The sequence below is a fragment of the Phoca vitulina genome, unplaced genomic scaffold (assembly GCF_004348235.1).
Source record: "Phoca vitulina isolate PV1807 unplaced genomic scaffold, GSC_HSeal_1.0 scaffold103, whole genome shotgun sequence".
In the NCBI taxonomy this organism is placed as follows: Eukaryota; Metazoa; Chordata; class Mammalia; order Carnivora; family Phocidae; genus Phoca; species Phoca vitulina.
In genome coordinates, this window is record NW_022589806.1 from 1,707,188 (window position 1) to 1,779,276 (window position 72,089).

Here is a 72,089-nt window from a genome sequence, read left to right on the forward strand (position 1 = left end):
CCTACCTAAAGGGTCTATCCAACAAGAAGATCTAACAATTATAAATATCTGTGCCCCTAACATGGAAGCAGCCAATTATATAAGCCAATTAATAACAAAAGCAAAGAAACACATTGACAACAATACAATAATAGTGGGGGACTTTAACACCCCCCTCACTGAAATGGACAGATCATCTAAGCAAAAGATCAACAAGGAAATAAAGACTTTAAATGACACACTGGACCAAATGGACTTCACAGATATATTCAGAACATTCCATCCCAAAGCAACAGAATACACATTCTTCTCTAGTGCCCATGGAACATTCTCCAGAATAGATCACATCCTAGGTCACAAATCATGTCTCAACTGGTACCAAAATTTTGGGATCATTCCCTGCATATTTTCAGACCACAATGCTTTGAAACTAGAACTCAATCACAAGAGGAAAGTCGGAAAGAACTCAGATACATGGAGCGAATATCAAGAGCATCCTACTAATGAATGAATGGGTCAACCAGGAAATTAAAGAAGAATTAAAAAAATTCATGAAAACCAATGAAAATGAAAACACAACTGTTCAAAATCTTTGGGATACAGCAAAGGCAGTCCTAAGAGGAAAGTATATAGCAATACAAGCCTTTCTCAAGAAACAAGAAAGGTCTCAAATACACAACCTAACCCTACACCTAAAGGAGCTGGAGAAAGAACAGCAAATAAAGCCTAAACCCAGCAGGAGAAGAGAAATAATAAAGATCAGAGCAGAAATCAATGAAATAGAAACCAAAAGAACAGTAGAACAGATCAACGAAACAAGCTGGTTCTTTGAAAGAATTAACAAGATTGATAAACCCCTGGCCAGACTTATCAAAAAGAAAAGAGAAATGACCCAAATCAACAAAATCATGAATGAAAGAGGAGAGATCACAACCAACACCAAAGAAATACAAACAATTATAAGAACATATTATGAGCAACTATATGCCAACAAATTAGATAACCTGGAAGAAATGGATGCATTCCTAGAGATGTATCAACTACCAAAACTGAACCAGGAAGAAATAGAAAACCCACCTATAACCACTAAGGAAATTGAAGCAGTCATCAAAAATCTCCCAATAAACAAAAGCCCAGGGACAGATGGCTTCCCAGGGGAATTCTACCAAACATTTAAAGAAGAATTAATACCTATTCTTCTCAAACTGTTCCAAAAAATAGAAATGGAAGGAAAACTTCCAAATCGTATTATGAGGCCACCATTACCTGATCCCCAAACCAGACAAAGACCCCAACAAAAAGGAGAATTACAGACCAATATCCTTGATGAACATGGATGCAAAAATTCTCACCAAAATACTAGCCAATAGGATCCAACAGTACATTAAAAGGATTATTCACCACAACCAAGTGGGATTTATCCCTGGGCTGCAAGGTTGGTTCAACATCCACAAATCAATCAACGTGATATAATACATTAACAAAAGAAAGAACAAGAATCATATGATCCTCTCAATAGATGCAGAAAAAGCATCTGACAAAGTGCAGCATCCTTTCTTGATCAAAACTCTTCAGAGTATAGGGATAGAGGGTATGTATCTCAATATCATAAAAGCCATCTATGAAAAACCCACAGCGAATATCATTCTCAATGGGGAAAAACTGAGAGCTTTCCCCCTAAGGTCAGGAACACGGCAGGGATGTCCACTATCACCACTGCTATTCAACATAGTATTGGAAGTCCTAGCCACAGCAATCAGACAACAAAAAGAAATAAAAGGCATCCAAATCTGCAAAGAAGAAGTCAAACTCTCACTCTTTGCAGATGATATGATACTTTATGTGGAAAACCCAAAAGACTCCACCCCAAAACTGCTAGAACTCATACAGGAATTCAGTCAAGTGGCAGGATATAAAATCAATGCACAGAAATCAGTTGCATTTTTATACACCAAGACAGAAGAAAGAGAAATTAAGGAGTCAATCCCATTTACAATTGCATGCAAAACCATAAGATACCTAGGAATAAATCTAACCAAAGAGGCAAAGGATCTGTACTCAGAAAACTATAAAATACTCATGAAAGAAATTGAGGAAGACACAAAGAAATGGAAAAACGTTCCATGCTCATGGATTGGAAGAACAAATATTGTGAAGATGTCAATCCTACCTAGAGCAATCTACACATTCAATGCAATCCCCATCAAAATACCATCTACTTTCTTCAAAGAAATGGAACAAATAATCCTAAAATTTGTATGGAACCAGAAAAGACCCCGAATAGCCAGAGGAATGTTGAAAAAGAAAAGCAAAGCTGGCGGCATCACAATTCCGGACTTCCAGCTCTATTACAAAGCTGCAATCATCAAGACAGTATGGTACTGGCACAAAAACAGACACATAGATCAATGGAACAGAATAGAGAGCCCAGAAATGGACGCTCAACTCTAGGGCCAACTAATCTTTGACAAAGCAGGAAAGAACGTCCAATGGAAAAAAGACAGTCTCTTCAACAAATGGTGTTGGGAAAATTGGACAGCCCCATGCAGAAGAATGAAACTGGACCATTTCCTTACACCACACACAAAAATAGACTCAAAATGGTTGAAAGACCTCAATGTGAGCCAGGAGTCCATCAAAATCCTAAAGGAGAACACAGGCAGCAACCTCTTCGACCTCAGCCACAGCAACTTCTTCCTAGAAACATCACCAAAGGCAAGGGAAACAAGGGCAAAAATGAACTATTGGGACTTCATCAAGATAAAATGCTTTTGCACAGCAAAAGAAACAGTCAACAAAACCAAAAGACAACCGACAGAATGGGAGAAGATATTTGCAAATGACATATCAGATAAAGGGCTAGTATCCAAAATCCATAAAGAACTTATCAAACTCAACACCCAAAGAACAAATGATCCAACCAAGAAATGGGCAGAAGACATGGAGAGACATTTTCCCAAAGAAGACATCCAAATGGCCAACAGACACATGAAAAAGTGCTCAACATCGCTTGGCATCAGGGAAATCCAAATCAAAACCTCAAGGAGATACCACCTCACACCAGTCAGAATGGCTAAAATTAACAAGTCAAGAAATGACAGATGTTGGCGGGGATGTGGAGAAAGGGGAACCCTCCTACACTGTTGGTGGGAATGCAAGCTGGTGCAGCCACTCTGGAAAACAGTATGGAGGTTCCTCAAAAAGTTGAAAATAGAGGTACTGCACGACCCAGCAATTGCACTACTGGGTATTTACCCCAAAGATACAAATGTAGTGATCCAAAGGGGTACGTGCACCCCGATATTTATAGCAGCAATGTCCACAATAGCCAAACTGTGGAAAGAGTCAAGATGTCCATTCACAGATGAATGGATAAAGAAGAGGTGGTAGATATATACAATGGAATATTATGCAGCCATCAAAAGGAATGAGCTCTTGCCATTTGCAACGACATGGATGGAACTGGAGGGTGTTATGCTGAGCGAAATAAGTCAATCAGAGAAAGACATGTATCATATGACCTCACTGATATGAGGAATTCTTAATCTCAGGAAACAAACTGAGGGTTGCTGGAGTGGTGGGGGGTGGGAGGGATGGGGTGGCTGGGTGATAGACATTGGGGAGGGTACATGCTATGGTGAGTGCTGTGAATTGTGCAAGACTATTGAATCACAGATCTGTACCTCTGAAACAAATAATACAATATATGTTAAAAAAAAAAAAAAAGAAGATAGCAGGAGGGGAAGAATGAAGGGAGGGAAATCGGAGGGGGACACAAACCATGAGAGATGATGGACTCTGAAAAACAAACTGAGGGTTCTAGAGGGGAGGGGGTGGGAGGATGGGTTAGCCTGGTGATGGGTATTAAAGAGGGCACGTTCTGCATGGAGCACTGGGTGTTATACGCAAACAATGAATCATGGAACACTACATCAAAAACTAATGATGTAATGTAGGGTGATTAACATAACAATAAAAAAATTTAAAAAAATAAATAAATTGCAAAACAAGAGAAAGAAAAAAATTTTAAAAAAATAAAAATACTTAGCTGAATCTACCATAGTGAGGGCTTTGCAAATGGTATCTGTTACTACTCTTATTATTTCTTAGTGCTTTTCAACTGAAATGGGCCCCTGACTTGCTAGGTGATATACATCTTACTACTCTGGGTTTCAGTTGCTTTATCTTAAGCAAGGAATTACAAATCCCTGCTCTACTCACCTCACCGGTATATAGTGAGAGCAAAACTAATTGTGCATATGCTTTGAAAAAAAAAGTAAGAGCCAATCTGAATGTCAGATTGTATGGAGTATTGTTGCTTGGTGTCTAACAGTCATTATTGTCATGACAAATAATTTAATAAAACAGTCAACCCAGCATGAATGAGCACCACTGCCCCATTAACTCCATCAATCATCTTAAGATGACAAGTTTCTATGTTGACTTGCAACTCATCTTATGTTGCATTTCAGGGACTTCTTAATTAAAAACCTAATCAAGCCAGAGCTTCAGTCTCATTTATTGAAAGCTGGGCAGGAAACTTTGTACCAACCCTGAGTGGGGCAAAAAGTGCTATGAAACATGGCTAAAAATATAGGCAGGGGCCAGAGGAGACCATTCAGGCCCTTGCAGATCACAGAAATGAATGTCTTTATCCTAAGGGCAATGGAAGCTATTGCTGGGTCTTAATCTGAACGGCAGAGAAGGATGGTAATGACATGGTTTGATTTACTCTGGCTGCTATAATGAAAATGGATTGAAGGGAGGCAAGAGTAGAGGTAGCAGGACCAGTTGGTAGCCTGCTGCAGTTGTCCAGGTGACAGATGCTGGTGTTGTGGTCTACAGTGACATCAGTGAGGATGGAAAGATTTGAGAGATCATCTAGAAGCTAAAACTGGCAAGACTTGGTAAGGGGTTTAATGTGGGTGGGAGAGGAAAGAGACCAAGAATAACCCCACCAGCACCCTCGACTTTCTTGGTGCAACTGGATAGATCATAAGGTGTTCTACTGATATAGAGGACACTAGAAGGGAAACAGGCTGGGGCAGATGTATATCACAAGTACAATCTGGAACATGTTGAGTTTGAGGTGACTATGGGACTCCAAGAATATAGCTGAATATAAAGGGATGGAACTCAGAAAAGAGAGGTCTGAGCTGAAAGTATATGTTTGAGATACATTCATTCCTGCCACCAACCTTTTGCCTGGACCAGAACCTGGGTCTGCTGACTATTTGCTTCCTACTCTCAACACCATTCTGGTGGCCATGCAACCAGTGTTTAGATCTAGCCCCAGGTTTTTGCCCTTGCTAGGCTGATACTGCTGCAACAGTTAACTGAGCCATGACCAGTTGTGTCCTGAGTTGTCAGAGCTTGCCCATTAAGCATGTCCAGATCACGGATGTCTACAGGATAGAGCAAGATGGGTTAGGGTAGTAGGTCAACATGCTTAATGTTCCATATAAGAAAGAGATCCCAAACAGAAGTCAAGTGGCAGCTTCGATTGCGAGGTGTATGTCTACACACCTTGAATTCTGAGGCTAAAACTGATCTCCAGAGATCCAAAACAATGACAAAGGCACAAGCATAACCTGAATGGATGTATACATACATTGGTGGTAGCATTTGGGCTTCGACAGGGACACAGGATATGGGGTAAGAGCAGAGACTACTTACTTAAGTAATGTCTTGGGTATCAGTGTATGGTAGTCTTAAGCACCTTTTTGCTAGTAATTTCTTTTCACTATTGATATGTCTTTATATTAATTATATATGTGTATAACTATTAATTATAATAACCTGAAGACTGAATGAAATAGCATGGCAACTCCATAATTCCTATAATAAAAGACTATGAGAAGAAAAGAGGAACACCGAGACATGTCCTAAAGGTGCATTTACCTAAGTGCCGAGTGATGTAATCAACCGACAGGGATGGATCTGCAGAAATGAAACAAAAACAAGGGCACAATTACCAACATACATGCACACACATGTGCACATACGTGCACAGGAGGACACAGGCACAGTACTTAACTGGATTATATCAATGTGGATTGTTTTCCTTCCCAAAAGTCAATTATTCCAATGGTAGATTATGGCAGAACTCCCCAACCCTATGAGTTGTAGGGACTTGGTGTGCCACAACAGTGTTATGGTTTTGCTGAGATATCAGTCCCATCTACTCTCATGACAGGCTGGGTGGAGCCTGGAGCTGGGAGCAACCTCACCCATTGACCTCACTGCACCTTCCAAATATTTCCTTTGTGTCCTATGACAGTATAAACTCGGGAAGCACTGGATTATAATATGTACTCATTTTTGTCTCTCCTAAAAAGTATGTTCCCATCAGCCTGAAGGCTTTATACACATACTAAGCTGATATTTTCTTGGTATGTATTGTTTTTTTTTTAATTTGAGGTTGCTCAGGGGAAGGTTGATGGAGATGCAGAGTGATGCAAGCACCTACCTGTCTCCCCTTTATTCCTCCACCAATGAGTGTGCAATGTTTCCAAAGAATGCTGTGTGTTCCATAAGTAGTATAGGAATTGATCTGAGATGGCACCCAGATGAATAATATACACACACACACACACACACACACACACCATGATTTTCAAGATATCTTTGTTTAAGGAGGCTAACATAGTAAAAAAAATAATAATAATTAAAGGGGAAAAATCAGGTACAATAGTAGAGGCAGTACATAAATCACAAATGACTGAATTTTGGAGGCACTAAACTCATGTAAAGTGCACGTAGGTCTGAAGTCAATAGGCCAAGGTTCAAATACCTAGTTTGCTGCGAATAAACTGTGTGCCCTTGAGCATATTTCTTCACTTCTCTGAGCCTCGGCGTTGTCATCTACACATTGGAGGTAACAAGCTGGTTGTGTGAGTTAAAGTAACACAAATACACAGTCCATAATATAGTACCTAGCATATAATAAGAGTTCACGAAAAGTTGTTTCCCTTCTCCCTGTGCTTAATAGTGTTCTTTTATCTAAATCACTCACTGGAGTTCAAAGTTAACCCCAAGCAAAGTACCCCACACTCTGACTGAGCGCTTTCAAGCTGAGAGCCTCAATGCTTAAAGTGCTGGATACAGCAAATTTGGATCTGCCCAGATAATTATGCCCAAACTTTGATATTCTAGGTCTGAAGTGATTTTAGCTGAAAGTGAGGCCAGAGGAAAATTTCAAATTTGACTCGGTTTGGACAGGAAATCGCTGAATTGTCCTCTTTGGAGATCTCTCCATTGGTTTTCATCAAGCTTTTCCATAGCTTTGTGAGTTCACTGACACAAGAGAGAAGCTATTTGCTTTTCGAGAAAATTTTCACAGACATGACAGAAAGGCATGAAGAACGGAAAGGACAGGATTCTGACCACTTTTCTAAGTCCTTTTGCAGCTTCATTTGGAACCTTGATTTACTTATGAAACAATTCTGAATAAGAGCTTACATGCATGGAGTGCTTTCACATACACGATCTTTATCTGACTCCATCTCCCCTGCAGGGGTCCAGGGAAACCTTTGCTGGTAAACCCTGTCACCCAAAACATTAAGAGATGCCACACCAAGGAGCAAGCAGAGTTGAGAATTAGGTGGAGAGCCATGCCTTTTAAGCCAGGAGAATCTAGAACAAATCACTAAAACCTACAAAGCTAAATAATTTTTTAAAAAAAGCATTGCCAGAAATTGGAGGACCAGTAATATGAGAGTGGGGTGTCAGGGACAACAATGGGAAGGAAGAACTGGACCTGAATGAATGACTAGGAAAAGTGCTGTATTCATGGCTGGGTTTAAAGGGCCAGAGCCACGTGCCTGGGTGGCTCAGTCAGTGAAGCGTCTGCCTTCGGCTCGGGTCATGATCTCAGGGTCCTGGGATGTAGCCCTGCATTGGGCTCCCTGCTCAGCGGGGAGCCTGCTTCTCCCTGCTTCTCCCTTTCCCTCTGCCTGCGGCTCCCCCTGCCTGTGCTCTCTCTTGCTATCTTTCTCTCTCTCAGTCTGTCAAATAAATAAATAAATAAATAAATAAATGGCCAGATGTTTTTTTGTTAAATTCACCCCCACTTTTTCCATTATATTCAGCATCCCAGAATGTTGTGTCTATAGTAGAGAGATGGAATCACACTAAGCCACCCAGTATACCTTGAGATCAGCCTTATACATCATCACTTGACTGTGAGCTCCTTGAAAGCAGGGACTGCATCTCAATTCATACCTAACAGCTACCAGGCTCAGTTCTCCTGGTCTCCTGTCTTTCTAACAATCTCACTTTCCACTCCCACCATACATGCCAAACATACTGCATCTCCACCTGAACAGCACATGGGTGCTTCAAACTCATCAAGTCTAAAGCTGAACTTGTATCTCCACCCCTAGAGAGACCAGCCCCTCTTCTTATATTGCCTATCCCAAGCACATACCATCACCCCATCCCAGTGGTTCATGCCAGAAACCTTGGAGTGTTCCTTCTCTTTCGAAACTACCACTTCCAAGCAGTCATTAAAGGCCTGTCAACTTTACCTTCTAAATCTCAGTCTCTCTCTCTCTCACTTCCTCCCTCTCCCTCCCTTCCCCCCACCTCTACTCTCTTTCCCTCCCCTGCTCTCAAATGGAATTCTGTACCAGAATCACCTGGGGAGAGATTGTTAAAAATGTAATTGCAGGGACTTCATTCCAGTCCTACTAACTCAGATTTTATAGGGACAGGATCTGAAGTCTACATTTTTATAAGCTCCCCAGGTGATTAGAAGGCTGATGGCCCAAGGATCAAGCTTTGAGAATCACTGTTCTAGTCTATCCCCTCCTCTCCAGGCCCCCTTCCATTGTCCGAGTTCAAGAATTCATCATCTCTCATCTATAGACTTTAAGGTTCACAGGGGTAGGGACTATGTCTGTCTTGATCAGTATTATATCCCCAGTGCCTACCTAGCATGGCACCTGGCACAGTCTAAGCCCTCCATACATTTTTGTGGAAAAAATGAATGAACTAGGATGAGGAGGTAGCATTAAATATTTAGGATAGAGTTGTTCATACCTTACTGACACTGAGTTAAAAAAATCAGTTTAGCCAAGGATACAACTTATCTAATCATAACCCTACAAAACACGTTTTACCCAAGAATCTAAAAACTCCATGTATGTTGATTAAGGTAATGCTAGCTGTCATAACAAATAAACCTAGGGGCTTAACACAATAGAAATGTACTTCTTGCTCACCTAGCAGTCCAATGTGGATGATCCCAGTCAGCAGTTGACTTTTCAGATGGAAATATAGGGACCCAGCCTCCTTACATCTTTTGACTCATCCATCTTAAACACACTTAATGCCAAGGCCAGTATGTTGTCTGAAATGGAAAGAGATTTTAGAATGAACACCTTCTTCTAAAAGTGACACAAATCACTTCTGCTCACATTCCATCAGCAAGCATTAGTCCTATGGCACCATCTAGATGCAAAGGGAGCTCAGAAACACGATCCCAGTGACAACTCCATAGAGATGAGGAATATGAATTTCTTGGTGATTAAGTAGCCATGTTTGTCATACCATATAAGCTGGTAAGCTGACTCTGCAAATCCACTTAGCCAGTATATTTAATTGAACTTTAACCTTAGAGACAAATTACAAAATAATTTTCAGAGATTGGCTACACTGTTCAACTATGCCAGAAGGAATACAGGGTTGTTTTATAGCAGAGAATGTCCCTGAGGAGCTTAGCTAGGAGTGGACCCAAGAGCCGGATGAGCTAAAGGTGCCAACTGGCTCACCTCTCCTAGTTTGCTCTGCATCTCTTTACTGGCAAACTCACCTAAAACACAAAGTACCGTTATTTTCAAATATCTGCTTTTGACCTCAAAGTTCCAAATCCCTCCTCTGGAGGGGGGAATTTAAATGCCCAAATGACAGTTCAGCTAAGACAAAGAGTTTGCATCTCAGAGATACCCCCAGAAAGCTGCAATGGCACAAATTCATCTCCATCAAGGTTTTGCTGCCTGAACACACAGGTTAAAAAAAAAAATTTGTTTGGGTATATTTGTGCCAATCTTCTAAACTATCATAGAAAACCTCTGGGGGCACAGACATTTAATCATTCTGGAATGGAATGGCTTTGGGGGACAGCATGTCTTTGAGTCTATTTCTATTCGAAGTCTTAAAGTGCCTCAAGTGCCTGGCTAGCCTGATGGATTAGGTACTGAACCCTGAGGCTCTTGAGGTCAATGATTAATGGCAGCTGAAAGCTGTGAAATGTCATTCTGCTGAGAGGACCATGCAGCATTTAGTCAACAGAATTAGCAGACACTTGAACACGTATTTTAGCACCAGCTGTGAGGCCCTCTAGAGATATTTAACATATCCAGATGTAAGTTTCTCAGGAAGGACCATCAGAGCCTCAACAGAAGCCAGAGCCAAGGATAGCCTAGCGACATGTGACATATTTCCAATGTTGCAGGAAACAACGGAGCCCTTATTATAGATCCTCACTCCTCCAAAGTCCAGTGAATGAACAATGTTTGAAGCAGAGGGGTGAAATAGAAATGGACTATCAACCCAGACTCAACAACCACCCCCAACTCCCCTCAAGTCACTGAAAGAAGAAGAGTCAAGTTCCGTTTCCCAACCTGCCTGGCCCAATTGGATCTAGTTCACCCATATAACCTTGAGTCAGAACTATAAGAGCCTTGAGTCAGAACTATAAGAGCCTTGCTCCTGGTGTGTGCCACTGTGTGTGCCCTCTGCCCCCACATGTGTGGACGGAATGCAGGATAACCCACCTCTTGCTGGGTCACTCTGCTCTTCACGCTAGCATTTCTGGTCCTTTAGCTCAGCTTTGCCTCCAGATTCAACTTCCTTAGGCTCCCTCACCTAACAGTCTGTTCTGGACTTGCCTTTTTAGCTCAACAGCACTCTCCCTCTGTTTCCTCCAGCCCCAACCACAGTTCTTCACTTGGCACTAAGCATCATGCAGCACACTTTGGGGCTGCTGACCCTGGTACTCTGGGACCAACCAGCTGAGATGTTTCCTGCACCACTTCCCCACACAGAGAAGAAAAATAGGTACCTCTCATCAGCATACACAGACCAGTATCTCACTGAACACTTACCATCCAGGACTGTCAGTAGCTGCCCCATCTCAGCTCCATCCCAGATGTTCAGAATAAGCATTCGGCTGCCGATATACCACCCCATTCTATCTTGGCTATTCCCTAGCACTAGCACGAGGTGCCAGACATTTCCACAATATAATCAGGCACGAGGCCACCACTCTATTAATTATCTACTGCTGCATAACAAATAATCCAAACTCTTAGCAGCTTAAACAATAAACATAGCAAGTTTGAGGGTCAAGAATCCTGGAGCAGCTTAGCTGGACGGTTCTGGCTTAGGGTCTGTGAGGAGACTGCAACTGTAGGCCAAGGCTACAGTCATCCAAGGGAGCTGGAGAAGTTCACACTTGTGGCTTCTGGAAGGAGGCTTCAGTTCCTCCCCACAAGGGCCTCTCCACAAGGCTGTTCAATGACATGACAGCTGGATTGCCCCAGAGTAAGTGGTCTAGGAGGGTCCCCGAGATGGAAGCCACAATCTTTTCATATCCTGATCTTGGAAGTGATATTCCATCATTTCTGTTCATTAGAAGCAAGACACTAAGACCAGCCACATTCAAGGGAAGGAAATCAGACTCCACCTCCTGAAGGGAGGAATATCCAAGAATTGGAGCACATATAATTAAAACCACCACAACCACCAAACACCTCTGGAAGAGAGAACAAGAATTTCTCTGGCCCCCTTCTGTCCATTTCTCGGGGCAGCTCCATTCTCCTCAGAGCTTTGGTGCCCAGTGGTAAGGAAAGCCTTGCCCTGCATTTCAGCCAAATTGTGGGTTCCAGCTACCTGCCTCATTTGCTGTTGGCACCGCTCCCCATAGGTTGGCCCTGGTTCTGCCACTCCCTAGTCTAAGAGTGTCCCCTGGATTCACCTGATCTCCATCCGAGGTTTTGTTATATTTATCCTGCACTTGTGTAGTAGAATGAATAGGACGCTCCCAGGCCATATTCCCCACACCTGCCAGAACTGGATGGGATTCACCATGCTTCAGTTTGGACTTCATTTCTAACTGCACAGCCTCCATCAGAGCCACTTTTCTTACCTTGGCCTTTCCCCTAAAGCCATTCTTGCCAAGCTTTCCACTAAATTGGCCTCCTCGTGCCCAGCTGACGATGACAAGATACTGGACTGGATCCTTTCCAAATAGCAGCTCACTATGCAGTTCCTGAACACAGAGGACGGCAAGACCTTACAGGAAAATGTTAGAGAAGAAATCCCCTTCCAGACCACCCAGAAATATCCTTGAGACCCCTTCCTAGGCCCAAAGTACAACAGTGATTATCAGGGGGCCACTCCTTTCTGCCTGAAAAAAGTGTGTTTTTTAATTATGACTTTAAGTACCCTATCCCCAAACCCCTAACAGTGCTGTGTTTAGCTACAAAAATTAATCCAAATTATATTCCCATTAGTATCATATGTATTCATATATCGTCACATATTTATGTGTGTACCTACTATTTTTATTCGGCCTTTTGCAGAATATTTCTTCAAATACAAGTGTCCATATATCAATATTGTCCCCATATTTGTTATTGTTAATATCCACGGGGTATTCCATCTCATTGATGGAACGCATGGTTTTCTTTAGCCACCCACCTCTCACTATTCAGTTGTTTCCAGCTTTTAATGGTTACAGAACTCCCATGAACATTTGTACAAATTACTTTCATTTGTTTTAAGGTTATAAACTAATTTCTCTTGTCTGAAGATTATTTCAGTTGAAATGCTCTGAGCACATTTCAGACTTTTAATCTAATTTATACGCTGCCTGCATCTAAAGAGATTCTAGATGACTTACAATGAAAGCACACATCCAATATATACATAGGCATTGATAGGACTGTTAAAGTAGACATAGAATAGAACTGAAAATGTTTATGTGATTCATGTTTCGAGATGGAATAATGGTGTCTATGAATTCAGACTTCAGTTTGTTCCTATGGTAGCATTTGTTTCTGCCCCACAGAGGGAATTTTCTATCCCCTAAAATAATCCTTCCCTCCTCCCTAATACTTCCCACCACCATAAAGGAAACAGAATATGGTGGTGACTTGCTACCTGTGTGATCTCGAACAAGTCACTGAACCTCAGTGTTCCTCAGTTCCTTCATATGCAAAATGAAGACATAGGGCTGTTATGAGAAGTAAACAGGTTAATATTTTTAAGACACTTAAAACATTGTGAAATAGTAGATATTATATGTGTTTGTGAAATAATTAAAACAATGAAAAAATAAAAAATAAAAAAACAATGAGTCCTCTACAAGACAATAAATAAAAGTAAGGGAAACATTTAAAGTCACAAATACAGTTCTACTTCAAAAGGCATGCCTCATGATGCACACAAGATAAATGAGCAAAAGATTGCATAAACACCTTCCACACAAAAAAGACATTTTTAAGAGTCCTTCTTGATGTAATGAGGCTTGAGGCTTTAGGGTAGTAGGTGTTTAGAGGTGGAAGTGGTTTGAGGATATCAACTTTGGAGTCGGGGGAGTGATTTTTTCAGACAACGTACTTAACAATTCTGTTCTACACTAAGTAAACTTGTTTGGTTTTGGAATATCTCAAATGCCTGAATCTCATCCAAAAACCCTATTTCTGGGGCAACTGGGTGGCTCAGTCAGTTAAGCATCTACCTTTGGCTCAGGTCATGATCCCAGGGTCCTGGGATCTAGCCTTGGGTAGAGCTCCCTGCTCAGCGAGGAGTCTGCTTCTCCCTCTCCCTCTGCCACTCCCCCTGCTTGTGCTCTCTCTCTCTCTAAATAAAATCTTTAAAAAAAGATTTTTCCTCCAGATACAGTGTTTGAGATTCCTAATCACAGAGTTCCCAATTTTTCTAAGAGGTATTTCTTCTTCTCCCCCAAAATGAGTTTCCCCTCCTTAAAAATCTGTTAAATATCTATCTCATGCCACTACCAAAATAAATACCAAATGGATTACAGATTGAAATATAAAGAAAAACTAGTTTAAAATTAGCAGAAAGTATGTGTGCATGTTATATAATCTCAGTGTGGAGAAAGTGTTTCCAAACATAACCCGAAGAGCAGAAAATCCAAAAGAAAAAATTGGCTTATTAACTAACTAAATACTCATAAATCGTCCTCAAAATGCCATAAGTAAAATGGAAAGGCAAAAGACAAGCTTGAAAAAAATATTTACAGGGCGCCTGGGTGGCTCAGTCGTTAAGCGTCTGCCTTCGGCTCAGGTCATGATCCCAGGGTCCTGGGATCGAGTCCCACATCGGGCTCCCTGCTCGGCGGGAAGCCTGCTTCTCCTTCTCCCACTCCCCCTGCTTGTGTTCCTGTTCTCACTGTGTCTCTCTCTGTCAAATAAATAAATAAAATCTTTAAAAAAAAAGAAAAAAATATTTACAATATGGATGCCAAAGAGTTAATGTACCCAATATATAACGAGTTCATAAAAAATCAGTAATAAAAGATAAATATCCTGATAGAGATATAAGCAAATTATATCAATAAGCATTTCACAAAAGATGAAATGTAACACTTATGGGAAATAAATATTACCCTCTCCAGTAATCACAGAAATGCACATAAAAGCAATACTACGATATCATTTTTCTTGTGTAAACTGGCAAATATATTAAATGTCTAACTAGAGTGGGGGAACCAGGTATTCTACCTTGCTGGTCATAATAAGCATCACTTCTAGAACAATGGAAATAGAGGAGAAGCAAAAGCCTTTAAAATCTACATACCCATTGACCTAACAATTCCATTTCTAAGAAATTATTAGGAAATTAGCAACAGTATGCACAGGATGTTCACTGCTGAGTACACATAATTTCACGATCCATATGATGAAACTGTAGACACACCATTAAAGATTATATAACTGAAGAGTGGGAAAATATACAAGATGAACTGCCAAATTACAAACTATTAAAAACCAGTATGTGTTAGAAGGACAGGCCTTTTCAAGCCCCTGCTTAAAATGGTTCAGTGCTGGGGCGCCTGGGTGGTTCAGTCTGTTAAGCACCTGCCTTCAGCTTAGGTCATGATCCCAGGGTCCTGGGATGGAGTCCCCCGCAGGGAACCTGCTTCTCCCTCTCCCTCTCCAGGTTTGTACTCTCTCTCTCTCTGTCAAATAAGTAAAATACTTTAAAAAATGGTTCAGTGCTTTTCCATTATTCTTAGAATGAAATTTAAAACCCTTAACCTGAGGGGGAGACAAACCATGAGAGACTATGGACTCTGAGAAACAAACAGGGTTTTTGAAGGGAGGGGGGTGGGGGGATGGGTTAGTCTAGTTATGGGTATTAAAGAGGGCACATATTGAATGGAGCACTGGGTGTTATACGCAAACAATGAATCATGGAACACTACATCAAAAACTAATGATGTCATGTATGGTGATTAACATAACATAATAAGAAAAAAAAAAAACCTTAACCTGTAGGTTCTGTCTGGTCCTTGCCTTAGATCCAGCCTCATCATCCCCCACATTCCTCCTTTCCTGTCACCTCAGCCTTCTTTTAGATCCCAGAACAGGAGTTGGCAAGCTTTTTCTGTAAAGGGACAGAGAGCAAATATTTTAGACTTTACAGGGGGCCAGACAGTATCTGTCAGAACTATTCAACTCCACAGTTGTAGCACAAAAGCAACCATAGACAGTATGTATATGAATGGGCGTATTGTCTGCACATAAAACTTGATTTCCAAAAACAGGTAGTGTTCTGGCAAGTCTAGTTTGCCCACCCCTGTCCTAGAACATCCCATATTCCCTCTAGTCACTGATATTTTTTCCCACGTGCTATCACCTTAGCTTGAAAAGATCTTCCTGGGCGCCTAGGTAGCTCAGTTGGTTAAGTGTCTGCCTTCGGCTCAGGTCATGATCCTGGGATCCCAGGATTGAGTCCCGCATCAGGCTCCCTGCTCAGCAGGGAGTCTGCTTCTCCCTCTGGCCCCCACCCCACTTGTGCACTTGCTCTCTCTCATTCTCTCTCTCTCCAAAAAATAAATAAAATCTTAAAAAAAAAAAAAAGAAAAGATCTTACCATCTCACCCTCCCTTCTCCTCCCCTCCCCACTCCCCCACCACTCAAACCTCCCTGGCCAACTATTTCCTGATCAACTTTCAGATTTCACCTCAAAGGTCACTTCCGCAGAAAGCCCTTCCTTAATGTCTAGACCAGGATCAGTTCCCCTCCCATACATTCTCACAACACACTCCTTTTTTATCATAACATTTAACATGGTTTGTAACTGCATATTTAATTTGTGATGATGGGAAAAATCCTCATTAGATTCCAAGCTCCATGGAGACAAGGACAGTGACCATGTTGTGTACGATGATATCTCCAAAACTTCCAAGACAGAAAAAAAATCCTTGCTCAATAAAGCCTAGCTGAATGAATGAATGAATGAATGACATACAGCTGGTGATCCACAGGTGGTAGGATTATGGGTGATTTTTGGTTTTCTCCTTTGTGCTTAAGTGTGTTTTCTGTTTTCTGAGCTGCATTCATATTGCTTTTGTAATTAGGAAAAATAAAAATGCAAAGTTTTAAAAACAACATAAAAGCAATGCATCAATAAATGTGAAATGATGACACAGGAATAAGACTTTGAGTAAACGTGTGATCAGAATGGGTAAAGTTCCTCTGGAAGGTCTCCCCAGAAGGGGTTTTCAAGCCAGGTCTTCAAGTTGCTGGTTGTATGAAAACTAGTTAAAGGGAGAAAGAGGGCACAGCAGGCGAGGTTACTAGAATGTGCAAAAACACAAAGGTAGAAAGTAACATGCATTCCTGTACCGCTACATGAAAATGGAAATGGAAAATCACAAAACCAAAAAAATACAGGAGATACCAGAAGCAAACAGCATAGAGGAGGGTTAATTGTTTCCACTGAACTTTTCCCCTCTCTTTTCTCTTCTTCATCTTGCTTTTGAAAGTGTACAAAACGGCAAAGCCCCAAGAGTGCCCCTGATGTGCTTTCCAAAGAACCCAGGATAGCTCACATATCTAATCAAACTTGAATTCTGTGGCTTAGGGCTCCGTGGAGACATGTGGTCCCACCTGGGTGACGCATCAAATGAAATCCCCCACTGGAGAGCACCGGTAATAATTAAGCTACTTTTATAACGTACACTGGAATGACATTTTCCCAGGGATTGTCTGCAGGGTTCCTCTCAGGCCCTTGAATTTCAGCTCCTGCTCCTTATCTATCAAAAAGACTCACTCCCCAGCTAGGAATGCGCCAAACATTTTGACCAAGGACTTATCTGCACAACCACAAAACCAATATCATCAGTTAGGGGAAAACAATTTCCTCTGGCAAGTGGAGACAGCCTAATTGCTTAATCTGACAGGTTATTAATGGTTCAAGCCAACCAAAAGCATAATGGATATTGATAACCACTGGCAGGTTGGACATTTGATGCATACAGTATTGCTGGAAATTACTTACATCAAGGGTTGCAACTGACCATTAGACTAAATTGTCCAATCTCCGTGGGTTTCATTAAACAGTTCTATCAACTTGATAAAGTGCCAAGCCAGAAAGTTAGCCCATTAACTATAGCTCTGGAAAAAAAAAGGCGGGGGGGCTAACAGAGTGGAGGATATTTACAGTATTTATGTTCCAAATCAAAGTGAAAATAAATCTCCTTGGCTAAATTGTACTCTGGGTGTTGGGGACAGTTTCCCCTCCCCCTCCCCCTCTCCATTTGGATGGTTTGCGGGACCCATGTCTAGACTGAGCCATTACCTGGAAATGACTGTGACTGGGGAGAAGCTGACAATGACATTGAGGTTAGTGTTCCAGGATGTTCAGGGCCTGATGCATTACTCACTGGGCTCTTCTTGAGAAAAAGCAGAGTATCATCCACAGCCGGCATTGTTTCCTCATGCCCCATCTCCCCTTTACCGAGCAGCAGGGATAGGCTAACAAATGCACAGAAACTGAAACTGCCCTGAACCCCACCGGTGGGGGCTGAATGCAGCCCTGAGCCTCATTTCAAGGAGAAGAGGACTTTGAAGAGGCATGGGAAATCCAGGAATCGCTCCTGCGCCACAACAGGGGAAATAATTCACAGCACACTGAGAGTTCCAACCTACATCCTCCCCTCCCAGTCATTAATAACCCCCTTCCGTATGATCAGTAACAGCAGAAAGCAAAGTTTCAGAGATTAAACCAGATTGGGGGTTTAAAAGAGGAGGAATGACTCTGTTAAGCACAATAGAATAAGAGAGAGAATAAGAACCAAACCAGCAAGAATAGCAACAATAAAATAACATAATTTAAAAAAATTAAAAAAAAAAAAAGCCCTCTCTTCTCTTGGGAAGGGTGAGGGCTTAAGAGCAGTAGTGCCAAAGCCCAGGAAGGCTGCTACTAGGATCCTGGAGGGGAGAGATGATGTAAACATGAACGAAAACAGTAGCAAAGGCAGCGCAGCTGGACAAGAGTGGACAAGTCTAAAAGCTACTGAGGAAGTAGAATCAACAGGACTTGGTTACTGATGGAGAACGGGGAATCTAGGACTGTGACGTTAACACACAATCCTGCAAATGAAAGCAAGTGAGTTCATACTTGTAAAGGGCTTAGAACAGCACCTGCTACATGAGAAGAGCTATATAATATCTTCCCAGCTGAACGGGAAGTGTGTAATGCCAGGCTAACCAGGATGCGGCAGAAGTTCCATATTCAACAAGAGATGCTACAAGTCTGTGACGTTACCGGTGTGCACTGCGCCACTCTCCCATATGCCTGCCCTCCCAGACATGCAGGTAACTGGCTCAGGACTGGGCTGTGACGGGTATGATACCAATAACCAGCATCCGTATACCACTCTACCTTGAACCAAGTGCTTCTACCTGCATTTCATCTGACTCTAACAAGAACCCCACCAAGCTGGTAGAAATGAGGTGCTGGCTCTTTCCTATGCTCCAACTCAGGCTCTGTGGGGACAAAAACTATGTGTTTTGGGGGCACCTGGATGGCTCAGTCGGTTGGGCATTTGCCTTCCGCTCAGGTCATGATCCCGGGGTCCTGGGATGGAGCCCTGCATCGGGCTCCTTGCTCAGCTGGGAGCCTGCTTCTCCCTCTGCCTCTGCTCCTCGCCCTGCTCCTGCTCTCTCTCTCTCTCTCTGTCAAATAAGTAAAAATCTTTAAAAAAAAACCTATGTGTTTTTGCCCTTATCACCCCCTGCAGAATCTAACACTTGGCAGGCTGTTTCAAGTGGTCAGTTCAATACAGCAGCAGGGCTGAAACTACTGGCTCTGGATCCCCATGACCTGGACTTGAAGCCCAACTCCACCACTGTGTGTCCTTGAGAAGTTAGTTCACCTCTCTGAGCCTCAGAGATCTCATCCGTAGAATGGGAGCAATAACAGGGCCTTCCTCAGAGAGCTGTTGGATCAGAAGAGATAATGCATATAAAGCCCTTAGCACACTGTCTGGCCCCCATGCCCAAGAAACATAAGTTATACTGGGTATTGCTTGAATGTATGGAGGCCCAATTAATAGAAAGGAGTTTTAAGTAGTGAAGGCAAGAGTTAAGGTATAAAATCATGGGGGTTCTTTTTCCATCAAAAAGACGGTTAGAACAGCATGTGTACAGAAAAGAGATTTGCACAGCCATAGGCCTAGTTCCAGGAAAGGAGCAAAGAGCTCGAAGGGTGAAGAGGGAAAGGTACAAGGGAAAAACAACCCAAAATAGATTCAGGAATCCATTGCTTGGCCTGGAAACCTGAAAACTCCAAAGTCTGCTCCTCTGAATATTATTTCCCGATTCAAAAATGTGAGCTCAATTACGTTAGGATCAAAAACTCTGGCATGAGCTGCAAACAGCTGGGCTCTTGCTATAAATTCCCTGCTGTGACCGAAGCATAATGAAGTTAGGGCTTTTTCATGTGCATTTTTTTTTTAACCCGCGAAAGGAAAATATAGCTCTCCAAAGTAAGGAAATGCAACTGCCCCTGTTAGACTCTATTTAAATCTATTTAAATCCAGAAATGGCAAGCCCTTGCCAGTCAAAGCTGAATGACTTCTCAAGCATACTGGTCATGTGGAAAGGGGGCACACAGGCTTAACAAAAACAAGAACATAGCTGTGAGAAGCCGGAAATGCCCACTTGTCTCCTCCAAACCCTGAGCCTTGGTCACTTACCACCACCCTTCTGTACTGCTCTCAAGAGGCCATCAAATAGCCCCACCATTTCCCCCACCCCTCCCCACCACCACTGTCACCCCACCACCACCACTGGCAGCTGGGCTTGGCATGCAAATAAAGGCACCAAGGCAAATGCATCCTTCCCCTAGCTCAGTGGCATCTCTTGGCGGCTACCAAGACAGAATTGTTGAGCACTTGGTTCCTTTAACCTGGTGTCTTTCTGGATTGCAAAAAATCTATCAGGAAGCCATAAAGTGCTGAGGCATGACCTGACCCTGGGAGGAGAGGGAAGGGTAAGAAATGTAATCCCAAACAGCAGTGACACAGTACTGCCTTAGGCCTAAGAAAGGGCTCAAATATATGGATCATTTAAAACCAACTTCCTGGGGCGTCTGGGTGGCTCAGTCGGTGAAGCATCTGACTCTTGATCTCAGCTCAGGTTTTGATCTCAGGGTCGTGAGTTCAAGCTCCACGTTGGGCTCCAAGCTGGGTGTGGAGCCTACTTTTAAAAAATAGAAAAAAATCTCTACTAAAACCAATTTCCTGAAGTGAAAGAATGCTTTGTCAACTCAAAATATTTTACCCAACAAGATACTGGTCATATTTTTCCTTCATCTCACAGTGATTTGTGAAAATTGGGGGCTGTTTCCCCCAAGCAAATATTTATGGTGACAGAACAGTTTTCTCAGCCCAATATTACCAATTAGCTGGACCACATATAAACCATTTGATTTGAAGGGGCACCTGCACCCCAGTGTTTATAGCAGCAATGTCCACAATAGCCAAACTATGGAAAGAGCCCAGATGTCCACTGACAGATGAATGGATAAAGAAGATGTGGTAGGTAGGTAGGTAGGTGGGTAGATAGATAGATAGATAGATAATAGATAGATAGATAGATAGATAGATAGATAGATAGAAAGAGAAATATTACTCAGCCATCAAAAGGAATGAAATCTTTCCATTTGCAACAATGTGGATAGAACTAGACGGTATTATGCTAAGTGAAATTAGTCAGTCAGAGAAAGACAAATACCATATGATTTCACTCACATGTGGAATTTAAGAAACAAAACAGATGAACATAGGGGAAGGGAAAGAAAAATTAAAAAAAGATAAAAACAGGGAGGTAAATCATAAGAGACACTTAACTCTAGGAAAAAAACAGCTGTGGGTCACTGGAGGGAATGAGCACTGGATGTTATATGCAACTCATGAATCACTACATTCTACCCCTGAAACTAATAATACACTATATGTTAACTAAATTAAATTTAAATAAAATTTTTTTAAAAAAGAAGTCCCTAAAACCTGAATGGCTGTGATACATTGGAAACAATTCTTGAGAGAGCTGAGTTCAAATCTTGGCTCGGCACAAGGTAGGTATATGACACTGACTCAGCTTCAGGATATCTCTGGACTCCGGGTGGCTCATCTGTGTAAGAGAGGTGCTTATATAAGGACAGGAATATTCTAGAACTTGAGGGAGTAAATGGGATGCAAGAAGCCACAAGATGCATATGGAACTCCCTGAAGTATTCATTTTACACAAAGAGGGAGAAGGGAGGGGACAAAATTCTTTGTGTATCAAAACAAACTTGGGCACCTGGGTGGAACAGTCTATTAAGTATCTGCCTTCAGCTGAGGTCATGATCCCAGGGTCCTGGGCTCAGCAAGGGTCCAGGGCTCCCTGCTCAGCGGGAAGCCTGCTTCTCCCTCTCCCTCTGCCTGCAGCTCCCCCTGCTTGTGCTCTCTCTCTCTCTCTCTCTCTGTAGTAAATAAAATCTTTAAAAAAAAAAAAAAAACTCAGCAATATTATAGAGTAAAATGAAAAATTCTCATGATTTTCTTAAAGATCAAGCATGAGAATTCAAAGTAAATGTGCACTGGTTTAAGGTAGCACATTGGAAAAATCCCTGGTTCTTACTAAGTACACAATAAATATTCATTAAACTGCACTATTGATTCTCACCTATCGTTAGGTCAAATAAAAACCGGGGAAAAAGTACTATTCATCAAGTGCAGTCTTAATCTTACAACGCAAAACTTCCCAGGAGACAAATCTCAGGTAAAACTGCCAGGAGACAGGCACCACATCTGCCTAACTTTGCATAGGACCTATACACTTTTGATAAGAAGGGTGAACATATTGTAATGTGCCTATATGATCTGGCCCCTGCTTACCTCTCCAGCCTCATTTCTGCCACTTCCATTCTTCAAACTCTAAGCCCTGGGAATCAGGAAATTTTGCACATCCCTTAGCTAGCTGAATTGTCTCACAACTCCAGGTAGGAAATTCTCTCCTGCAGGCTTCCATTCTCTATTTGGTTATGAAATCATGTGCTGAGAATGATGGTAGAGGTCACGGGGTTTCCTTGACAAAATCACTGAAGTTTTACAATAGCCTCTGTAAGGGGACGACAAGAAGCCCTGTGAGACTAACACCTTCAGAGGCCAGCAAAAAGAACTTTCTCAGCTTCCAGCTCCAACATGTAAAGAGTCTGCTAAGGAGCCAGATCATATAGGCATACAGAAAAGGTGAGGATCCATGTGAGGAGGGGTGTGCCTAGAGAGAGTCCCACCTGTATGTATCCAGGGCAGAGACCTTGGAGTCACCCAGTCTGGTGGACTTCAGAAAGACCACTCAATATGACTTAAAAGGCCCTTTGGGTTCTGGTTGTCCCTTACCCCCCTCTCCAGGAAATTGTAGGTTCCAGTCATACTCTCTTATCACCTATTAGCCTCTGCCCATTCTGCTTGGAAATACTCTTATACACTTCCCTGTTTCCCATCCTTCTCTGTGTGACCAACACCATTCACTCTTTAGATTTCAATTTGTCATCCCTTCCTTCATTCATTCAACAAATATTTCCTGAGAGTCTGCCATGTGCTTGGCACTGGAGACGTAACAGTGGACAAGACAAATGAGGTGCCTTCCTTCATAGAGTTTATAGTCTAGGGGAGAAAGACAGTAAGTAAGGAAAATAAATAAGATAATTTAGATAATGAATCAAGCAACATGATGTACTAGGAAGTGCCTAGATGGTTGACTTAAATTGAAAGGTGAGTGTAATGGAGTGAATGGTGGCCCCCCAAAAGAGATGTCCACCCAGAATTTCAGAATGTGACCTTATTTGGAATAAGTCTTTGCAGATATAATTTAGGTAAACACCTCAAGATGAGATCGTCCTGGATTAGGGTGGGCTCTAAACCCAAAGATGAGCTTCCTTATAAGAAACAGAAAAGGAGAAGATACAGACATAAAGATCCAGAAGAAGGTGATGTGAAGATGAAGGCAGATATTGGGGTGATGCTGCCACAAGCCAAGGAACACCTGGAGCCACCAGAAACTGAAAAAAGGAAAGGAAAGATTCTCCACTAGAGCACTTAGGGGGACTTCCCTGCTGACACCTAGATTTTGGACTTTGAGCCCCCAGTACTATGAAACTAATTTTCTGTTGTTTTAAGCCAATTGCGGTAATTTGTTATGGCAGCCCTAGGAAACTAAGAGAGCCAGGGAAGGCTTCCCTTAGGAGATAATTTTTAGGCTGAACCTCGAGCGATGAGAAGTAGCCAAGCATGGGAAGATCTGGGGAAAGTATACTCCAGACAGAGAACAGCAAGTGCAAAGGTCCTGAGGCAGGGACAATCTTGACATGTTTAAGGAACAGAAATAACACCAGATGGCTGAACAGAGAGAGCAGGGAGGAAGAGAAGTGGATGAGGAAGAAGATCGTGCAGGGTTGGCAGGCCACAGAAAAGAACTGGGAAAAAAAAAAAGAAAAGAAAAGAACTGGGGTTTGGTTCTATGCATGATGGAATGGTTTCAAGCTTTCCATCACATTTAGAATAAAATCCCAATTCTTTACTATAACTAAAAGACCCTCCAAGATTTGGCCTATACCAACCACTACCTTTCTTGCTAACTTTGTTCCATTCTCACATATTCTTTTCAATAAGCCAAATTATTCCTTCCTTCAGAGTCTTTGCATTTTCTGTTTCCTCTATCCTGGAATGTTCTCCCAGATCTCTGCTTCCCTGGCTCCTTCAAATGATTGAGGTGTCAGCTCACATGTCACCTCTCAGAAGAGTCTACTTCACAACCAATTATTCTTTCAATTAACCCTGTGTTATTATTTCATGTCATTCATCACTTTTGAAAATATTTTATTAATCTCCTTAGTTGTTCGATGTCTATCTTACTCATGTGATTGCAAGTTTTGTGTAGGCAAGAGTATTTGAACTGTACTTTTAGGATTAAAAGGAGTTTACTGGGGTGCCTGGGTGGCTCAGTCAGTTAAGCGTCTGCCTTCGGCTCAGGTCATGATCCCGGGGTCCTGGGATCGAGTCCCCACATCACATCAGGCTCCCTGCTCAGCGGGAAGCCTGCTTCTCCCTCCCCTTCTGCTGCTCCCCCTGCTTGTGTACTCTCTCTCTGTCAAATAAATAAATAAAATCTTTAAAAAAATAAAAAACAAAAGTTTACCTAACGGATACATGAGAAAGGGGAATGTTCCCAGGACTGAAAGACTAACTACTTCAGAACTGTTGGAGTATATAGAAAAAGGGTAAGGTGAGCAAAATGAGAAGCAATGGGGGACGAAACAATTGTACTTTTTAAAATACCACATTGGCTGCTGAATTGTCATGGGCCAACAGTGTAAGAGGAGAGACCATTTATTTGTTCAAGAATATGTATTGGCCACCCACTACACGTCAGGCACTTGCTTGGGAATTCTCAGCAAACAAAATGGGCTAAAATTTTTATCCTCTTAGAGCTTGTGGTTTGGTGGGGACCAGCTTTGTAGCTACTGCAAGTGATGATGACTTGTACTAGGGGTGAGACAGTGGAGATGGGGAGAAGTGGTTGGATTTTAGGATGTGTTGTTTTGTTTTTGTTTTTGTTTTTAAAGATTTTATTTATTTGAGAGAGAGAGGTTGCGAGTGAGTGAAAGAGAGCATGAGCAGGGAGGAGGGGCAGAGGGAGAAGCAGACTCCCCATTGGGCTTCGACGCTGGGCTCAATCTCAGGACCCCGGAACCATGACCTGAGCCAAAGGCAGACACTTAACCGACCGAGCCACCCAGGTGCCCCTTAGGATATGTTTTGAGAGGTGGTAGAGTTGATAGACCTAGATAATGGATAGGATAGATTGGACATCACTTCTTCCACAAAGTCTTTCCCGGACACTACCCCCCCCCCCGTATTAGATTAAGGATCACAGTACCCCATGTTTACTCTATTGCTACACACCCTGTATTACAAATATTCATTCACTAGTCTTACCTGTATCTTATCACATTACATCAGAACCCATGGCACAATGCTTGGAACAGAACGGGTACTCAATAAATTTATTAAAGAAATAAACTTATTTCATATTAATATTTATTATTCTCAAATAAATTTACTAAATATATAAACTAGGTCTTTTATCAGGGTAGTATTCACTGCCCATCCAGCGAAAATCTCTTTTAATCTGTTGTTGGTTTATTTTGTTCCTTGATGCAAAAAGTTCCTTTCTAGATTGATATGATAAGAGCCTCCATTTAAACTATGAAAACATTTGAGCAAAGACTGGAAAATTACATCATCTCGTTATGACATGACAGTCACACCTGATTAAACATTGCACAACGTCAGAAAATTAAAAGTTCAAGACTATAAATATAGTGCCAGAGAGCACATTTATAAGAAATCAAATATTCAATCAAGCTGTTATGACATTTAAAAGGTCAGTGGCCAAAAGCACTCCCTATCTTTAGGTAATGGTCAATGCAGTTCCATAGCACCAGTCACAGCTCAGAAAATACTTTAGAAATAAATTTTAATGGAATTCAAACTTACAGGATCCCAAACAGCTAACAAAATTCAACAAGAAAGACACAAAAATGTCACGTGCAGCCACACACTGGAGCCTAGAAAGTAATGACTGTTGCTGTCATTTTAAAAGGCTTCTCTCCACATTTCTAACTGTAAATATCTAGTACTATAGAACTTCTTCAGTTACCCAGTGGAAGACTGAAGCTTGCTTATAAGTGGCTGATATTCAGTGATTGGTTTCAAATCTACATTTCCATTATAAATGACTATAATATTAATGGTTTTTTTTTTTCTCTCCAGTATTTGTGCGTCCCCTATCCAAAGTCAAGAACTCTATGGAAACATGTTAAGTCTGACTGCAGTAGCCAAAAAGATTCCAGAGAAACAAACTCAGTTAGGTGCCACGTGAATCTGGCTCATGAACTCATGTGCTCTACCCCTTTCTCCAGCCAGAGCTTTCAACCCACTCTCCTTGCATGTGAGTGACTATCATTTCACAGGTTAGGCAACTCAAAAAGGGATCACTTGGCTGGTCCCCGGGGTGACACAGCAACTAAACTACAGTTGAGACTAAAACCCAGTAGCCCTGGCTTCTGATTCTAAAAAGAGGATTTGAAAGGAAAAAAAAAAAAAAAAAAACCTGGGCACTCTATAATCAAGATCCTCATGTATCAAAATACTCCCCTGGGGAAAAAAAACATGCCATCTTGTCTGAGCCCTAAGTTCCTGAAATCCCAGCCCCTCCATAAAACATTCCTAGATTGATAAGAGGAGAGGGGATGGCTTCTCCGGGTTCCTTGATTTTTTTCTCACCCCATAAGTGAAGTTCCCATGAGCCTGTAGGAAAACTGACCTTATTTGCATGTGTAGTTTTCAACATTAATTATTCTGACATCTGTGTGTCAAAACCTGTGGGCAAAACAAAGGAACATCATGTGCATTGAGAAGGATATAACACCATTTCTATGATATTCCTGCCACAAACGCATAACCTGAACCTCATCATGAAGAAACATCAAACAAATTCAAATTCAGGGACATTCTATAAAATAATTGGTTTGTACTCTAAAAATGCCAAGGTCGTGAAAGACAAAGAAAGACTAAGGAACTATTTCAGATTACAGAACACTAAACAGACACAACTAAATGCAATGCCATGAGTGATACTGGATTGGATACCATATGTTTTCTATACAGGACGTTAGTGGGACAATTTACAAACGGGAATCAAGTCTGAAGATTAGAACACAGTATTGTATCAATCTTAATTTCCTGGTTTTGATCACTGTATTGTGGTTATATAAGCAAATGTTCTTGTTTTTAGAAAATACACACTGAAATATTTAAGGATAAAGGAGCATCATGTCTGTAACACATTCTCAAACAGATCAGAGAAAAATATAGATATTTATAATTAGAGAATGATAGAGCAAATGTGCTAAAATGCTAACTTTGAGAGCATCTGGGTGACGAGCCTATGGAAATTATTCGTACTATTTTTGCAACTTTTCTATAAATCTGAAATTTTTCCAAAAGAAAAATGTTCACAATATCCGTGGTCATTAATCCTCGTTGCTCTGGTCTGTTTTGGACAGAAAACCCATACACAAATCATCTTCTGTGCCTCTGTGGGTAGCTCCAGTTAATTTAAGGAACATATAATAATATTTAAAGCTAAGAAATAATTTAAGTTCGCTTTAATTTCAAAAATAGACCCACACCCCGCAGCACGTGAGGAAGAGGCGATGCATAGGCAGTCCAAAATTAACCTGGCAAGATTATTCCTGAGCTGCTACGCCAATAAGCTTGAGAACTGGCACCCTAAAGGGAAGAGTGCCATCTCTGCACAGGATGCCCTGCCGGGTGCCTCCGAACTTGCCAAGCACCAGTGCCTATTCCAGCGGGATGTTTGTCCGCGGCGCCAACTTCCATCGAAAGCCATTGCCGCAGTATTTCATTTGGCCACCTGAGGGCGTACTAAAATTACTTTTTCTAACTCTGGGATTGACAGGCACGGAGGAGGGAAGTGTGTGGGAGGTGTGCGTCCCAGATGTCTTCAGGTCCCCCTGCGGACTACTGATGGGGCGCAAAAGAGAAGACGCGGTAGTTCTGACCTTAGCAAAACCGCGTTGTCCTCAGAATTCAGCTTCGTTGTCTTCTGCCTGCATTACCGGCTCCCTTTTGACTTACTGTCAGAGTGCTTCCTATACCCCTAACCCCTTTCGCTTCTCTAGATAATCCAGAGCTTTCTTGGTCTCTTTCACCTTACTCCAACAGTTTTGCCCAAACCACTCATTCCCACTCAGTGTTAAGACTGATAATGATGGGAATCACCATAGCAGAATGTCACTTCCTAAGAAACTGATAATGGTGATGATAATCATGATAGCAGAATGGGGCCCCTCTCAAGAGAGATTTGAATGCTGGCAGGAATTCATGCCTTAAACTAGAGCATTAGGCTCTGATTAGAAATTCAAGCCTTAAAGCTGGTGGAAGAGAATGGGGCTGGGGGGACTAGAGGAGTCCTTATTACTCGCCAAAAATCGTACCTTGAGTGCCTAAAAGGGAGTCTGGCTATCATCCAGCTAGGCAAGGAAACAGGGTGCCTGGGATTTGTGGGAATTGGGGGGGAACATTTGAGTTTGAGGACTGAAAACTGGATTCTAGAAGGGTGCTGGAAGGCAGAAAGGCGGTTGGAGTGTAGGAGAACAGTCACTTCTAGGGAACTTGGCAAATCCCGAGGGTTATCACAATCTAAAAAAAATTGTGTGACACAACTGTAAAGCAAAGATTGTTGACCCTTTTGTAGTTGCCCTTCTTCTACGTCCTAAAAGCAGAAACCTCCTTTATTTTAAAGCAGAGAGGAAATCTGGGTGTGATAGAACATTCCTGGCAGTAAAGACTTCTGGAGAAATCGGTGGTGTCGTGAAATGAAGTCTATCAAAGGGAACATTCATTTCCCAGAATAATGTTCTTTTAAAACATCTAGGGTCCACCATCTGTTTTAAGAGATATTGATTACTGAGACATATCTGAAATCACCAATTTAGAAACTTGTAGACTTATCCATTTATTCATTCAATAATTATACACCTGAATCTTAGATGTCTTTTAAAAAGTTCAGTTTAGGCCAGTCTGTTTTAACCTGTTGTCTCTGTGAATAAGCTTCAGAAATTAGCCATCAAATTGTGTGCCCCAGGCCGGTCTGCCTCTGCTCCAAATCCCACTTCCTAGGCCACTCTACCACGATCTGTTGAGATTTCCCTCCCGTGAGGCATACTAATGCCTTTGTTCACCCCAAATGGTGAAGCTATATGGTGAAATGTTTGAGACCGCCAACTCCTGGAAAGCGGGAGGTGTCCTCTTTCATTAAGGAGCCTGTACCTTGTTGTCATTGGGGTCCCTGTACTTCGTACTTCTCTGACATTGTGTATTTTAAATAAGTGAATGAGTAAATACATTTTTGTGAGTTTGTGATGCTTTTTAAAGGAGTTATGAAGTAACACACCACCTGAAGCTAGCAAAAGCCTATCACACACTCAACTCTATAACATCATCTTATTATTGAGGTCCCAGTCCAAATCACTTTTCTAAAAATACAGGAAGGCAAAGAGCTAAAATACCACCAAAGTCCACCTCTGGGAATGGACTTGCTTCTGTACTAAAATCTTCCATATTACACACCTCATACCTTCCAATTAACTGACAATTAACTTCAAACAACAGGCAGGCCCTTAAGATTCACAGCATGAATATTCTTTTATGCCTAAGAGTAGTGCAATGTTAACAAACAAAAACACCCACAATGTGCCTCAGAACTGGATGTAAATTATCACAGCATTTATGCTAAGCCAAGCTGGGAGGTTCCTGTCCTTTTTCTTGCCCTCTTCCTCCTGTCTGCCAGGAGGACACTGCTTGTTTTTCAGGACTGAGCTCAAGGGTCACCACCCTCTATGGAGCCTTTCCTTTGTACGTTCCCCCGCTGCCAGTAGATTTATCTAGTCCTGTCTCCTTTGCCAAAAATCAGGCTGCATTTGTCCGTAGCACAGCACCTGGTGTTTCATAAGCCCTCAGTATGTGTCCATATATTTGTATGTTTTCATAATTATGCATTATACACTCCCACTTGTCGGCTCCTTTCCTTCTAACCTTGGAATTGATTCTACAGTTGGAGCAGACTAAGCACGAGTCCAGTCCTAGGACAGAAGCTTGGCTGTCAGCAGAGGGAGACCCAAAGCCCTGGCCAGTGTTGGGATGGCCTGGAAGATCACCTCTTCAAACTGCAGCTTGGTGTCAACCTTTTCCAACGCCCCCTTCTCCCTGCACAGGAAACTTGTCTATTATCAAGCCGAGGACAACTCAATGTCTGAACATAGAAGTTGGAAGTACAGGGCCAGCCACAGGGGTCCTTCCAACAAAAGAGGTGTTCGGTTTGTAATTTAGGAAGCTAAAACAGCAGATGGATAGCAGCATCAGCAATGAGCACTCAATGAGGCGCAAAAATCTCAAGAATAGGGGCGCCTGGGTGGCCCAGTGGGTTAAGCGTCTGCCTTCAGCTCGGGTCATGATCCCAGGGTCTGGGATCGAGCCCCATGTCAGGCTCTCTGCTCAGCGGAGAGCCTACTTCTCCCTCTCCCTCTGCCGGCCGCTCCCCCTGCTTGTGTGTGTGTCCTCTCTCCCTCTCTCTCTCTCTCTCTCTGCCAAATAAATAAATAAATCTTTAAAAAAATCCCAAGAATAGGGGCGCCTGGGTGGCTCAGTTGTTAAGCATCTGCCTTCGGCTCAGGTCATGATCCCAGGGTCCTGGGATCGAGGCCCACATCGGGCTCCCTGCTCAGCGGGAAGCCTGCTTCTCCCTCCCCCACTCCCCTTGCTTGTGTTCCCTCTCTCGCTGTGTCTCTCTCTGTCAAATAAATAAAATCTTTAAAAAAAAAATCCCAAGAATAAAAAGTATTGTTTTTGTTGTTGTTACAGATAACATGATGTGAGTGCTGACTATGTGCCGAGGAACTATGCTAAGTGCTTTGCCTATGACTTAATCTTCAAAATAACCTTATGAGATAGAGACCACTATCATCCCCACTTCACAGATAAAGAACCTAGGGCTTAAAGAGATTAATGGAACTTTCCTCTTCATCTCAAGAGTAAGTGGTGGAGCCAAAATTCAAAATCCAGTTTGCTTAATGCAGAACCCCCACCCGTATCTAGTGCACTCTACGGCCTTCTTCTTTATTATTATTATTTTTTTTTATTATGGTCAGTTAGCCAGCGTATAGTACATCATTAGTTTTTGATGTAGTGTTCAATGATTCCTTAGTTGCATATAACACCCAGTGCTCATCACATCACGTGCCCTCCTTAATGCCCATCCCCCGGCTACCCCATCCCCCCACCCCCATCCACTCCACTGCCTTTTATAGGGAGATACCAAAAGCCATAACTCAGGGAAGAAATTGAGACCAGGAAATGTGCTCAAACAGGAAACAAGAACATGAGTTGGTCACTGGACAGTTGATTTTTTTTTAGAAAGTTATTCAATGCACCACCCAAAATTATCTCTCATACCACTCTAGGAAACACTGAGCTGAAAAAAAAAAAAGCATTGCCTCCAGAAGGCCCCTGGTTCCATTGAAAATATATAAACTTAGCACCCATAACTATGACAGAGCTGAGTGTTTATTGAACGAATGGGCTTTCATGAATGGAGCTTTGAGAGGACAGGACACAGGGCAGGTGTCAAAGACCAAGTGAAGCCTTTACAATACCATGAGGGAAAAGTGCCCTGAGTGAGCTATCGCCTTATGATACTGGTCATCTGGCTGGTCACTAAGGGTAGCCGTATGCCTGTTTGTGTCGCCCCAAGGAGATCGGGTTCCCATTCAAGATCAACCCCTTATGGAGGAAAAAGCCAACAAGGAGGACCCCATATGTGCCCAAGCAGAGCCCCTGTGGAGGTGACTTGTGAGCTTTGCATACCCACTCCAGCAGACATGTGGCAACCCAACAGAGGGGAAAGTTGCCAGTCGAGGCATTTGCCAACCTAACTGGGGTCACAAATGTTTATGCGGATGGTATAACCTTCTGTTTCAGAGTGACTGGAGATATGTCACAGAAGCACAAATTCCTGCCAGATACACTCTCCCAGAGTGGAGCCTGCGATGAAGTCTCCATAGCAGACCTTGCCTAGGAAGACATATTCCAGGGACCCCTTTGTCCATCACTGTTGGTGAAAAAGGAGGGAGCTTGACTTTTGGGCCCTCGGGCCAAGCCCACCGTTACTGCTTTGAAGGCCTGCCTTGGCAAGAGTATATAACTAGGACATTGAACCCAAGACCCCATGGATAATTATGGGTTAGCACAAGGCTGCAGTTAAAAGATGACTCAGTTTAAAATCAATTTAAAGGAAAACATTTAGAAAATAATGGTATTGACAGTATTCGAAATGGCAAGAGTTGATGAAAGAGGCCCTCAAGTGATTCATATGTGGGGACCCCACACTTCCAGAGGAGTACTGCAACAGTGGAAATCCCAGCTACCTGGGCAGGCCTGCTGGGGCAGGGGAGGCTCTTAGGGCAGACTTATTCCTGCACCCTTTACTGCCTAGAAGTCAACCTCGCCTGCCTGTAATGGAGGACAACACTACACACATACTCCGAAGCCAGGAAGAGGGGAAAGGTGCCTCACCCTTACTGGGGGACTAGAGCCAAATTCTCCCTGCCCTAAGCAGGGCTTTGGGGCTGGATGTCCCACAGCCCAGAGATAGCGTGATGGGTTTCACTAAAGTGTTGAAGCAAATCTTTATTTTTTTCTTTTCTATTTTCCCCCATTTTATCCTTCCTATAAAATCTCCAACCTTGGGGCATCTGGGTGGCTCAGTCGGCTCAGTGTCTGCCTTCGGCTCAGGTTATGATCCCAGGGTCCTGGGATTGAGACCCGCACCGGGCTCCTTGCTCAGCGGGGAGCCTGCTTCTCCCTCTGTCTGTGGCTCTCCCCCTGCTTGTGCTCTCTCTCTCACTCTCTCTCAAATAAATAAAATCTTTAAAAAAAAAACAAATAAAAATAAAATAAAATCTCCAACCTTGCAAAGCTAACCAGATAATGTATTTGAATTAGCACTAGGGGATCCCTGGATCGCACAACACAAAGGCTTAAAATAAACTAATTGCCTAGTTAACTTAAGAAATGCTTTCTTTAATGGTATGGGTAAAACACTAGTGAATGGAAAGAGGAGATGCTTCTTGCTAACCTCCCAATAAGACTACCATATTTAACAGACTTGGGGTGGTACAAGGAGACAGTAATAGGAGGAATTATAGCCCCGAAATGGAGGCTAGCCCCTCCCGTTAGTGCCAACAGGTATGATGAACATACTCCAGGGAACGCTGCCAGAACGTGAGAAGCTTCCATCTGATCCTAGTATGCCAGACAGGTCCCCTCCCATCACTAGAGAAGTGCCCCAGAGTTGGCAGCATTCTAAAATGGTTCCAGCTGAACAAATGTGCACTTGGACTATACCAGAGAACATATTATAGAAGTCCCAAACCTATAATTCATCCTGCCTGGGACAAACCATCCATAGACCTCAGCTCACGGCTCTGGCTCCTCCTTAGCAGAAGCCTATACCCAACTCCTTGGAATAGGAATATAGCTCCCACATCTTTCCCTTTGGGGTAAATAAGAGCAGAGCTAAAATGAGTTACAGTTCTCATTTCCACCCTAACTTCCCCAAAACGCCACCATCACCAAAAGCGTAAACAGAACTCTGGTTCACGGATTTCTTGTTGTTCTCACCAGAAATAAAAACTAGCTCTATCTATCCATTAAGCACAAGCAATGTAAATACTTCAGTGATAGATTTTAAAAGGGGTGCACGTACATTTTGAGTTCATCCTCTGTATGCCTTCTTCATGTTCATCTGCATCAGCCATCATATATGCCCAGCCCTCAAGAAACCAGGTTACAAATCCCTTTCCTCTTGCACCCCCACTTACGAGCTAAGTGATGGGGACAGGAACCTCTGCAGATTGTTGGGGCCCTGGAAGTTAAGTTTCTACCCTTGAGTGGCAAGGTTAGCTAATTTTAATTCAAATTATAAGAAGGGCAAGTTTGAATACAAGTATCAGTATCTAGAGTACTAATTTACCCTTAGCTTCTGATTCTATATTCAGCTACCTATTAGATATAACAAACATCTAGAAGACCCACCAACACCCAAACTCACAACATCCACAATTGAATTCATCCTCTTTCTCTGAAATTTGGTCTTTCCCCTATTCCTCTTAATAAGTGGTGTCATCTTCTGGCCAAAGCCAGGAACCCCAGAATTATCCCTAACATTCCCTCTTCCTCAAGCTCTACATTCATCCCATCAGTAAATTCTATTACTTCCACAAAAATATTCCCAAAGCTAGTTTCTTCTCTCCATCTCCATCCCCTGCTCTAAGCCATCATCACCTCTCACCTAAATGACTGCGACAGCCTCCTAACTGATCTCCGTGAATCTACAGTTTCCACCTTCAAGAATTCCTTCTCCATATCTCAGCCAGAGTGATTTTCAGAAAATGCTTACCAAATCATGTTCCAACCCTACTCCAAACTCCCCAATGAGAGACCTATAGTATTCCTAAGTTGGAAGATTCAACACGGTAGAGATGCTAATTCTCCCCAGATTGATATAGAGGTTTAATACAATTCCTATCAAGATCCACACAAGATTTTTTGTAAATATAGAAAAGGAACTGTAATATGTTAAACAAATTTGCAAAACAATAATAAAGTGGGAGGAGGGCGCCTGGGTGGCTCAGTTGGTTAAGCGACTGCCTTCGGCTCAGGTCATGATCCTGGAGTCCCGGGATGGAGTCCCGCATCGGGCTCCCTGCTCAGTGGGGAGTCTGCTTCTCCCTCTGACCCTCCCCCCTCTCGTGCTCTCTCTTTCTCATTCTCTCTCTCAAATAAATAAATAAAATCTTAAAAAAAAAAAAAGAATAAAGTGGGAGGAATCAATCTACTTGAATTTAAGACATAACTACAGTAATCGGGATTATATGGTATTAGCAGAGGGACGAACGTGTATGGATAAGAGAAACTGAGTAAAGAATCCAGAAATAGACCCACACAAATATGCACAAGTGATTTTTGACAAAGGTGCAAAATAATTCAAATGGTGCTGGAGCAACCGGACGTTCATAGGCAAAATGATGAACTTCAACTTAAACCTCACACTTCATATAAAAATTAACTCAAGGGGTGCCTGGGTGGCTCAGTCGGTTAAGCGTCTGCCTTTGGCTCAGGTCATGATCCCAGGGTCCTGGGATCCAGCCCCACATCGGGCTCCCTGCTCAGCGGGGAGCCTGCTTTTCCCTCTCTCTCTGCTGCTCCCCCTGCTTGTGCTCTATCCCTCTCTCTCTCAAATAAATAATAAAATCTTTAAAAAAAAAATAATAATTAACTCAAAATGGAACACCTGGGTGGCTCAGTCAATTAAGCATCTGCCTTCAGCTCAGGTCCTGATCCCAGGGTCCTGGGATCCAGCCCTCATCAGCTCCCTGCTCAGCGGGAGCCTGCTTCTCACTCTCCCTCTGCCCTCCCCACACACTCATGCTTGCTCTCTCTCTCTTGCACTCTCTCTCTCAAATAAATATATAAAATCTTTTAAAAATATTTTTAAAATTTACTCAAAATGGATCCCTGACTTAAATGTATACCATGAAACTATAAAACTTTTAGACAAAAATAGGAGAAAGTCTTCAGGATCTGGAGATAAGCAGAGTTCTTACATATGGCATGGTCCATACAGGGAAACATTGATGAATTGGGCCTCATCAAAATTAAAAGCTTTTAATTGGGATGAAGGTGGTCAAAAAGTACAAATTTCCAACTATAAGATACATAAGTACTGGAGATGTATTACACACATGATGACTATTATTAACACAGCTATCTGACATATTCGAAGTTGCTAAGAAAGTAGATCCTAAAAGTTCTCCAAGGAAAAAAAAATTTTGTTACTATATGAGGAGATAGATGCTAATATTGTGGTAATCATTATGCAATATATGTATGCAAGTCATTATGTGGTACACCTTAAACTTATACAAGCCTGTATATCAATTATATCTCAAGAAAACTGGAAAAAATAAAATGAAGTTTTAAAACAACTTTCGCCCTTCCAAAGACCCTGCTAAGAGGATTAAAAGACATACTACAGACTGAGAGAAAATATTTGCAAACCAAATAACTGACAAAGAATCTACAATATATAAAGAGCTCTCAAAACTCAACAGTAAAAACAAGGAACCCATTTACAGTATGGGTAAAAGACATGCACAGATATGCACCAAAGATGAAATACAGATGGCAAGTAAGCACATGAAAAGATGTTCAATATCATCAGCCATTATACAAATGCAAATTTTCTTAATGAGATATCCACAATGAGATATCACTGCACACCTATTAGAATGGCTAAGAAAAAAAAGTGACAATATCAAATGTTGATGAAGATGCAAACAAACTCTATTAATGGTATTGGTAGAAATGTAAAATTGTACAAAAACCCTGAAAAAATTGTTTGTCAGTTTATTTAAAAACTAAACATATACTACCATAAGACCCAGAACTCACATACTTGGGGATTAATAGCAAAGAAATGAAACTGATATTCACACAAAAACTTACACATGCATGTTCACAGCAGCTAACACTACTAAGGCATAAAAGGGAACAAACTATTGATACAAGCAACAACCTGAAATAGATCTCAAGGGAATTATGCTGAGTGAAGATAAAAAGCCAGTGTCAAATACTATATACTTATGATTCTATTCACATAACCTTCTCAAAGCAACAAAATTATAGAGATGGACAATAAATCAGTGGGTGCCAGAAGTTAGGGAATTATGAAGCATAATACCAAGGAGTTTCTTTGGGGCTGAAAGAACAGTTCTATATTCTGATTGTCATGATGGTTACATGGATCTATACAAGCAATAAAATGTCATAGAACTACACACACACACACACACACACACACACACAAACTAAATCCAATTTAGTTCTGTACTTGAGTTTATGCAGTGGTTCTCAACTATAGGCCATGGTGTCCCCCATCCCCAGGGGACATTTGGCAATTTCTGGAAATATTTTTGGTTGTGAAAACTGATGTGGGGAGAGGGGTTGCTTTTGTCATCCAGTGGTAGAGATCAGAGATGTTGCTAAACACCCTACAATGCATAGGACAGGCCCCCACAAAAAGGAATTTTTCACTTCAAAATGACAATAGTGCCAAGGGTGACAAACCCTGCATTAATAGCATTGTACCAATATCAATTTTTTATTTTGACAAAGTACTACAGTCACAGAAGTTATTATCATTGGGAAAAGCTGGATGAAATGTACAGTATTTTTGCAAATTCTTTTTTTTTTAAAGATTTTATTTATTTATTTGAGAGAGAGAGAATGAGAGATAGAGAGCACGAGAGGGAAGAGGATCAGAGGGAGAAGCAGACCCCCCGCTGAGCAGGGAGCCTGATGTGGGACTCGATCCCGTGACTCCAGGATCATGACCTGAGCTGAAGGCAGTCGCTTAACCAACTGAGCCACCCAGGCGCCCTTTGCAAATTCTTGTGAGTCAAACTATTTCAGAACAAAAAGTTAGACTAATTAGTACTACTACAACTACACTACTGCTACTAATACTAATACTAATACTAATACTAATACTAATACTAATAAAACCCTCCAATGACACCTCATTGCTCTTAAAATAAAACCCAAACTCCTCAACATATATTTATTTTTTTAAAGATTTTATTTATTTATTTAACTGATAGAGACACAGTCAGAGAGGGAACACAAGCAGGGGGAGTGGGAGAGGGAGAAGCAGGCTTCCCGCTGAGCAGGGAACCCGATGTGGGGCTCCATCCCAGGACCCTGGGATCATGACCTGAGCTGAAGGCAGACACTTAACGACTGAGCCACCCAGGCGCCCCTATATTTATTTTTTTTAAAGATTGTATTTATTTATTTGTCGGAGAGAGAGAGAACACACAAGCAGGGGGAGCAGCAGAGGGAGAAGCAGGCTCCCTGCTGAGCAAGGAACCCGATGCAGGACTTGATCCCAGCTGAGCCAAAGGCAGACACTTAACCAACTGAGCCACCCAGGCGTCCCACTAAACATATATTTCAAAACCCAATTCTATCTCTACCACTTACTAGCTGTGCAAACTTAGGCAACTAACTCCCAGTTTTCTACTTTATAAAGTGGAAATAATAATTCTGTAAGGATTCTGTAAATTAATGGTCACAAAAGCACTCTTTAAATTAGGAACTGCTATACACATGTGAAGAATGATTATCACTTTTCAGCCCTGGCTCCCATGTCCCCCCCTAGATCATCTCCAGCCAAACTGAACTGTTGGCTGACCCATGAATACATTCTTTCTGTGTCATCTTCATTTTGAGCTATCTGCCTAGCTCTCTCCCCCATCTCTGAACTCTACCCATTGAAATCCTACTCACAAATAATTCATGCAGAAAATGTACTAGTTAGAAAATGGCGGGGGGGAAATCTTAAATGTTCCAGATGAGAGAAAATGGTAAAGAAAGTTGTTACAACACAAACAAGCAAAGGGAAAAAAAGAGAGAGAGGCAAACCAAGGAACAGACTCTTAACTATAGAGAACAAACAGATGGTTTACCACAGGGGAGGTGGGTGGCAGGATGGGTGAAATAGGTGGTGGAGATTAAGATTACACTTATCATGATGAGCACTGAATAATGTAGAGAATTGTTGAATCACCATATTGTACACCCAAAACTAATAGAACACTGCATATTAACTAACTGGAATTCAAATAAAAACTTAAAAAGCCAAAAAAAAAAGTTGTTACAGATCTAGAATAGAGCTGAAACCTATTCATTTATTCATTGATTTAACAAATATTTATTGAGCATCCCATAAGTGTCAGGCACTTTGTTTGCCACTGAAATACAATAGTGTGCATGGCTGGCAATAAATATTGATAGAATGAGCAAGAAAACAGATGAACGAATATTTTTTTAAAGATTTTATTTATTTACTCATGAGAGGCACAGAGAGAGAGAGAGGCAGAGGGAGAAGCAGGCTCTCCGTGGAGCAGGGAGCCCGATGTGGAACTCGATCCCAGGACCCTAGGATCACGACCTGAGCCAAAGGCAGACGCTTAACCGACTAAGCCACTCAGGCGCCCCTGAATAACAGACTATTATGCAATTATTTATTCAAAGCTTCAAATTTTTTTAAGGTATAAGAAATACTTGTGATATAATGTTAGACAACTAAGATAGAATATCAGATAGTTAAATGGAAAATTGTACTGGTAAAAATGTATAGAAAAAAATGAAATTTGGGGCGCCTGGGTGGCTCAGTCAGTTAAGCGTCTGCCTTGGGCTCAGGTGGTGGTCTCAGGGTCCTGGCATCGAGCCCCGCATCAGGATCCCTGCTGGGGGCAGGGAGCCTGCTTCTCCCCCTGCCCTTCCCCTTTCCCCCCACTCATGCTCACTCTCTCTCAAAAAAAAAAAAAATAATAAAATCTTTAAAAAAATGAAATTTGTCACTATCATTTCTGCATGATAGACAAGGTTATGGGTGAACTTATTTTATTTTATATTATTTTTGGCTTCTTTATACTTTCCAAATTTATCACAGCAGTCAGTCATTACTTTTATAATTAGAAGGAAAAAGATACTTATTTTTTAAAAGTAAAAAAGAACTCCCAACCATACTTCAAGATTCGTCTTAGATTTTATCTCTTCCATATATTTCCAGATTTCTACTGAATGTGACCTCTCCCTCCTTTGAACTTCCATAAGATTGCCTTGCTCCTCTCTTGTGGCATTTGCCTTGTCCCACTTTATCTTAAAATCTCATGTCTTGGGGCGCCTGGGTGGCTCAGACAGTTAAGCGGCTGCCTTCAGCTCAGGTCATAATCCCAGGGTCTGGGATCCAGCCCCACGTCGGGCTCCCTGCTCAGTGGGGAGCCTGCTTCTTCCTCTCCCTCTGCCTGCCGCTCTCCCTGCTTGCACTCTCTCTGTAAAATAAGTAAATAAAATATTTTTTTAAAAAAACCTCATGTCTTTCTTTCCATGTCTTGCTCACTTCTGTGGTCCTTGTACACAGTACATGACACTGAGCTGGAATACAGACACACACGTGCGTGCGCACACACAATAGGGAGGAAAAGGAGGATAACAGTGAAGAAGGATAAAGGGACAGGACAGAAGAGCCTTCTCAAAGCAGAAAGGAGTTCCAAAGGCTTCCTCAGACAGGGAAGAATGTAATACTAACTAGTTTCTCAAACTACATCTAAAGCCATCAAATAAATCCCAGACCCTTCCTGGGAAGAACTTTGCCACCTCGGTTTGTCTCTCGGGAATGCCAGCTGAGCTGGGAGGAAAATGAGAGGATAGAGGCAACTCTGGATAAGCTCAGCAAGAAAAGTTTGCAGCCTTGGCCTTGGCCTAGCCACCCCACTCATATTCTCCATATTTGCCAACCAATCTTTACTGATTACTGGTTATTGCCTGCTATATTCTCAGCACTGCTTTGGGGAACACTAAGAAGTGTGAAGTGTAAGGAGTTGACAATCTAACGGAGAAATCGAAACATACATCAATATACATACATACCCACACATTCGTGCGTTCCTGTCTACATACATTTAGAGGTAACTCACACTCAGCGGGTGTGTGATAAGAATCAAATGAAGAGTTCCGACTGCAGGTGCTGTGAGACCTCATAAGACAAGAGCACTGTGGGCTGGGTGGACCGGGAAGACCGGAAAATGTCCTGCCAGAGATGAGAACTGAGCTAGAAATGGAAATAGCTAAAAGCCGTGGTAATCAGCACACTGTATTTTTCTTTCACCATAAGGTAGACTGAATGCAAATTACTCTCCCAGATCCCAGCAAGGCTCAAGAAGGCCATGAAAGGCTTCCTTCTGAAGGATCCCCACTGAGAATGCAGCTGTAGGGAGCAGGTCTTTTGAGGCTTGAGCCCTGCGATGTCCTAGGTAAAGAAGTCCTTAGGAGGGGTGTCTGATTCATGCATCAAGGCTTGTAGCCACAGTCATTTCTACATTTCTGGTCACAATGGTTGAAGAAATTAGGCAGAATTTAAAGAAAAATCATGGAATTTTTATCCTTGACTCTTAGTTACAGCAAAGAAGCCTGGTGTCTGGACTGGGGTTTTGTGTGTAAATGATTCCGTTTCATGAAAGAAACCTGAAGGGCCCGGATGTTCCAAATAGGATAGGAAATGCAAAACTCAATCACTTTTACTGCCACATAAAATCACCCACAGTACCAGGTATCTCCAGGCTGTCTTTCCTTCCCTCCTGTCCTCTCTAAGGGCTAGGACCATATATGCAAATAGCCTCAGTGAGTTTTCCTCTCATTTTGTGAATAGAGACAGTCTCAATAGTCTGAAGAAATTACAGAAAACTGTGCTTCCCCCAAAGGTAGGTATGAGAAGCCTCCATAGGACCCTTACGTCTCTAAGAAGTAATGCCTATTTTTTTTAAAAAAAGCCAAAGGTTTCTTTAAAAAAAAAAAAAAACTTTTATTAAGTATTTTTGTACTCCAAAGAAATGATATTTAATAAAAATAGACATTACTTCATCAAAGCTACCCCATTCTTCCCATCAAATCTTTCTGTGGTAGATTATCAGGGGTGGTCTGTAGACCTTTTGGTCAGAGACTGAAAACATTTTAAATCCCTAACTACAGAGTCCCCTTGTAGGGAGAAGTAAGAATTAGAAACCACACAGTGCTATGAATGGGCTCCTGCAGGCCTTAACGAACAGAAAGCCCATCCATCCCGGGACAGGTGACCTCACCTGCAGCAGAAACATAATCTATGAGCATGAAACTTCCATAATATTACAGCTGTCCTGACTGCAAAGGTCCTTAAAAACTATCTGGTTTACAGACCAGAATAAAGACCTCTAGTCTTTATTTAAGGATCATTAGCTCCTTCACAAAGGGATTATTGCCTGGCAGACGGACTCCTCTTGGGAGTCTAAGTTTGCATCAGCCAGCCACCCTTCAGCAAGGGGAAGGCAGATAAGTATGTCATCTTGGTGTGGTAGTGCCAAAGCCACAACTGAGGCACCCTGAGCCTCTGTATGGGACATCAGCTCCAGATTATCCTGACGCTTAGCTTCCGGAGGCTAGTATCTGATGCCTCCAAGTAAGAGGAATGACGTCCTGATTCATGCCACCACGTGGATGAATGTAGGCAACATTATGCAAAGTGAAAGAAGCCAGACACAAAAGGCCACATATTGTATGATTCCCTTTATATAAAATGTCCAAATAGGCAAATCTATAGAGACAGACAGTAGATTTATGGTTGCCAAGGCTGGGGGAAGTGGGAATGGGGAGTGAGGACTTAATGGGTACCAGTTCCCTTTTGGAGTGATGACAATGTTCTGGAACTAGATAGTAATGAAGACTGCACAGCATTGTGAATGTACTAGGTACTACTGAACTGCACACTTCTAAATGGTTAAGATGGGAAATTTTACACTATGTGTATTTTACTACAATAAAAAAGAAAAAATACATTAATCTTTTAGTTCCTGTTCTAGAACTTCTATTTGCTTCTTTTTTTATATTTGGTTCTTTGTCCCTTGTGTTTTTATATTCTCTCATTTATTTAAACATGATAAACATGTTTTTAAATAGTTTGCACATGATAATAAGTCTTTGGAGATCTACATCTTTGGTTTATTTGTGCTGATGGTGGCTTTTTTTAAAAAAATGTGTGTGTCTAGGTTTTGTCTGTGAGAATCTTGTTAAAGCCTCAGTTAAGGGTAGACTCCTCCAGAAAAAAAATTAGATTTGCTTTTGCCACATGTCTGGATTTGCTACCAGGAATGAGTTAGACTGTGCTTATAATGTTCATTTGAACTCTAAAGCCACATGAGGGCAGGCTTGTGATTGCAAACATCGAGGAACACTATCAAGAAACTGAAAAGAAAACTTAAAGGATCACATCATAAGGAGTCTAGTATCCAGAATATATAAAGACTCTTAGAACTGTACAATAAAAAGACAAGCAATACATGGGCAAAAGACAGACATTTCTCCAAAGAAGATATATGAATGTCTAACAAGCAAATTAAAAGATGCTAAATATCAGTAGTCATTAGAAAAATGCAAATCAAAACCACAATGATGCCACTTCACACCTACAAGGATGGCTATTAAAAAAAAAAAAAAAAAGAAGCAGAACATACCAAGTGTTGGCAAGGATGTGGATAAATTGGAACCCTCCTACACTACCAGTAGAAATGTACAATGGTGCAACTGCTGTAGAAAACACTTTGATTGCTCCTCCAAAAGTTAAACATAAAATTACCATATGACCCAGTAACTCCACTCCTAAGTATATATCCAAAAAAACCCTGAAAATTCATATTCAAAAAAACTTGTACACAAGTGTTCATAGCAATCATGGCAGTGCTATACATAATCACCAAAAGCTGGAAACAACTCAAATGTCCATCAACAGATGAATAAACAAAATGTAGTCTATCTATAGAATGGAATATTATTCAACCATAAAAAGAAATGAAGTACTGACACAGACTACAAATGCATGAACCTCAAAAACATGATGCTAAGTGAAAGAAGCCAGGCACAAATGGTCACATTTTGCATGACTCCGTTGGTATGAAATACTCAGAATAGGAAAATCCATAGAGATAGAAAGAAAGTACATTAGGGCACCTGGGTGGCTCAGATGGTTAAGCGTCTGCCTTCAGCTCGGGTCATGATCTCAGGGTCCTGGGATCGAGTCCCACATTGGGCTCCTTGCTCAGCGGGGAGCCTGCCTCTCCCTCTGTCTGCTGCTCCCCCTGCTTGTAGTCTCTCTCTCTCTCTCTCTCTGGCAAATAAATAAATAAATAAAATCTTTAAAAAAAAAGAAGAAAGAAAGTACATTAGTGTTTATCAGGGGCTGCAGGGAGGTAAGGACTGGGAAATGACTGCTAATGGGTACCAACTTTCTTTACAGAGTGATGAAAATGTTCTGGAATTAGACAGTGGTGATAGTTGCAAAGCACTGAATATACTAGAAATGACTGGATAGTATATTTATTTTTTTAAAAAAATCATAATAGTACCATTATTGAACATGTTTTCTCTATAAAGCATCATTTTAAGAAAATTCAAATCTAAGATCCAAAACCTTACCAGCTGGGTGCCCTTAGACAAGTTACTTAACCTCTCTGTGACTCAATAGCATTATACGTAAAATGAAGATAATAGCAGCAACTACCTCCATAGGGTTGTAAGGAGAATTAAATGTGTTAATATACAGAAAGCACTTTGAACAGTGTTTGCCACATAGCAAGAATTAGCTAAGTGTTAGCTATTGTGATTATTTCCACTAATCCTCACAACAACCCCATGAAGTAGGTATTATTAGTTATTCCTATTTCACAGATGAGAAAAACAAAGGCACAAGAATAAGCAACTCACCAGGTTACCCAGCTAACAAGTAGCAATCAAAACTAGGATTCAGACACCAGCATTCTGGTTTCAGGGTCCCTTCTCTCAACGACTGTCACATTCTACCTCCCATAAATCTGTTATATCGAAGCCTTGAAGTCACAGCTATTTTTGCCTAGCATGAGGTCCAATTAGGTATTTAAGGTTTTCAAAAGGTGAATCAATTTAAGTAAACATGTTAATTAAATACTACCATGGCTGGTACCCAGGTATGGCAAAACGAGCGAGGGGCACATGAATGAGGTTTAGAAAACGCTGGAGTAAACCATGGAAATCTAAGATGCGAGAGAACACACCTGAGCTGTTACCAATGAACTAGGTAAGCTACTGCACACCATGATGAAAACCTGTACGGATCTCTTGTGTGGTAACTCATCCCAAGCCAAAATTTTTCACCAGGCATCTGGCCAAAAGAGAGGGAGGCCAGCAGAACTCAGCAAGAGCCAACCTGAGGAAGAAATATTGTGATTAAAGTCAGAGAGGGGCTGTGGCGTTGCCATCCCTTGACCTCTTTTTGAAAATGAACTGGTCAGCCAACCACCTATTAGCTGGTTTCTCACCTGCCACCTCTGGGAACATGAGGCAGGGGAATTTCTACATTAGTCACAGTAGTCACAGTACCCACTGCCCACCATAATTTTAGGAGCCCAGGAAAATGTTTTCATTGCTTTTGAAATCAAAAGAAAAAATTAATATAATCCAAGCCACATTACATTTATCTTTATACCAACACAGTTTTGAAATATATATATTAAATATATGTGAAATATATATTTATATATGTGAAATATTTTATATATATTTATATATATAGTTTTATATATATATTTATATATAATTTTATATATGTGAAATATATTTTATATATATTTATGTGTATACATAGTTTTATGTATATATATATAGTTTTATGTATAGAGAGTTTTTTCTTATTTTTTTTTCTTATTTTTTTACTTTTTTTAATTTTATTATGTTATCTTAGTCACCATACAATACATCATTCGTTTTTGATGCAGTGATCCACGATCCATTGTTTTCATATAACACCCAGTGCTCCATGCAGTACGTGCCCTCCTTAATACCCATCACCGGGCTAACCAATCCCCCCTCCCCCCACCCCTCTAAAACCCTGTTTGTTTCTCAGGTCCATAGTGAGAGAGAGTTTTATGTATAAAATATATATATTTATGGAGGAAGGGGCCCAGGAAGGCAAAAATGCCTAGGGTCCAGAAAAGTCCTAATGTGGCCCCAATGCAAGGGTGGGTCTTCTCACCTCTCCCTCCTGTGTCTGCACGTAACCAGCTCAGCAGCCAATGCATGTAGCATCCTGCCCCCGCCAGTGTCCCCGTAGTGTTGAGCAAAAGTGAAGAGACAGGCTGGGAAACCCAGCACTCCTGAATCCCAAACTTCTGGCTTTGGGAGACTCAGCAAGGAGAAAGAGGCCTGAAGCAGAGCAGGAGGAGGAGGGGGAGACCCCTGGCACTCAGGATTTCTTAAGACTCTGCCCAATGATCTTCTTGCCCAAAATACCTTCCCCCTCCCCTCCTGCCTGGAACCTCACCATTATATACTCTTTTGAAATAAGACGACAGTAATACGGTGAAAAGCGCACGGACTTTGTAGTCAAACTTGCTGGTATGACCATGGATGGGCACGGTGCCTGGCTTCCCTAGGGCTCGGTTTTCTGTGTAAAAAATGGGTATGATAATAATGGTGGTTGTAAAGGTAAGAGTAGGATAAATTGTGTACAGTGCCAAGCAGAGCGCCCATTATTAGAAGTTATTCTTAAATATAAAGGACATTAACACGTCCTGGAGCACCTGCAAACACTTCTTGGAGAAAGAACCATTGAGCCTTCAATCGTGGCGCGGTCCTTTTTTATTTAGCACATTCGTGGAGAAAACCAGCTCAGGAAGATAACTGTAGAAAAGGGAAGGGGAGAAGAAGTAGTGGATAAGGCGGGAACTCTTCCCGGGTTTGCAACACTGGCCTGGGAATAAGGCGCGCTTTAGGCGCCTGCTACAGTACTGGCCCGGGAATAAGGCGCGCTCTCGGCGCCTTGCAGAGCGGGGTTGCAATAAGAAGCACAGCAAATGTTGCAATTGCCAGGCACTGAAGGAAGGAGCCCGTGCACCATAGGCATTCTTGGATGCACTAAGCACTTGGCAGGGTTCTACACTTACACTCTGACATGGGTTCATTACTAAAAATCTGAAGTCCTTGGAGCTTTCTCAAGAGGCAGGTTGGGTTTCTCGCAGCGTGCATGTGAGCACCCGGACCGCTCAGCAAACCTAACTACAAACCACCGCTCCCGGAGTACACCGGGGATCTGGTCGCAAAAACCCAGGGCAAGCAGGCTCCAAGCTTATCGTTTCGTCTTAATCACTAGCCTGATACCCGGACTTTGGGTGCAAATAGAACAGAACCAAATAATCCCATCCATCAGTCACCAAGTTCTAGGAGGGGAGAGCGGCGCTCAGAGCCCAACGCAGGGTAGACTAACTTCGCTTTAGCGTGCTTGGGCGGCTGAGGGCTCCGCACTTTCTGCATCCCTAGCTCTCCGTCTTTTCCCCGGAGGAAGCAAGTGACACCGCTTCCTCTGCGGTCTGGGGAACATCGAAGGTTGCGCGGAGGAATATGCTACAAACATTCCTCCACGAACTCCAGGATCTAGAGTGAAGTCTTGCCCCCCCGCACCCCCCAAAATGACTTTCTCGATCCAGCACAGCCCCATCCTCCAATCACATATTTCGTCCGAGTTGGGAGTAGTCAGTTAAATTGCAATTTGGAGTCACAGTTCCCCACACAGGCATGCCCATTCTCGCAAACACTCGCCCTATTTTACTTACACGCCCCTGCCGCCAGTGCGCCCCCGTCCGGTCCCACCGACACCAACTAGGGGTAATGTGAACGCTAATAGAGGGCGTCTAACCGACGCGAGCGCGTACACTTTGAGCCTGCGGAACGCAACGTACCCCGTATATAAGGCGCGCAAGTCTCAGTTTCGGCGCCAGAAGAGGTCCCGGCGCCAGAAGAGCACCTCACCGGGCAGTTAGTCCCAGCTCCCGCTGCCGCCACGCAGGGGTCGCCAGCGACCCTAGCGAAGAATTTGTGGATGCGCTAGGCTTCATCGACAGCACTGTGGGCATGGAGCGTGATTTCGGGTGCAACCCCTACAGCGCCAGCTACCGCAACCTGGGGGTCGACGAGGAGGAGGAAGAGTATGGTCAGTGCCTAGACGGGCACAGGTGCTTTAGCGGACTCCAGGAGAGGAACTTCCCTGGGAGGATCGGGTTGGATGCGCCGCTGCGCGGCTGTCGCCCTCTATCTTCCATCGCGACCCCATGCCTCCGCAGCCCACACAGCGTGGGCTCCGACGCTCCGGTCTCTCTTTTGCTTTTTTCCTTTCCCAGATGCGAAGCCAAACTTGACCTCACTGATTCTGACGGGAGGAGAGGAGGATACGCGGTCCGAACCTGAGCGCGAAGTGGCGGCGGCAAACTGCGTTGGCGCGGGAGAGCCGAGCTCCTCGAACGACGAAAACCAGGAGGGCGGCTTTGGGGGCGGCTTGGAGCCCCCGCAGCAGCAGGAGGAGCCGGCCCCCCTGGCCGTGCAGGGGCCACTGATTGCGGAGAGGAAGCAGCGCCGCAACCGCGTCGCATTCACTCAGCTGCAGCTGCAGGAGCTGGAGGGCGTTTTCCATCGCACTCATTACCCCGACGTGTTCGCAAGGTAAGTGGCTGGTCCCTCTGGCGCGCAGTTCTCCAGGGGCCTCGGGAGTCTTGGGCTTTTTCCCGGGACCCTTTTCCTTCTCCCCTGACCCAAAAGCCGCTGAGGGGGTTCGAGGGCGCCAGGGTCCGTCCTTGCTCCCAGGGCTTGAGGCAGTGCTTAAGAGAGCTTGCGGGGCGGTGAGATAGTAGCGGAACTAGGGTGAAGCGAGTAAGGGAGTGCGGATTGATCCCGCTTTTATTTAAAATTTTGGTAATTTGCTCATCGTGAGTTTTTAGCGTTAATTTTTGTATTTTGAATATTGCATTAGAATATTTATCGTGATTGCTCAGTTTTTTCGCGCATTTAAAATTTTGCACACGAGGCGAGCTCACTTGCCTCTCGGCCCTGCCACGTGGGGCGCTATTTCCTGGCGGCAGAGTTTCGAGCGTTTAAAAGCCAGCGAGCAAGGAACCCTTGTCGGATCGCGGGAGTGTACGGAGGGGCAGGCCTATTCTTGCCCGGCAGGAATGGGGGACCAGGACGTATCGGTGTGAGGTTTCGGGGCACTTTTTCTGGTTCTGCTGTATTCAGCCTTCGCCAGCCAAAGAGAAAAAAAAAAAAATCTCCCTTGAGCACTTGGCCGATGGTTCGGAGTTCCTCCTTGAGAGTTCCCCTCTTCCTTTACAATAAACCCTTCCTTTACAACAAATACTCTGGTTCAAAACTCCGCTTTAAAGGCTTTTGGCATTTTATTTATTTTCACAGAGGGACCTCCCAAGAAAAGATTTCCAGGGTTGTTCTCTGCTGGTCCACAAAGAGAAAAATTGATGGAGTCATATTCAACTAACAGACACACTACCAGGAACTTTCATATATATTACTTTTTTCTATCCTATTTAATACAGATAAGTTGTCCGTGGCAAAACTCCCTAAAGCAAGCCTCAAGCTGTATTACAGAAAACTGCACTGGGAGGGGGGTAGAAATAATGTACATGACATATTTCATTTTATCCACAACTCCAAATACTGAACATTTGCAATTTTCCTCCCTCAGAGAAGAGATTGCCGGACGTCTGAATTTGACTGAAGCCAGAGTGCAGGTCAGTAAATCGTAAAAGAGCACATGACACAGGGCAGCCAGTCTAAAACATACTTGAGGTTTTGTCCTGGACATTGTGAAATTGGTGTGGTTTGCTGCCTTTCCATGTTTCACAAATAAGTTTTGAACATTGGGTGCCTTGGGGGTGGGAAATGGGATAGGTAAGCTGGAGATTCTGGAAATTTCCCGTTACCAGAGGAAATATGATTTCCTAACAGAAAAAAAAAATCGAACACACTTCTCCCCCACCCATACACACACACACACACACACACACACACACTTTTCCCCCAATAAAGTTCACCTCCTTTTAACGCTGGTATCTTTCAGGAAGGATGTTAGTCCTCGCTAAAGAAATATTTCTACATAAGATCATGTTGGGGCTCAATCCCACCTGGGAAGTTACAAATTAATGCACTGAAGAGCTTGGTTAAAAGAAGGTTTAACCATACTAAATTATTTGAAATATTTAAAACCAGGTATAAGCTCTTGGCTAAATGAGTGAATTTATAAATACTCAGACACTGGGGTGAAGGAGTAATTCACACACAGAACACAGTGCATGAGTAACTAATGTATGTTTAGTAAACTGAAACTGGGGTGGGAGGGTAGCTTAAAAGTTCCAAGTGCCTGGTCCTACTGCCATTTTGTAAGTGTTTTGTAAAGCCGCGTAGAGAGTGACAGCCTTAAATTTTAATTTTTTGGAAGACTTTGATGTCCGCCTGAAACATTACTAAAATATTAGGATTATGGTAGTAATGGGGAAAGGAAAATTGTCTTAAAGAATGGAACCAAAAAAGGGAACCAATTTTAATAAAGTTCCACTGACCTAAGAAGAGGCGAAAGTTTAGAGAAGTATTGTATACGTTCAAATATATGCATTGTACATGTCACACAAATTCAACTTTATGAAACTACCAAGTGTATAAATGAATATTCTCATGAGGAATCTTTAATACTCTAAGACTTTTTTTTCCCTTTTTGGTGGTAATATTTTGAAAAGGTGGGTTTTCTGGAATCTGATTTTGAGGGTGTTCTCATTTCAGGCCAGATTCTTGTGTTAATTTTTTTTTAAGATTTTATTTATGTATTTTAAAGATTTTATTTATTTATTTGACAGAGAGAGACACACAGCGAGAGAGGGAACACAAGCAGGGGGAATGGGAGAGGGAGAAGCAGGCTTCCCGTGGAGCAGGGAGCCCGATGGAGGGCTTGATCCCAGGACCCAGGGATAATCACCTGAGCGGAAGGCAGACGCTTAACACTGAGCCACCCAGGCAACCCTTATTTATTTATTTGACAGAAAGAGAGAGAGCACAAGCAGGGGGAGCAGCAGGCAAAGGGAGAGGGAGAAGCAGGCTCTCCCAGAGCAGGGAGTTCAATGTGGGGCTCGATCCCAGAACTCTGGGATCATGACCTGAGCCAAAGGCAGACGCTTTACCAACTGAGTCACCCAGGCGCCCCACGTGTGTTAATTTAAAGCACTATTCAGGAAGTGATTATTAATTTGTTGGTTATGGGCTCAAATAGGTGACTATTTGAGGTCATAGAAAATCATAGGTACATCAAAGAAATAGGACAAGTCTTCTACTTTCTCAGGCAGGCAAAGTAATCTCAGAGGAAAATAAAAACAAGGTTTGCTGAGTTGCTTTTCCCCCTCCCTGGGTTTATGTAGTCCTGTCAATTGATTTCTGAAGGGGAAATGAGCCAGAAAATCCAAACTGGGAAGAAGACTATGCTCTCACATATTTTCAAGCTCTGCAGCATGAATTTCCCCCCAAGAAACTTTATAATAGATGCTTCCCCCCACCTTTTGCAAATATAGTAGACCTCTTTTATGAAACCAGTATTGGGAATATGGACCTAATATTGGCCCATAGCAAAATTTGCCAGATATGGGCTTTATTTATGTTTAGGGAGATTTCACCACTGATACGTTCGAATCTCTCCCAAATGAGCTCTACTACACTGGCTTTTTTTCAGACTGTATATCCATGCAGCAGGACCCCAAATCCTAAGATGGAAGGGAGAAAAGGTAGCTGCCCACAGAGAGAAGAGGCCCTTTGTCTCAATTAAAATACTGCAGTTTGGGAACTTCCAAAAGGATTAAATACAATGTAAACCCTATTAACTAGTATGCCAAGAGGACGGTAAAGTCTAATTGACAACTTTTTCGTCTGTTTGTTTGTTAATAGTTGGCAAACACTCAGAGAGGAGCCTCTTTTGTGAGCCCTACCCCCCCCATTGTTGTTGCACATCTTCCTTAAATGCGTAATTGGACCTTCCGGCCTCAGGAATGAGTGATGGGATTGGAGTCTCCTTGGTTAAGGAGTGGAGCTGTCAGGGCCTAAGGTGCCCCACCCCTGTGGGTAACAGTACCTTCTGTCCAGGATCCTAGAACTGTAGCTAGAGCTGAATGAGCTGACCTGCTCCTGAGCCCAGGGAGGTTTGGAGGGTAAGGTAGATGGGAGCATGCAAAATTGATAGTCATGACAATGGGGTACCCAGTCTCTTATCTGGGGAAAAAATTTTAAGTCTATTGAATTCGGATTCAGTTAAGTTAAACTTTTCCTGAACACTAAAGGCTAAAATAGCAAAGCAGCGTCGAAGGGCCTCAGCAACTCTCATGTCCAGGGCAGTCCTTGGGACCCCGTGATCAGGCCTCCTTTGACATATCACCTGTTTAATTCTCACGAGGTTTAGAAGAATGGTCCCTTCAACATCACTGAAGGAAATTTTCTGTCTAAAACTGCAGTGTGCTCCTACGGATTAGTAACTTCAGACTGAAGAGGAGTGTTTCGAAAAGGGGGTGGTCCCATCAGCTTGACTTCACGTCAGGCCACCTTTATACTATGCTCGACCTCCCCCCTAACCAGGGTGACACTTCCCCCAATGGCTGATGATCCACTGTCTCTTTACCCTGGCGCCAGGCATAGGCGTAAACGTCAGGGAGCCAGTGCACTTTATCACTTAGACTTACATCCAAGACCTGGGGTGGGGGCATCACTAAAAAATATTAAAAGTGGGAAGAGAGACAAATCAATGTGCCCAAGTCTGGACTAGCCATGGCTCACTAAGGGTTAGCTGAGGGGAGGTATGTGGTTTGCTTTCTCAAGGTATTTTAGTGATAAGGAAATACTTTCTCCTGCAACAATTTAATAGTTCAGTGGCAGCATTGCATGTTGTGTGTTTTCTTATTATGACATTAACTGTTCAATGTACTAAACCAATCCCTTTTTTCCCTCTGATTGAAGGTCTGGTTTCAGAACAGAAGGGCCAAGTGGAGAAGACACCAGAGGGCCCTGATGTTTAGAAATCTGGCCCCCATTGCCTTGGGGCCTCCTGTGGGAGTGATCTTTGATGGGCCCTATCATGCGATCCCCATTCTAGAGGCCAGGTGGAGATGTGTTCCTCTGGTGCCCCGGGTGCTCATGCCTCCTGGGCCACCCCTGCCACCTGTGCTCCCTGGGCCACCTCTGCCACCTGTGCTCCCTGGGCCACCCCTGCCACCTGTGCTCCCTGGGCCACCCCTGCCACCTGTGTTCCCTGGGCCACCCCTGCCACCTGTGTTCCCTGGGCCACCCCTGCCACCTGTGCTCCCTGGGCCACCCCTGCCACCTGTGCTCCCTGGGCTCCCTGGGCCACCCCTGCCACCTGTGCTCCCTGGGCCACCCCTGCCACCTGTGCTCCCTGGGCCACCCCTGCCACCTGTGCTCCCTGGGCCACCTCTGCCCCCGGGACCACCCATGATGCCTCTGCCACCTCTACCACCGGTACCTCCCTTTGCTCTGGCCCCTGTAGGCATGGCATGGGCCCCTGTCATCAATGGTCATTTCGCAGGTCCCATTTTCTGAAGTATGGTCTTTATGACAATTTTTCCAAAGTATTTTTTCTGCCTGATATAAATTGTGCGTAGCACATCAAGTAATTCTTCAAATAGTTGTTAAATGAATTGAATAACTGAACAAAATCAGTGCCTGTTGTTCTTGTAGGGCATGTTGTATTTTCAGTAAAGTTGCAAATAAATAAACTATTGGTTTTGAGTGCCTAATGTGATAAGTGGGGCATGCATGCGAATTGCTAAGGGAATGGCATTCAAACAGAATGTCAAAGAGGCCTCCTTTCATAACATAGTAGCCCTGAGTCCCGAGTCACCATCAATAGGCCATGTACACCGCAGTTTTCCAAGTGCCCATGCTGGTTTATAGGACCACACAATCTTCCACACACACCCCCTCCCCGTCCTCAACAATCCTCATTCCCACCCCGTTGTGCCCCCCCCCCCCCCCCCCCCCCCAGTTTGGAGCACATCCCTGTGCAAGATGGAAGGGGTGAGTCTCTAATGAGAGAGCAGTGTGTTTCCAGGCAGGGCATGTTCCATTCATGCCAAGGAGCTCAAAAGCCATGGACTCTGAGAGAAACTTCCTAAGAGGCTATTCACAGGGCTGTTAAGGGAATGTGACAGCCAAATTCCGAATTCTGTTCACTGCTCTCCATTTTGTGGAAGTGATTGGGGAAATAGGAATCATTGTGGTTCAAAGACAGAAGAAGGGGCTCCAGGAAGGTCAGAAAAGGGCTCTTCTCTGTTTTCTCATCCCCACCCCCAGCCCAAGAGAGCCTATTATTGTAGTTTCCCCAGCTCAGAGGTAGACAGTCCCACCTTCAGGTATATTTTGTCACCTTCAACATCCAAGAAATGATCCCCTGGACAATGTTCCAGAATTAGCACTCACTGAAAAGAAGCACATCTTTGCTTTTTCATGCTGTCTTCATGCAAAGCTGCCAAGGGATGAAAACAAAACCTAAAATGGAAGGGAGAAGGAGGAGGCCAGGCCCACTATTCTTAAAACACTTTCTTTTCAGTAGGACTTTTGCTTTTGATCAATCAATGCACGGTCATTTTCTGACCACAATATGGTCTGAAATGACTACAGTGACTTCAGATAAGGGTGTCACAGTGACACCAGAATTTCCTCTCCCCGAAGGTGGGTTGGGGAGGGGGAGGCCCCGAAGACGAGTTTCGCAGCGGTTATATGTTCCTAGTTTGAAAGGAGGCTTTATTTTCTTGGGAAAGAGTACGATTTTTTGCAGTGTTGTCCAATACTTTTCATTCCTTTCTTCCCTCTCTTCACACAGCAAAGAAGTTGTATCTAATGTGGGACTCCTGCAGTGAGGAGGTCATTGGGAGGGAGGAACATCCAGAAATGCATCTGCATGCCCGTTCCCAAGCTCACTGGCTAGTTTTGAAACAACCATTCTTCTCTCCCATTGTCGACCACTTTCCTTCTCGTTAAACATCAGGTCCCTGAATGCTTTAAGTCCTCTTGGAAATACAGGGTCTGTACAAATAAATCAAAGTTCCAGGACCCCATCCAGCCCTGCCACGCTAAGATTCGAAGTCAAACAGTAAGTACCCAGGACACAAATCCTGCCGTTAACTCTCACATCAGGTCTGACACATGCAAACATAGAACTTTTTTTCCCCCTCAGGCTGCCTGAAAAAAGCAAAAGCAAAAAAGTGAACATGCTTTCCCTTAAGTAGATGGGGTCTTCAAGAGTCATATGTACTATTTTGGGGGCACCTGGGTGGCTCAGTCGATTGTCTGCCTTCGGCTCAGGTCATGATCCCAGCCAGGGTCCTGGGATGGAGCTCCGAGTCAGGCTCTCTGCTCCTTGGGGAGCCTGCTTCTCCCTCTGCCTGCCGTTCCCCCTGCTTGTGTTCTCTCTCTCTCTCTTTCTCTCTCTCTCTCTCTCTCTCTCTCTGTCAAATAAAAAAATAAATAAAATCTTTTTTAAAAAAAGAGTGATATGTACTATTTTTAAAATTATATCTACTTCTTTCAGGTGCCAGATGATTTAAGGAAGGGGGGTGGGATGTGAGCAGAGGAAATACGCAAAACATTTCTGCAGATAATAGGTTCCCCCTGTCTAGGTTTTAAAGGGAGAGGTCTTTTAAAATAATCCCACAAAGAGCATTCCTCTTAAAGTGCATTTCAAATATCGCTAAGGCATAGATCAGAAATTAATTTTTTCTAATATAAGGACACTATTTGATAAAAAAAAAATCTTTAGAAACTGGCTATCAGCAAATACATTGATCTGAGATAGAGTCTTTACAGATGGCAGTTTGGGCTGAACTGTAAAAATCACAATTTCAGGAGGAGTACAGGAGGTTTGGCATTTTACAGTAATCATTCTGGATGTGCTCTTTCTAAAGTTGTTTCTTATTGAAGAACACATGACAGGGAGCTTTCACAATAGTAACTTTCATGGTCAAATAAAACAAGATATGAAGTATTTGGGGGGAAAATAAAGCCTTTTGTATTAAAACTAGATTCATGCGACCTGGATCTTGTTTCAAACAAATCTAGTCAGAACCTTGGAGATCTAACTTGGAAGTGCCTGAGAAATCAAAATCTCAGCCATCACTGAAACAACAAGTAGTTAGGGAAAAAAGGCAAGGAAGGAAGGGACTAAAAATAATTCTTTAGCTGAGCATACACGGACTCTCCCTTGAAATAGGTATGAAAAGTGACTTTTTAAGCAAAGAGAAGAATTACTATAAATGTGTAAAAAATAAAGGAATGGAGTTTGATCTGAGTTGTTTTCAAAAGAAATCAGACTTTTGCCCAAATTCTGATCGTGGGGTGTCATACCTAAAACCGGGCACGTTCTGAGCACATACGGATATACCATTTGGTGCTGGTGTGACTCTAGGAATTGGTGAAAATCTGAAAGTAAAATAATGGTGTACAATAATAGAGTTATTCCCTGAATCTCTTGACTGGTAAATTCAACTCCGTCTAATTTGAATCCCATAAATCAGGGCCTCCTATTGGAGGAGGTGGGGGAGTCAGTAGAAAGTGGTACATAAACTGGGCTTCTCTAACCTTGAGGGGACCCTTGCTGGAGGCAAATGATATCATAGCATAACCCTCACCCCATGCCCTTCTTTCTAAGAATGCTGATCGAGATGATTCTTCTTGGGGGCTTTTCTCATGCTCCCTCCCACTTAGTCAATACAACAGGATGTCCCAAAGAGAATGAACCCTTGCCTCAGATAGGTTCTTCAGAGGCACTTTTTCATTTTGCCTTCATGAGTATTTTCATACAAGATCCCGTCGGTTTGGCAAGGGAGACACACTCCTTTGTAATTCCTGCAGTAAAAAGACAGCAGTGACAGCGGAACCAGTCCCATCATGTCATGCTACTTTTCCAAGCAAAGGGCCTTTCTTCTGGGGGACACTCAGCTTAAAGGAAGAGACACACGCTGGTATTCTCCCTGCACTGGAGGGGACTTTCACGATGATCCAGCCCACTCCCTTATTTTACAAATGAGGGGAACACAGGCCTTCAGGAGCGGTGGAATGGCCCGCCTGAGGTAGCATGCCCAGTTCATCCCAGAGAAGGCCAGGCTCTGTGTGGCCATGCCCTCTCCCCGGGGCCCAGGATTTCCCAGCTTGGCGGGGCGGGGCGGGGGCACACACCAGCCCAGGTTCCGCTCCTCAGTGCTGTTCACCTCCATCTTCCCAGAACTCTTTCCTTCAAGGGGCTACAAACTCAAGGCTCCTCCTCACGTCTCGGCACCGAGCCATTTTACCTCTAGGAAAAGTAAGCAACTCCCCCTGAAGGCATGCAGGATCATGGTGTCCACTCCTGAACGCTGAACAGCAGGGACTTGAGAGAGTGATGCAGTTTGTACCCTCCTCACAAAAGGCCGAGTGTGCTTCCACGACAATAACCCTCATTTCCCCCAATCCCCTTGCAAAGCGGTGCCTGCCAACTGGCAGCACAACACATAAGAAACAGCCAGCCCTGGGCTTGTGTTGAATTAACTTTTTTTGTAAAGTAGGCTAATCGTTTGGAAACTGTCATTATGCAATTAGTATTCATTTTGAAATGTGGTTATTTATGCTTTGCCTGGATCAATGTCACACTCTTTCTCAGATGCCACCGAAATGCTATGAGGCAGGGACACAAGGTGCAATGGGTGTAAATTCAGTTTGCAAATGCGCCCAGTGGTCTGTATGCCTCCCCATGCAAAGTGTTAGATCTTAAGGAGACTGTCTGGATTCCCAACATTTACATGCAAATATTTTTAGACTCTAGGAAGACAAAAGGCTCCTTCTGAAAGCACACTCTGTTGTGCTTCACAAACAAGGGGACACAAATGATTGAAGAGGCAGCATACAGGCATGGGCAGAATAATTGATACACCTGGATCCTTCTGACGTGCAGCACCCAGACGAAACTAGGGCCTCTGAGAACTACAGACTTGGAACACGATTCCTCTGTTCTTGGCCCAAGAATCTTGGTTTGGGGAAAAAAAACAAGAGGCAGGGTAGGGGCCAAGGAATAGTCTCTGACCAGTTCCCCTTGAACAAGGGAGAAACAAAAAGATGAGGCAAAAAAAGTTTTAAAGTCAGGAGTGGAAAAGGAGGCCATGGGGACCCGGGGGGAGAAAGAAACCCGTGTCCATGGCTGGGCCCCCAAGATGTCACTGCAGGGTAGGAAGCTGGGTAGTGAGTGGACACTGGCAACTGGGTAGAGTCTCTGGGAGGTAGCCAGTGGGGCCCAAGGTGGTGGCCCTGGCCAGCTGGGCTTTACAAAAAAAGAAGAAAGGAAAAACCGAACTCGGGTTAATATGCAAATCAGTCCCTAACATCTCCTTCCATAGTCCCCATCAGAAGGTAAAGCAATGGGGCTGCTGTCTTTTCCTCTCCTCTGTACTTTCCTTTAACTCAACTGATCACCTTAAGTGGTCTCACCAGGATTGAAATATTCAAGAGGAAAGAGGGAAAGGCAGGACAGAGAAGGGGTCCTACTATGTTACTGCCCCGACCCAGGTCCCCAGCCCCAGCACCTCAAAAAACACCCAGGATTCTATTTCTTCATGTTAACCGGAGGGAACTTCCAAAGATGTCCCGTGAATTCCATGGGCCCACCTACCATTTTGAAACCTCAACTCCAACAGGGAGTCAGAAAGATATTGCAGGGTGCTAAACTGGTTCTTCTGTTTATTTAACACAGAGGCTTAGACTTCAGGCATCCCATGGCCAAGTCTGGTCTTCCCTCGGTGAACATATCCTATAGCTTCATAACTCTGCTTAACACTCTTCTAGAGAATAGTCAATCCATTCATTCCAAACGGAAAGTAAGGAGGCTGGTTACAAGCTGTGACTCTAGTAAATACGTGGGATGAAAAGATGAGGAAGTCATCTTTACAAGTCATGAGGTCACTGTCAAAGAGTAACAAGCAAAGCCAAGGCCAGAAATCAATCACCCTACTCCTCCTTATCATCTCTTCCCCTTGCGAACCCTGAGAAAGCTCCAATCCGAAGGCAAAATTCAAATGGTATTTTTAATAACTCTATTAATAGCTTCCCCACATTTCAGGGACCTCTGCACAAGTATAGCTTATCCTCCCACATAACTGATAAGTTTTATAATATTATACACCAATACCTCAATTAAATAAAATCACATCAGTAGGGAGCTTCAGTTTATTGGGATTGTATATTTATTGCAGGAAGAAAGCCAACTGCCAAGAAAGTCTTTTTTTTCCTCTCTTTTTCCTTTTTAAAGTCTTTTTTTGAATTTCAGGGTTTTTTTTTTTTTTTCCTGTTGTTTTCATTGTGTCGTGCTTTGTATAACCATTTAGAGAAAGTCCCAGGGATCCGCACACATTCAGTGTAATTGCTGAACATCCTAGCAAGGAATTTTGATTTCCAGAATGATGACTCTGAGGCACTACAACCTCACAGCAGAAACCCAGAACCTGTCGTGCTCACTTCTGACCCTACACCTTTGCTTGTGCCATGCTCTTGCACCCCTTCTTCGTCTATTTTTTTTTAAGATTTTATTTATTTGAAAGAGAGACAGAGCATGAGCAGGGGGGGAGGAGGTAGAGGGAGAGGGAGAAGCAGAAAGCTCCCTCCTGAGCAGGGAGCCCAATTTGGGAGGGGGAGGGGCTCGATCCCAGGACCCTGAGATCATGACCTGAGCTGAAGGCAGACGCTTAACCAACTGAGCCACCCAGGCGCCCCACGCCTCTTCCTCTTCTAGCTGAGTCATTTAGTGCTTGACCACTTCTCTCTTGCCTTTTCCTCCTTCTTTCATTGTTCCTCCCTTTCTCAGTCCTGCCTACCCAGCTGTCACCTCCCCTCCCGAAATCTCTATGGGCCTGAGTTATGGATCACTCATTTGACAAGAACCTTCATAACTTATGGCATCCTACTGAAACTTAACCATTTGTAGATGCAATTCTTGATGCCTTTACCTGCACAGTAGTACCCGAAGTTTCCCACTGGGTCTCCTTTATTTTCTTGATCCCCCATTGCACGCAGGCTAGTGCTTTACATTCAACAATAATAAATGGTGATAATGGTAACAGCTAAAATTTTCTGAGGGTTTACAATGTGCCAAATACTGTGCTGAGCAATATACATGGATTGCAATTATTGCTATTCTACAGATGAGGAAACTAAGACACAAAGAGGTTAAACAACCTGCCTAAAACCAAGAAACAGACTCTGAACTACAGAGAACAAACTGCTGGTTACCAGAGGGGAGGTGGTGGTGGGGATAGGTGAAATACATGATGGGGATTAAGGAGGACACTTGTTGTGATGAGCACTTGCTGAATCACTATATTGTTGTTGTGTTTTTATTTAAGTAATCTCTATACCCGATAGGCTCATAGGCTCGAAATCACAATCCTGAGATCAAGAGTTGCATGTTCATCCGAATGAGCCAGCTAGGGGTCCCCTTGAATCACTATATTGTACAAATGAAACTATTATTATGCCATATGTTAACTAACTGGAATTCAAATTTAAAAAACTTATTAAAAATTTAAAAAGTAATTAAAAAACCTGCCCAAAATGACACAGCTGAAAAGTGACTATGATAGACTTCAAACCAAAAAGTCTTTGTCACTTTGATGTATACATAATCATTGAATTGAATATTGAATTCATTGAATTCCCCTTTAAATTTGAGAATAAAATGGACTAATGAATGTTTTCACACTTTGTTCAACAGAAATACACAAAAACAAGGGTTTCTTGTTAAATTTCAACTCATCAGCCAGTTTCATTAAGAAGAATAACCCCCGGGTGCCTGGGTGGCTCAGTTGGTTAAGCAACTGCCTTCGGCTCAGGTCGTGATCCCAGGGTCCTGGGATGGAGCCCCGCGTTGGACTCCCTGCTCAGCAGGGAGTCTGCTTCTCCCTCTGACCCTCCCACATCTCCTGCTTTCTCTCTCTCTTTCAAATAAATAAATAAAATCTTAAAAAAAGAAGAATAACCCCATTTCTTGGGCATTCTGATGCTTTAAGGATTTACTTTAATGTATCATCATGCAATATTTCTGCATAAAAATTAATCAGACAAATTTATTAGGTATTGACCTGTTTTTTTAAATTTGTTCTTCTACTTGCACCATTCAAATGGGTTCCCTTTTTTTCCTGTTTTAAGCTTTTCTTTTCTTTGGGTGAATGATAAACTGTCTGTGAACACAGGATATCATTGGAATCTGGAAGTATACTTTAAAAAGCAAGGCAAGGTCAGAGCATGAATGTGGCCAACTCCTCCTTTGAATCTGATGTTTTCAAATTGTTCCTATTTTAGTGGGGGTTTTTTTGTTTATTAGTGTAGTTTATCTGACAATAGTTATAAAAGTAGTTCATGCATCACATATATTGGATAGTCAAATTGTTTTCAACAGGGGTGCCAAGACCAGTCAATACAGAAAGGGCAGTCTCCTCAACAAATGGTGCTGGGAAAACTGTATATCTACATGCAAAAGAACGAAAGTGGATCTTTACCTTACACAAGATGCAAAAATTACCTCAGAATGGATCAGAAACCTAAGTAACCTCTTCCCCTAGGGGCCCAGTGTACAGCTTTATCCAAATCATGCACTGGGCTCTGCATTATTGGCTCTTCTCTCTCTCTCTTTTGCAAGCACTTGCACATGAGATCTTTAGATTGAAAATATCCTGGAGTGGTCACATCAATCCATTTCATTCAGTGCTTCTTTTGGACATTAGACTGTCCCCATTAGCTGTCAAGTTGCTCCCAGTGAGGTCAAATAAGAAACAGTTGTCCACTTATGGTAGAATTTTTCCAGTGTGGAATTCTAATTGGTTAGCCCAGGAGTTCCGGAAATATTTGGTAAATCTAGTGGCCTAATAATTTGACGAAACTCCTCCCCATAAAAAGCAAGAACAATTCATCATCAGAGAAGAAAGCCTGGTGATCCCGGTGTTAGATGGACAAAGCCAGTGCCCCAGGAAGGTTTCAGGACTCAAGTCTGCACTAAGAAGTATTCAGGAAGAAAATAATTTTTTTAAATCCTACATCAAAAACTAATGATGTACTGTATGGTGACTAACATAACATAATAAAATAAATACATAAAAAGAAATAAATCCTTTCAAAAACAAATTAGTGACGGGCACCTGGGTGGCTCAGTCGGTTAAGCGTCTGCCTTTGGCTCAGATCAGGATCCCAGGGTTCTTGGATGGAGCCCGCATTGGGCTCCCGGCTCAGCGGAGAGTCTGCTTCTCTCCTCCTGCCTCTCCCCCAGCTCCTGCTCCCGCGCGGGCGCTCTCTCCCTCTCTCTGTCAAATAAATAAATACATATCTAAAAAAAACAAAACAACAACAACAAAAAAAACAAATTAGTGATTAAAACCTTTTTTAGTCTTGAATCTCTTAAACAATTAGTGCCATAATTGGAAAGGGCCCACAAATTCAAATGGACACAGACTATAAAAATGTCCCCACCGCCGCCACTCCAACCCCTCCTCCCCCAGTCCCACCCTCATCTCCCTAGAACCCAGCTCCGGCTCAGCTCTCAGTACCGGCGGCGGCCACTAGAGGGTCAATGCTTGCGAAGAGGGGTAGTGAATGGAAGGTAAATGCCCCAGTAGTCCATGACCTACGATTTTAACGCCGGCATAAAAGGGATCAATCAGTGTAGTGACTTGTAAACGAAAATGATTCCTTCCTCCAGGTTGGGCTGAGCTGAGCTTTCACAGGAACCGCCCTCCGCAAGCGCGACGCCCCTGACCGCTTGCACCTGCCTGCCTGTGAGCCCTGGCCTCCCCTAACTTCCCATTTGAACAGCACGGGCGGCTCCCAGGAAACCAGGTAAGAGTAGCATCAGGCCACTCGGAGGGCGGGGAAAGGGGGTGTTCTCTCAGAGATTAAAGCGTTTACCCACCAACCTTGGGGCGCGTAGACCAACCACTTTTGCAAAGTAGGCTGTTAATAGGCAATCAATACAAAAATTTCCAGGCTGGTTTCACAAAAGTCGAGTGGTAGGGTTCCCAGCTGAAAACGTTCCTACTCTAAATTTTCCCCAGTTCCCATCCCAAATCTCATAATCTCCTGATTTACCTCTTAATCTCATCCTATAACCAATTGTTTCTACATAGAGGATAGCTAATAGTGTGCTTTGTTTTTGGTTTAACAATATTTCATAAGTATTTTTCCACATTTTATCATATTCTTCACATTGATCGTTTTAATGTTTGTGTTCATATTTTGTAACTTGTTTATAGTTTTTTTCTAATACATAATGAGCAATCAATAGCTATTTGTTGAATAACTAAGCATCTTTGCGTGCAGAGATAGAGATACAGCTTTTTTCTTTGAAACTTTTTTCTCGAGCTAAATTTCTGGGCCTGGAATACAATAGTCAGAGGGTAAGAATTTTTTCATTGCTCTGGCTACATATTGGCATGGAAGGCAGTGTACACAGAGTTTTGGTTAAGAACACAGTGCTTAGGGGTGCCTGGGTGGCTCAGTCAGTTAAATGTCTGCCTTTGGCTCAGGTCATGATCCCAGATCCTGGGATCAAGACCCGCATCAGGCTCCCTGCTAAGCTGAGAGCCTGCTTCTCTCTCTCTCTCTGCCAAATAAATAAATAAAATCTTTTTTTTTTTTTTTTAAAGAACGCAGGGTTTGGACTTCAACAAAACATTGTTAGGCTGGTTCTGCTTATACTAGCTATGTGGGGATAGACTAGTTACTCCACCTTCCTGAATCACAGTTGCCTCAATTTTGAAATGGGAGATTTCTTTCTGCACAGAAATGTTATGGGGAAGGTGGGCATAATAAATGTTGGCTACTCTTATTATTATGATCACCACTGCCAACACATGTATTTCCCCACAGCCTCATGAATATTTGGGTTTTATCTTTCAAAGCAATCTTTGGTTGATTAAATGGGTATAAAATGGTACTTTGTTGTATGCATATTTTCTTGGCACATAATGAGGTTTATATGTTGTACAGGTATTGACTTATTCCATGTGCTTCTTGTTCTGCAAACTGTCCTCTTCCCCACAGTTGGGATTATATTTTATCAAATAATTGTGCTCAGGAAGAATAGTCTATTCTAGTTTTTAGATTTGATTTTACCTGATTTTAACTCAGTTAAAATTCCAGCTAAGATCAATTGTGCCCCATAGTAGGAGATGCACAATCCTAAGCTAATTTTTCCCTTCACTATCTAGTTGTTTCAAAGTGCTTACCAAATATAAAATATTTTGCCCATTGTTTTATGGTGAATATTTGACATCTATTTATGTTATGTATGCTAAAAGCTACTTCCAACCTCTCTCCTCTGTTCCATTGATAAATATTTCACTTTTGAGCCAGCATCACAGTCTTTTTTTTTTAAATAAAGCTTTTTTTTGAAAGATCTTATTTATTTGAGAGAGAGAGAGATCACAGAGGCAGAAGGAGAAGCAGACTCACCGCTGAGCAAACAGCCTGATGCGGGGCTCAATCCCCAGGACTCCGAGATCATAACGTGAGCTGAAGGCAGACATGTAACCGACTGAGCCACCCAGGCGCCCCCAGCATCACAGTCTTAAAGATTACTGCTTTGTAGCTTGTTCTAATGTGTGATGAGACAAATCTTTACTTATTAGTCTTCAGACTATCCTTTTTTTTCTTGCATATTTTTCCTTTTTAATTGAAATTGTGTTAAATTTTGAAAATCATTGGAAGCAAATTGTCATATTTACAAATAGGTTGTCTTCCCGTTCAAGAACAGATCCATAGTGGGCCATTTTACAAATAACACCCGAATCTTAAATATTCTGTCAGTATTGCCAAAAACTCACAACTGCCCCCTGATCTATTTTGTCTCTAATAACGGGGGTCAATTCTCTCTATAACATTCAGTAGCTGTGGTAAGCAGAGTAATACAAACCCAAGGATGCCCATGTCTTATTTCCCAGAATTTGTGAATATGCTATGTTACATGGCAAAGGAGAATTATGGTAGAAGATAGGATTAAGGTTGTTAATCAGCTGACTTTAAAATAGGGAGATGATCTGGTTTATCCAGGTGGGCCCAATGTAAGCACAAGGGTCCTTAAAAGTAAAAGAAGAAGGCAGAAGAGAAGATCAGAGTGATGAGATGCGAAAAGGACTCAAATGGCCATTGCTGGCTTTGAAGATGCAGGAAAGGAGTCATGAGTCAAAGAATGTAGGCTGGAAACAAAAGGAAACACACTAGTCCCCAGAGCCTCCACAGGGGAACACAGCCCTGCTGATACCTTGATTTTAGCCTAGTGAGACTCATACTGGACTTCTAACCTACAGAGCTGTAAAATAATAAATATGTGTTCTAAGCCACGGTTTGTGGCTTTATATAACAGCCATAGGAATCTAAAACATTATTGAAGTGAAAGCTCTGTGAGTGAGTCTCCTTACACTGACCCTGGTGCTCTCCGCCCTTAACCTTCTTTCCTTGAGGTCAGTAAAAGTTAGCAGGCCTGGCCCTGGCCCCTGCCTTTTCTGGCTCCCAGAACATAGGAGACATCTTTCCAGAAATCAGTTGCTTCTGCCTGGTACATTCTGGACCACTTTGTTTAGTCCTGTCTGCCCACTTTTGCACTTCTGTCTTCACGCCTGAAACACTTGGGAACCTGTAGGTACTCAGAAGTGGGGGAAAGGGGACAGGGGAGCTTGAAATCACACTCCCATTATAGCCTCACCTCAGGTCGATCAGACTGGTAAAATTTTCACACCATCCAAAGACTTTCTCAAACATACATTCTTCCCTTAAAGTCCAGAAAAGATTTTCTGGCATCACTAGGCACTTGTTTTGAAGTATGTAATAAGTGAGCTCTTAGGATGAAAAGCCCAGAGTCCATCCAGCTCATGGCAGACTGAATTTGGAATTTCCACATCAAACCTATTGTGCCTCTGACAATTAAAATCTTTTTTAAAAAAAGATTTTATTTATTGGTCAGAGACAGAGAGCACAAGCAGGGGGAGTGGCAGGCAGAGGGAGAGGGAGAGGCAGGCTCCCTGCTGAGCAAGGAGCTCGATGCGGGGCTCAATCCCAGGACCCCGGGATCATGACCTGAGCTGAAGGCAAAAGCTTCACCGACTGAGCCACCCAGGCGCCCGCCCCTAAAATCTCTAATATTAGAATGCTCTTTCATTTCAAAGTATAAAGTAAATTTTCATTCTATTTCATGTATAAAAATGTACAAAAACACAATGTATGAACCACATATGGCTGGGATTACATAAAATGGAACTAGTCTAAGGGGCTGGTCAGAGAGGAAATAAAATTTCCTTTTGCTGGGGCACATTGGTGGAGATAGTACTATTATAAACCACCCCCTCTTGGTAGCTTTCATTTATTGTGCCTTTACTCTGTGCCAAGTGATGTGCTAAATAATTTAAATGGATGATCTTATTTGGCCATCACATTAACCCTAAGAGTTAGGTAATGATACCCTTACTTAAAGATGAGGAAGTTGTTGCCCACAGTCACAAAGTGAATAAAAGCTAGCATTCAAAGTCAGGTTTGTCCAACTCCAAAGCCCTTGCTCTGTCAAGTTTGAATACAGTGGTAAAGCACTGGGATGCTAGTGTTCTGGCTTCCAATTCTAGCTCTGCCGATTGTTTGTTCCAAGTGTTTGTTCCTGGGAAATTACCTAATGTCTATTTCTTTAGCATCTTTCTCTGTAAGACTGAAAGAATAGAGAAGTGATGAGAGGAGTAAATAATAATAATATAACTTATGTACCTAGTACAACCCCTAGCTTCAGAGTAAGCACTCAGAAAATGTTCACTGCTGTTACTCCATACTGTCTCCTATCATCACATTATAATCTGTCCAGTCACCTTTCTTATGTAGCACAACAGAAAGGACTAGGAGTCAGGTGGTCTGAGTTCTTGTCACAGCTCTTTGACTATCTCTGTAATTGATCAAGCCACTTAACCTTCTGTATCTACGTTGTTTCATATAAAATTATGGCAGCAAAACCCTCTATAAAGAGATAAATGTGTTATGCAGACATAAGGAATCATTCCATCTATTACTTTTTAGAGATCAGAATATCATATTCATATTTCTACTCCCATCCCCCTTCCCCAGACCAACCCTCCCCATTCTTATTCCTCCCCCAAAGAAAGAGAGAGGAAATCAGATGAGGTGAATGGCGTGGAGAAGAATTAAAAAGTTAGCAGGGTGGATATTTGATGATAATAAAGAATTGGTAATATTTTGGCTGTGATAATGATACTATGGTTATGTTTATAAAAAGAGACTGTCTTTTAGAGATACATATTGAAATATTTAGTGATAAAATGATATGTCTGGATTTGCTTCAGAATAACCCAGGGGTGGGGGTAGGTAGGAGTGTTGGATAACGGGTGAGGGCATTGATGTAATAAGATTGGCTATGAATGACAGTTGTTGAAACTGGGTGATGGGTGAATGGGGTTCTTCTTATGATTCTACTTTTGTATGTGTTTGATATTTTCCATAATAAGACTTTAAAAAAAATATCAAGGGTTGCAAACTCAAATGCCTACAGAGCCAGGCAGGTAACATAAATGAGGGAAGCACCAGATGGGGACCATGAAGAACCAAGAAAGAATATGTCTCGTCCATAGGGGATGGCCATACTCAGCTCCAGCTGACTGTTGCTGGATGGAAATATGGGGCTGGGCTGCCAGATTTTCCAGTTTTTCAAGAGAAGCCAAAAATAAAAAATTTTATATGAAATCTTCCAATCCTTAAAAGTTGGCAACTAATTCAAATATGTTTTATCAACACTGCAGTGGCCAACTAAAACAAGTCTGAGGACCAGATTCAGCCTGCAACTGCCAATTTGTAACCTCTGCCTAAAAGGCTAATTTTAGGCAATTTTCACAACTCAGAAGCACTAGAAAGAGATGGAAAGCCCTTCCAAAATCAACAAAATTAGAATGCCATCATTCTGCCCTGATCTGCCTCATTATAAGTCCTGCTTCCATATATGCTCTGTTCTCCACCTTCCATCCCTACCTGAGGTTCTCTAACTTTATCCTTTACTCTTATTACATAGGTCTGATCTCAAATCCGTGACCACTGAGGACCAAGATATCATGAGGTCCCAAGACAAGAGGCCTCATGATAACAAACGAAGCTTTAGATTCCACCTGACCTGACCCTTCTTTCTGACACATTTTGCTGCTCTTCTCAATGATAAGCAGGTAACTTGGGAGAGTCTTAAGAAACATTATGCCCAAAGGGACAAGGAAATAGGCTGGGAAGGGCAGGGCACCCTAGTGAAGGAGCAGGTCTTGTGTTATCCTTTAAACCCAAAGTAGTCACTCCCGACTGACAGCCCACAGGGCAGGCATTTAGTGTGCATTTTCTGGTCATGGGGTGGAGGGAAAGGGTGGGTCTGTTCTGAGACCTCCACTCTCCATCATTCAATTCTTTATCTATGACTACAAGATTTTTTTTAAGATTTTATTTATTTATTTGTCAGAGAGAGAGACAGTGAGCACAAGCAGGGGGAGTGGCAGGCAGAGGGAGAAGCAGCTCCCCACTGAGCACGGAGCCCGATGTGGCACTCAATCCCAGGACCCCGGGATCATGACCTGAGCTGAAGGCAGACGCTTAACCGACTGAGCCACCCAGATGTCCCTCTATGACTACATGCTTATGGGATGTCTGAGAGGGTGATAAATGTACAGTTTTTTTCTCTGAGAGGTCAGGGCAGGCTTCCTTGAGAAGTGATGTTTTAAGCTGAAGAGAGAAGGATGAGTAGGAGTTAACCAGAGGAAGAGTGGATGGAAAAGCATTTCAGGCACAGAGGACAGCATGGGCAAAAGCCCTAAGGTAGAAAAGCACTTGGCGCTGTTGAAGAATCAACAGAAAGCCAGTACACCTGCAGAAAGGAGGAAAGTGGCTGGAGATATGGCTAAGGTATCAGGCAAAAGCCAGATCATGCAGAGCCTTGTCAGGCCTGAAATGGAGAGCCCAGTGTCCCATGACACCATGCTGGACACTATGGAGGCTACAGACACAATTCAGACTTAGTCCCTGCCCTCCAGTAGCAGACAGTAACCAGCAAGATGTTGGGCAAGTGCTACCAGGGTTGCCAAAAAATGTTACTGGAAGGTAGGGAGGAGGAAGTGATTACTTTGAATGGAGGGATTTGGGGAGGCTTCAGAGTAGAGGAGACAGTTACGTGCACCTTGAGGGATAAATAGGATTTCAACTGACAAAGACGGTGGGTTGAGAATTTCTGGCAGTGGGAGCAGCCTGCACAAAGGAACAGAGGCAAAGCAGTTCAGAGCATGTTTGGGAAGAAAAGAGAGCAAAGTTGGGGGTGGGAGCAATATTTGAGAAATAACACTATCATACAACACAACTTTGAGGAGGCCTTGAATGCCTAGCTAAGACATTTTGTCTTCGTTCTCTTGGTAATGGAGAGTGACTGAAAGCTTTTTCTTTTTTTTTTTTTTTAAGATTTTATTTATTTATTTGACAGAGAGAGACACAGCGAGAGAGGGAACACAAGCAGGGGGAGTGGGAGAGGGAGCCCGATGCGGGGCTCGATGCAGGGCTCGGTGCAGGGCTCGATTCCAGGACTCTGGGATCATGACCTGAGCCGAAGGCAGACACTTAACGACTGAACCACCCAGGCGCCCCTGAAAGCTTTTGAGTAGAGGAGGCCTATGCTTTAGGAAACTCCGGCAGCAGTGTGGTCAGGGAGGGAAACCACAGCCTCAGGGCTTTCTTAGCAATGTAACAATGCCTAGACATGGCTAGCAATAGGGAATAGAAATTACCCAGAAGAGGTCTAGATCTAATGACGCCTTGGGGGAAAAGGATACTTTTTATGACTGTTTGCAATGGTCCAGTTTAGGGAAGTGGAGGGGGGGGTGGTTCCCAAATAATGAAATATAGTGAGAGAACACAGTCTGTTCAGTACAAGTGACAGTAATTTGGGGGGCAGAGGGGAACAGAGAGACTGGAGACAGAATGAGAGTCTTATTTTACCCTGTGTCACAAAAAAAGAATAATCTGCCTGACTCTCACAAAGACATCTGCCCTGGCTGGGAGATGGGGTTAGATGATCTCAAAGGGGCCTTTCCCAACTCTAGGATTCTTGGAATGTGAAGTGGGCAATGAGTCCAGTGATATCAGAGTATAGCAAATGCTGAAAAAAAAAAATGGGAAACTGAAGCCAGGCTCTTCCAATAACTGAGCTGAGCCAACACAGTCCTTCTGGAGGAGGAAAGGGAGTTGATAGTGAGGAAACCAACTCCCAAAGGAACCAAAGATAGGGGCATCCTACCCAGCACACCTGAGAGGAACCCACAAGCTCGCATGTGGTCAGCAGAAGGCCTGGAGGGCTCCTCCCACCAGAGACATGACTCTGTGTTCTCCCATCTCTCCAGACCAGTCAAGCACAAGAGAACCACTGGCTCGCTTTCCTTTCAAAGATGGCATCTTGGGGGTATAGCTCAGTGGTAGAGCATCTGACTGCAAAGATGGCATCTTGTAGCACAGAACTTGACTGTTTTCAAGTTTTAGCCTAAGCCTGTCAAGCTCACCTAAGGGTTGGGGGTCTAGGTTTGAAAACCTCCTGCAATTTGCTAGTTTCTTGAGAGGCAATAATGGCTCCTACAATGGAGCAGTTGTTGACTCCTGTAATAAGTCAATGGCTGGGATAAAACGTTGATCATTCCTCCAGGGCCCTGCCCAACCACCTTCAATGTAAGAAGCTGGCAGAGGAAATTAACCTGGAGGGTAGTATAGTCTCACCTGGAACTCCATTAACATTCAGTACAATATCCCCAGATTCCTGTTAGCCCTAGGCTTCTGAAAGGTCACTTATGGCTTTCCTTTTTGGAATTTCTTGTTGGTACTGGAAGATACCCAGCCAACATGTACCTATTTAGGTGTCAGATTATTATTATCATTCATGTTTATGTTGCAGCCGTAACACATGAAATCCGCCTGTTGATTTGTAAAGGACAAGTCCATCTGCAAATGGCTGACTTGGTTCTGCCCAAAGGAAGACAGAAAAACACTTAAGGCCCCCAAATCTATTAGAGCTAGTAGTTCTAATGTGAGATATGAAGAATAAGTACACTTCAGCTTAAACAGGAACTAATTCTACTTTCCTCTGTCTAGCAAGGTGATCAAAGGAAGTTTATAAAGCTTCAGTGCCTCACAAGTATACTATAACTATAATGGACTCATTATTTTATTTATCCTGCTTGTCAAAAATCAGAAGTAACTTTATGTTTCCATTACTAATAGGATTCTTTCAGAGTATATTGACGTTTAAGTTGGTTTTGAATGGTCCTAAAGTATTTTCCACCTTGGACTGATACGCATATGTACACAACATATACACATAAACATGATATACATATATATGTATATATACACACATGCATGAACACACCCACATGCAATCATACACATATGTATGCATGCACACACAATCTACACAAACATATAGGCAGATAGATCTAAATGTGGCTATTTACACACATATAAACCTACAGATTTATATACACACATACACCCACAGACTTATACACCTAAAACCAGTACTATGACGAATGCTGATTGTATAGGAAGAATTAGCAAATGTATTTATTTTCTTGTTTACATTGACAAACGTTTTCACTATGCTCAAAAATTTGTTACGTGTCATTAGTGATAATAATGAGTCCATTTTGGATTTTTCAGGTCTTGAATTTCACAAGTCTAATTCATGTCAAAATGTATTAAAGCGGGCATTGGTGGTATAGTGGTGAGCATAGCTGCCTTCCAAAATGTATTAAGATCAATATTGAAATAATAAATATTTTTCTTTTGAAATTGAAGAAGTCAAAAGCTAATTAATATGTTTTAAAATATGTTCTCTATTGTGACATTATCCAACATAATATTATATTCCATTGAAAAAGAAAAGCCTTCCCCTTTTAGTCCCAATTGTATGGACTGATTTAAATATAAAAATATAATAGTTCCTGATAAGAAAGTTATCTGCTCTCTTTATTTTTTTAAAGACTTATTTATTTATTTGAGAGAGAGAGAGAAAGAGAGAGTGAGCAGGGGGAGGGGCGGAGGGAGAGGGAGAGAATCTTCCAGCAGACTCCCCGCTGAGCACAGAGCCTGACACCTGGCTCAATCCCAGGACCCCAAGATCACAACCCATGCCAAATCAAGAGTTGGACACCCAACCAACTGAGCCACCTAGGTGCCCCTTGCTCTCTTTAAATATGGGGGAGGGGTGTGAGTGTGCATATGGGTAGTAAATGGAAGGGCTGTATTCAGAAGGTTTTAGGTTATTTATTTGATCAATTACCTATATGCTATATTTCCCCCCAAATGGAAT

At 42.7% G+C, this 72,089-nt stretch overlaps 1 protein-coding gene across 1 annotated transcript; it reads left to right on the forward strand.

Moving 5' to 3' along the window:
• The first annotated feature begins 18,733 nt into the window (after positions 1-18,733).
• ESX1 (ESX homeobox 1) lies at positions 18,734-53,263 on the forward strand. The gene is made up of 8 exons (XM_032397774.1): positions 18,734-18,836; positions 27,758-27,993; positions 44,103-44,176; positions 47,602-47,825; positions 48,013-48,331; positions 49,365-49,410; positions 52,664-52,877; positions 53,133-53,263. Exons 1-8 carry the CDS (start codon positions 18,734-18,736, stop codon positions 53,261-53,263), a joined length of 1,347 nt encoding a protein of 448 aa, XP_032253665.1.
• The last annotated feature ends 18,826 nt before the right edge of the window (positions 53,264-72,089 follow it).

What these genes read in the sequence shown, in the direction of transcription:
- ESX1 (XM_032397774.1), top strand. Translation starts at nt 18,734, where the DNA reads ATGCGGCAGAAGTTCCATATTCAACAAGAGATGCTACAAGTCTGTGAC. An exon ending in CGAGGAGGAGGAAGAGTATG is followed by an intron (nt 47,826 to 48,012) that starts GTCAGTGCCTAG and finishes TTCCTTTCCCAG; the next exon opens with ATGCGAAGCCAAACTTGACC. An exon ending in TACCCCGACGTGTTCGCAAG is followed by an intron (nt 48,332 to 49,364) that starts GTAAGTGGCTGG and finishes TTCCTCCCTCAG; the next exon opens with AGAAGAGATTGCCGGACGTC.